The 58,860-nt window shown below is 36.5% G+C and overlaps 5 protein-coding genes across 5 annotated transcripts; 3 read left to right on the forward strand and 2 right to left on the reverse strand.

Moving 5' to 3' along the window:
* The first annotated feature begins 12,679 nt into the window (after nucleotides 1-12,679).
* LOC143464865 (uncharacterized) lies at nucleotides 12,680-18,214 on the forward strand. Its single transcript, XM_076962893.1, has 3 exons — nucleotides 12,680-12,957; nucleotides 13,034-13,787; nucleotides 14,940-18,214. Exons 1-3 carry the CDS (start codon nucleotides 12,760-12,762, stop codon nucleotides 16,163-16,165), a joined length of 2,178 nt encoding a protein of 725 aa, XP_076819008.1. The 5' UTR covers nucleotides 12,680-12,759; the 3' UTR covers nucleotides 16,166-18,214.
* Nucleotides 18,215-19,588: 1,374 nt separating this feature from the next.
* Nucleotides 19,589-36,177, reverse strand: LOC143465367 (methylmalonyl-CoA mutase, mitochondrial-like). Its single transcript, XM_076963603.1, has 16 exons — nucleotides 33,288-36,177; nucleotides 32,103-32,214; nucleotides 31,888-32,031; nucleotides 30,147-30,301; nucleotides 29,906-29,999; nucleotides 29,678-29,792; nucleotides 29,033-29,216; nucleotides 28,383-28,558; nucleotides 27,058-27,150; nucleotides 26,881-26,992; nucleotides 26,476-26,573; nucleotides 26,276-26,358; nucleotides 25,962-26,096; nucleotides 25,114-25,306; nucleotides 24,725-24,875; nucleotides 19,589-20,134 (listed from the first exon to the last, which is right to left on the reverse strand). Exons 1-16 carry the CDS (start codon nucleotides 33,541-33,543, stop codon nucleotides 19,989-19,991), a joined length of 2,247 nt encoding a protein of 748 aa, XP_076819718.1. The 5' UTR covers nucleotides 33,544-36,177; the 3' UTR covers nucleotides 19,589-19,988.
* Nucleotides 36,178-39,574: 3,397 nt separating this feature from the next.
* LOC143465368 (26S proteasome regulatory subunit 7) lies at nucleotides 39,575-41,761 on the forward strand. Its single transcript, XM_076963604.1, has 3 exons — nucleotides 39,575-40,260; nucleotides 40,487-40,803; nucleotides 41,138-41,761. Exons 1-3 carry the CDS (start codon nucleotides 39,630-39,632, stop codon nucleotides 41,489-41,491), a joined length of 1,302 nt encoding a protein of 433 aa, XP_076819719.1. The 5' UTR covers nucleotides 39,575-39,629; the 3' UTR covers nucleotides 41,492-41,761.
* Nucleotides 41,762-48,462: 6,701 nt separating this feature from the next.
* Nucleotides 48,463-52,166, forward strand: LOC143465371 (uncharacterized). The gene is made up of 2 exons (XM_076963606.1): nucleotides 48,463-50,413; nucleotides 51,448-52,166. The coding sequence occupies exons 1-2, from the start codon at nucleotides 50,357-50,359 to the stop codon at nucleotides 51,646-51,648; spliced, it is 258 nt and encodes an 85-aa protein (XP_076819721.1). The 5' UTR covers nucleotides 48,463-50,356; the 3' UTR covers nucleotides 51,649-52,166.
* A 343-nt stretch (nucleotides 52,167-52,509) lies between these two features.
* On the reverse strand, nucleotides 52,510-54,816 carry LOC143465369 (ATP synthase subunit O, mitochondrial-like). The gene is made up of 5 exons (XM_076963605.1): nucleotides 54,655-54,816; nucleotides 54,102-54,330; nucleotides 53,845-53,904; nucleotides 53,462-53,661; nucleotides 52,510-52,731 (listed from the first exon to the last, which is right to left on the reverse strand). Exons 1-5 carry the CDS (start codon nucleotides 54,676-54,678, stop codon nucleotides 52,603-52,605), a joined length of 642 nt encoding a protein of 213 aa, XP_076819720.1. The 5' UTR covers nucleotides 54,679-54,816; the 3' UTR covers nucleotides 52,510-52,602.
* Between the last annotated feature and the right edge of the window lie 4,044 nt (nucleotides 54,817-58,860).

Raw genomic sequence — 58,860 nt, forward strand, 5'->3', positions numbered from 1 at the left:
AGAAACATATAAAAAAATTTAATAAAAGCCATGTTTGATATTTATTTGCTGTAAAATTACTTTTTGTTTAAACATGTGTCTTAATTTTTTATTTACGTACAGTTTTGTATAGATAAAACAGCTTCGTAGTTTATAAAGTTAGACAAGAGTACGATTTTCTGTTGGCTATCGTTGCCGTACTAATCCAACAGGATTTTCTAAATGAGGTAAAGAGAAATTGCCTACGCTCAAGTTGAATGTGGTTCAGCGAGACACATATGGGTTAGTTAGTTCTTTTAAGTCACAAAACATAGACACTGTAAAATCTCATAAAGTGGTTCTCATCTGTAACAAAATCGAAATGATGTTGTAGTTTAGCAAAATGACAACCTCACATCAATTTGCATTACAAATTTTCTGCGAACAAATTTCATGCCAGTAGAAAAAAAGACAATAAAAGTGGTTAAAACAAAGGTCGGAAAACATACAAGTTAAAACCGAAATTTGGGCCAAAGAGATGCCTTTGTTTGGATTGCAAAATGGCCAAGGACGTTCCAAACTTTCTCTTAAAGGTGTGCTTGACAAGCAATTTGTTTTTTACTTTTTTGATGACTGTTTTCCCGTCTATACAAACACAAATTTGTTTGCTTAAATGAGAGAATGTATAGGCCTAATGGCCACTAGTATGATGTACTGTATTGCTCACTTTCTGGCTTTTGCAAAATCTGCTAACGTGAGGCAATTATTACAAGTGAGATAAGACGTGATCTATTTGGGCTGCGCCCAGAGGCAAGATGGGCTACTAAATCATACAACAGTATGTGGCTACTCAATCCACTTATACGCACGTCCGCTCCATTTTTGAAGAGACGGTTTTTATTACACATTAATAAATCTCCTCAGAACAACCCTTGTAAAATACCGAAACATTTTTTGTGGAATCAGTTGATATAAACTTTAAAACATAGGCATGATGCAATCGACTCGTTCTGTGAAATGTGATGAGTAGTAGGTAAACGTTGTTGTTATTTTGATACCTAATACGACTTCTGACGTCCCAATAAACGCAGTAAATAGACAGACTCTTGTTAAACTGACGACTGTACGTCATGTTGTTTCTCTGCGTCTACGATTAAAGAAGTCGTTAATCGTACACCTTGAAACAACATACAGCATACAGCAATATAATTTAAAACAAAACAGAATGTTTTGAACTTCTGACATTATGTTTCATTGATCGTTAGTGTAGACCACATCGACTACCAACATTTAATTACCAGTGCTTAAATCATGGTAACGTGCAATTATCACAGAGAAAACTTATAATTCTCAATTCGTTAAGCCTCACGGAAAGTAATCCATACATTTGTTGCTTGAAATTTTACGTTAACTATGTATAGGCTACTTGAGCTCGTAAAATAGTATAATACATATTTGTATGCACGGGTAAAGCAACACAAAACATTACGAGGAAGTTCATGTCGAACACCGGGATTTTTTCAGGTTAGTCACAAACGCGGTCCATCGTGACTAATGTTTTATTGCACAACTGTTGAAGTACAGCTAGTGCTAAGCTATTGAGAAACAGAAAATTTAATGACTTCATCAGGAAAAGTGTTCTTGCAGCACTGGACTTAAACTTGTATTTACATGATTTGACTGTAGTATGAAATTTGCATGCCGTAGAAGGTTTTGCATATCCAATAGATATGTGGACGTTATCAAAACAGTACCTTCGTCAAATGAGAGTGCTGGCGGAATTTTTAATTGCATCGGCTTACTCATAAAGGATTCACAAAACAATGATATTTTCATAGCACGCTCATGTCATAGTGCTTACACACTTCCCTGATGATAATTTGTTAAGGCTATAGAGAGCTATTATACTAACAATTGATAGGTGAAGATAAAATATATAGAATTAGTATATGAAAAGTATAATGGAGTTCAATATATAGTTATAGTATATACGGTAGTTGTTTAGCCTAGCGTATCTGACTTAACTGTTTAAGTACGCGAGTCGTAAGAGGTAACCTACGTAAATCAGTTTCTTAAGATGATTTTTTTGGTCTGCAGTTTAGACATCGTCTTAGTTGGTTAAGTAAAGAATTTTTGGCTATTTTTGAGTGGTATAAGTTCAAGTTTATAGATCTACGTAGAAACGAAATTTTTGGTACAAAGGTCTCTCTTAATTCAAACGCAAAAGTAATATAAACTTTGAAATATGAACTCCAAATACAGATTATTATTATTAGTAATTTCTTAAATTTTAATCCGATTTTATGGCTAACTTTTATCTTAAAACATTTAAATAAGCAATAAACAACACAATACAAGTTATTAACAAATTATAACATTTACGCTGCTTGTGTCAGTGGGATAACAGGTAGATTTATTCTTTTGTAAGTGCAGACTGTGTACAGCATACACACCGTATGCGCGCTCCCGTTGGAATCGTTCACTTGGACAAACAATGGTGCATTCGTAATCTCTGTAAGTTTCACCGGTTCTTTGACGTCTATCACGTTGTCGATTCTGTATGTCTTGTATTTACTAAGTTTGCCTAATGCGCTCCCTCCGGAATGTCTATTGCATACACAAAAATGTTAAGCCACGTTTAGCTTGGATGTAACTTCGTGGTCATGGAGCAAAAATCAGTCAAGTTTAACACGAAAAACCTATTGTAGCATAAGTTTAATAACATTGCAGTTGTGCTATAGATTATAACAAAAAAGTAATAATTTTTTGTTGTGATTTTCGTTATAGTTTACAGTTACAAAAATTGCGTTAAAAATAAAAAATATGTAACTTGCATTGTGTAGTTTAGTTATATATAAGTTACTTCTGAGATGTTTGCAATTATTCATGTTTTGTGGTTGGCCTTAATAATTTTATAGTTTTGTTTAGAACTTGGAATAAGAATATATTTTTAAATGCCTATAGTTATGATTTGCGAACAAAAGTGGTTATCTTACTAAATTCGGTGTAAGTAAATAGGTCAAGTAGCCCATTGTTAAAAGATAAGCGGTTATGGTAGAAGAATGAGTATGCAAAAAGTTGATTTTAGCTATTTAGGGTTTAATTGAAGTTAGATTTAGGTTAGAAGGTGTAGATTTAGATTAGATTTGAGTTACTATGTTATAAAGTTTAAGTTATGTAAACAAGAAATATATGAAAATAGCTTCATTTATTTTACGAACTATTTTTCCTGTGAAATAGTGACAGCTATAATATAGGTTAATATACGAGTATACGCCGATGAAATAAACGCCGCCAACAATCTAACTTATAAGAAATAAAACTCTGCTAAGGTTTTAGCCGATATTCTAAATTTATAAAATATAGTACATTTCTACGTCATGTATTATGCTGGAAAGTTAACTAAAATAAACCCTATGTAATAAATAGGCCATCTACCCAATTGAATACTTGCTGTATTTTTCTACTGTACTTATATGGTAATGTCTGGTTTCACGTAACAGAAACGTCATGGTCAAGTCATTGTAATACGGCAGCTGACGTCGATCAAACTCAATGTGTAATCGCTTAATGTACTGTCTTGCTATGTATAGTGATGATTGAATCGTTTGAACACTGCCGCCCTTCTGTGTTACCTGTGACATTTGTAGAGCGGTCGACTAATTAGTGCAGCTTGGTGTAAAGATAGCAAGCATTTTGTAGCCTAAGTTGTAACTGGGCTTTGCCCTGAACTTCGCTAATCGACTGCAAGCTCAAACGAACAGATTTTAAGTAAATAATCTTTCGAAGGAATTGGTGTGCTCCAGTTTATTTAAGGGTTGTTGACATTTAAAAACTTTCAGTGTTTCATAAGTTTTAATAGGTAGCTGATTGCTTTGAGAAACTGATCTAGAAATAGGTCAATACAAGAAGAGTTACCTTTGTTTATAGCTTGTAAAAGTGACGTGAAATTTTGTTTAAAACGTCTCAATCATCTATGCGCAACTTGCACATGGATTGTATAATTTCTTCAATAGTTTTACGCTGTTGAAATGTACAAATAGAACCACTTAAAATAGGCTTTTAGTATTAGTCTCGTAAAATGGTATGGTTGAAGTAAAGTTTTTCGTATTCATAAAACATGTTTTATATCAGTAAGTTTTTGCGCAAGTTAGCTATTATTTTAGTTGTCACCTAATAAAAAGTTTTGCAAATGTTTATATATGACACAAGCAGTAAATTCGGACTAAAACTGACTGTTGCATGATTTTCGAGAAATGCACTTAATTACATATTCTTTTATTTTGAGCTTTTGCAGTGTTATGGTCTTTTATAGGTAACTGCAGGTCATCCCTACACGTGACGTCACACACAGTTGTAAAATTGTTGTCATGGAAAAATCGGTCAATGTCAGGGCATGTAACTTTGCAGATATCTTAAGAAACGGGTTTGTTAATCAATAAAACAGCGATTTAAATTTTTTTATTTTTCATGCGGCATTCATTTAAGTTAAATCACTTACGAACGCCTTGAACCCGTTCGTTTTCAACGAATAAAAATTTGTTAACCTATGTATCAGTACGAGCGCTTATTTATACCAATAACGGAATACTGCAAAAACATTACCACAACGAGTTCAAATTAGCCTGAGTTTTCCTACCGATAGATATTATAGTTACCTCAATACATTTTTGGTGTTGAAGCAAATTGCAATACAGTACTGTATTTATGATTATGTTCTCGTGATGACTTTATTCCAAATCTAATTTAGTAATTTAATTATGCCCACCAGTATCAAGATCGAACATTCTTATAATGTCTTAACTTCTTTCCATTCAGGCCTCCAAATTTGCGTGCACATATGGTCTACTCCAAACCCAGCTTTCCTTAATTAAATTGATATGAATGTCTTAATGAGTGTACTGTTTGCCTGTATGGTATCAACTACTTTATCAACTGTCCAATTTCACTCATGCAGTCACGTGGCAATGATCAAACAATCGTATCCATGAACTTTTGAATAAACGTTCTGGAAAAAATCAAATACAGTACTCTGTTTATTCGGAGTCATGTATTTGCTAAGCATCACTTCGCTTGTTCAAGGACATCCAAGCCTTCGTAGTTCTTAACGCGTTTGTGTTTACAGCGCATTTTTCAACTCTATTTTGACTTCAGTGAATGATCGCAAGCTTCGTCAACAAACAGTATTATGACGTCAAACCAATAACCGTGACCAATGGCACAGAACAAATATCAATTGTCCGGTTTTCAGCAAGTGGGTGAAGTAAGGTAGCATGCGGTATCGCTGTGTGCAAAATTTAAGTTGGGATAAAGCAGCTTACTTGGCACAGCAACTTTGAAATTATGAACGTCAATATCTATCATGAACCTCAGCAGCATTAACGGTGATCAAATTTAACTGTAAAGTGACTGGCGTTTCAAATCGAGAGGAAGTGGATAACATAGGGTAGCTTATCTTCACTCTAAACTTAGTAAAGCTGATACATGCAGACTAAGTTGAGTTCCTGAGAAGATTTTATGCCAGAATGTATATATGGAAAAATTGGCGGTCGTAATATTTCTGTTTCTGCTCAATAACACACGAATGTGGTTGATTATGGATTATTTATTGAATGTGTAGGTCTAGTCTTATAGACGTGTATATTTTTCGAGGTGAAAACAAAGCACTGTATTAGATGCTACTCAAAGTCAGTTAGTCAGACTGTACTTCGTTTAGTATTTGTCATTTCTAAGACACTGAATAGAAACGGGATGTACCCAGTAATTTCTAGACCTTTTTGCTGCTAGTTTGTGAAAATGAGTGGTCTGGAAATACATTTGGAATCATAGGTGTGTAAAAAACCGTATTACCGTATCACGGAGACCACAATAACAATACGTTTTGTTTGGTAATATCAGAAGTAGACTATCAGACTGCGGAGGATATGTACTACCGGTAATGCCCATGCAAAATAAGGGGTTATGTTATAAAATGCTACTCAAAAGTTCTTCACGTTTTTGTGCAATGCCAAGTACATAGGACAGAGTTGTGGGGAAACCAAACCACGGCTTTGAATTGGCACTTTGATGCCTTTTTTCACCTTAAGCTTTTTGCTTCACAATGATACTGAACAACTTCGAAGTTCGTTCCAGACGTTAATACTCGCTGAGACTTGGCTCACATCTGTCAGACCTAATACATTTTGGGTCCTTAGTAGTCTGCTGTGCAAGCAACGAAAACCATATGCAGAAATAAAACATTAAAAGCAAGCGATGGAAAGGAAATAATTTCAATGTATTCATAAGAGTCCATATAACCACACGGTAAAGTATTTGTTATTACTGATTTTACATACTATTGACCAACAAATATTTCTTAAGGCTAGCAATCACTAAGCCAACTTTTTTCAGTATATCGTTCTAGCTATGTATGTTGTCGTTAATTAAGGTTATTGACTTGTTGTGAAATTTTGACTTGACGTGAATGTGTGTCTTGGCTTGCGGTTGCGTCAATTAGTGACCCTTATGAAGGTATTCGTGTTCCATTTCTTGCCTGCAGCAAGCGTGTTAGCTTGGTCGCGTCAGCAACGTCATTGGCCAATTGACGCCTGCCCTGCATCGTCACAACAAAATCATCAGCACGAAAACACTCCTAAGTGCTTGTTAAAATGAATCTTGTTTGAGAGAAGAGAATTTTCTACTATTGACTTGTTTGCGGTGGAATACTTTTGGAACTTTAAAAGGTCTGGCACAGTTTGATTACCAGTACAAACGTTCAGTAATTTTCTTCTGAAAACATTTACGACTTGGAATGTTTCAATGGTATGAAAGTTGTTTTCAACACCATTGCAACATGTTGTGGCTCGGAAGGATTATAATGTAACATGTTTTGAAGTTTTTTCTTCGGACGTCGTGAGCTTCGAGGGTAGGCCTTGCTAAGCGTTATCAAAGCAGCAACAATTTACACGGTGGCGTGTACCTATATGGACGCTGATGAATACATTGACATTATTTCCTTTCCATCGCTTGCTTTTATTGTTTCACTAGTGCGTACGGTTTTCGCTGCTTGCACACCAGGCTAGGCATGGGTAACGCGAAACCAATTTGCTGCATATACCACTAGGTCTACTAGCAGTCCAATACGGAGAAAAGAGTAATAATTTGTACTATTTTGTCATGCACAAGATGCCGTTTATTGTGCGTGAACGCTGGAAATGAAGGTTTTGTGAAATATAGAAGCAAAACCCGGTGGAGTGTACGTGATTTTGATTATAATATTTTTTGTAAAACCTTCTAGCCTAGCATTTTGCCGCCTCGTTCGAAATGCTCGCTAAACTTAATCCTTGTAAACTGCGCTTACGTAAGCAGCACAATTGTGAGAAGTAAGACTTTGCATGAGTGGTAATTCAGGTTAACTAATTCAATGCATGACGCGCTTATTTGCCAAACGTCGCTTCACAGTGAAAATGCTTTTATTTGTCGGCGCCGATTTGTCACCATTAACTTTTGTTAGAGTAGCTTTAATATCCCATAATACGTTTTTATTGATAAGCATGTAAACCATGCGGTTATTAGTTGGCGCCTATTATAGCAAGAGGTACATGTACGTTATCGCACAATATTTGCATTGCATTATGCACTTGGTTTAGGGAACGGCTAAGCAAATACAACTAATTACTGTGATTTCTTGCCAAAGCACGAGTAATAAACCAATCAAAAACTTTTGACGCTGGAAACGGATGCTTTCTCCCACAACCTGTCGTACGTTTTGTCATCGATGTTACACGTACATTTATATTAAAAAACGTTTTGCATATCGCCTTTGTAGATACGTAGATAGATGGGACTTAAAATAACTGACGTTCTGGGAATTTTTATATTAATCGTGAAGGGAACTCCAAATGTTTTATGTTAGTATTGGTTCCGAAGTGCGGTAATTTGAGAAATTCTTGTATTATGGAGGAAAGCCACCAAAAATGATGAGCACTATTGATAGCACATACGTTAAAAATTTTAATAGTTTATCTTGTAGAATGTAGATTGTTCAAATAGACGAAAAGCAGCATACCAGTGGCACAGTTTGCTTATAAGTTTAACAATGCCTTGGCTCCCCCGAAAGAAGTAAACATGGTTCTATGTGTGTTTCTTGAGTAAGTTTACATAACAAAAAGTATCATTATAAGTTTTTGAACCCATACAGGACCGTAAGCATTTGTGCTTTAATGTGGTCAAATTGTTTTTTCTAATCAGTATTAAATGTAAGCAAACAATCTTGACACGTAGATAATAATATCTTTTAACCTCGGAGGAACTAAGGTTGTCTGTGCCAAAATAGCCTATCTATGATGAGATTTAGAAATAAACATTCGTTTCAAAAAAAGCCTAAAACCACATGTTTTCTGAAAGCGATATATACAGTATATACAATAGACTCCTGACTCATACAAAGCATTTTAAGGAATATATTTTCCGGATATAAGTGGAATGTGGTAGAATTGTAATTTAACGTTAGAATGAGAAAAATTTGCAAAGCACCGGCTCTTATCCATTATTTGTGTGTTTCTATTTCACATCCGTTGCAGGTGCGCCCTTGTAACCAAGTTTCGTTTTTAGTTTTCGTTGTTTTGTTTGTTTGGAGATAGTTTAATGGTGATTCGGCGTCTTTTACAACCGGTTTATTTCCTGCTAGAAAAGTAACAAAAAATCCCGTCCCAATTAGTTTACTCCGTTGTTAACAGTCATCGAGTGTGATACGGTATTGAAACTAAATGGAGAATACACTCAAGTTCCTTGAAGTCATTTCTGTTGTAAAAAAGTATTAACATAGAATTTTGGCTATTATTTAGCGTCAGTTTTAAAGTTTCGTTCAAGTCATAACGTACCGTACGTTAAACAATTTTCACAACATTACCGTGCAATCATTAATTCTGATGCTTGCAGAGTACCTTGGTTATTTTGGAGTTTCGATTGTCATCGCGTTGCTGAATGGTTATGAGCGGTAGAGCGCTACCGGTCCATAGTTAATTAAACATTTTATAAATTACTATGTTTAGACCTTGTGGTACAAAGAACTTTTAACCAACGTGTTAATGCTATTTCCATATCTGCAGGCAGTCTACAAAATATTTTATACATGTTTGTGAGTGGTTGGTTGATAGTTTTGAGGTGACGATTCTACATTTATTGAAGAAATGAAATGTTTTTGCTGTGAAATCTTGCCTTTAAATACAGTTATAAAAGGGTATGGTATGTGTTATAAAGGATTTTCAATAACAACCAAACTGTAATATATTTTTCGCTCGTCAGCTGCTGTGTCCGTATTCGTTTTTTTACAACCATTAAACGCTACTCACAGAATAATTAAAAACAAGCAGGGTTGAAAAGGTCACAGTTGTCAAGATTTTATACAGTGCTTAGCTGGTTATTTGCGTTACAGTGTTTGCTTTTGACATTTTTTGTCACAGTCAGACATATGCTTATGAACGACGGAAGCTCCAACGGAGAGAGTGCGTGATAAACTTCCTTTTAATGCCCGAGTTAACTTTACATCACACCTGACGTTGGGATAGCGGTTAACAGTTGCTTACAAACGCCTTAGTATCGCCTTACAAACGCTTAATAATATCTCAAGAGTGAACGCGGTGATTTAATACCTGCACTCTAATGTTAGAATGTGACGAACGGTCTATTGATCAATCACAGGAACAACTGAAGCGAACGGTTTCTTGACCATATAAGCCTATTGTGATAAATGTGTTATATATCTGTCGGAAATGTGAAGACGAATAGCGATGCGCTTCGAGCGCCGGGATATCTTGTCTTGTATACCATTTCCCATTGCGAGCCAAAGGAACACGTGAAACAACAGCAATGGTGTTTTTAGCGCACTGACCTGTGCACTACGGTGAAATGATGTCATGCAAACCTGGAATCGACTCGTTACAAATTTTGGAACGAGGAAAGCGTTTTCCAGGAAGATTAACTTTTGTTGCGTAGAATGAACCAAAACTTTGTCAATATCATTCCGATTATGTCCTTGTAAAGGAAGTTAGTTACTACTCCACATTTGAAGTCGAAGTACCTAATACCTATGGATACTCTATCGTCGTCACGTTTAAAACTCTATTTAGACGTGCATGTAGCATGTAGCTGTCGGCACGAATTGACATTGATTCTTCGAGTGCGATTTAAGCTGGGTTGTATAAACTTGTTATGCTTTGGGCGATTTTTTGTTCAAAACACTATCGACTACAAGTGTTGTTTAATAATACGTAACAATTCTTGGAACACACTATCTAGAAAACGGTGGTTGCAGTATGCTGCGCAGTTATGTTTTTTCTTGTGTACAAGGGACAATATCAGAAACTGGACTACTGGCAAACCCTTTCTCTTACCGTTGTAGTTACCATGACTGTGACGTACTAAGTTGAATATGTTAAACCAGTCAGTGTGTCTGCTCTAGCAAATAAAACAGTCTCTTGACTAACCGCGTGATTCATGTTTTTTTTTTTTGCTTTAACCCGTGAACATATATGTCAACGTGAAATAATTATTGACTAACTGGCGTTGTATAAGTTGCAAAGTTACCGGTTTGAACAAGTTACCTTTAAAAAATAACTCGGTAAAACAGCAACGCGTTGCGTAATCTCTTTAAAAAGATAGGGATTTTTTCTTCATACGACAACAGAAGTGATTTAGCTAGCCTTAATTCTAAAATAGTCACATCCGGGCTAGCGAAACAATTGTTTTAATAACACCATATGACTGTATAGTTCCTTATCTTCTGGCGTGCATGTTAGATGTGTGAAAATTAATTTTATTTTTGTTGAACACTTAATGTGTACTATTACGCAATGAATGCAATTGGCTTTACGCAGTCTCATTAAAAACCAGTTTCAACGTGTGGCTACATCAATGGCAAGGTTGCTGGTGCTACGTCTGGTTGCTTGTCAAAGACGTCGTTGTGGAGAAAAAGCGAGCGAGTTCCGTTACCTACTTTTTTGCCACTTCTCATATTCGTTGCTCGTGACGTCACAAGATGGTTGCGCCATCGTTGTCAAAAAGTCTCGAGAAAAAGGCGTTACGCTTCGGCGATTTTCCGGGATTCGATGTAACCAGAGGCAGATCGCTTAAATGAAATAGTTTAGCAAGGCAGCGAATAGTAGAAGGTAAAGTGTGGTACAGACATGTTGGCAGAAACGCTTTTGCACTTCTATAATTTCTACAGTTGACAATGCGTGTTTAAGCTCAAGTCAACTGCATCGTTTGTAAATCTTTTGACCAAGCAAATCAACTTTTCTTATATTCTGACGCGAGGCAATACGGAAAGCTCGAAAAATGCTTTTGTAAATATAAATATTTCTGAATTTGTTCTATTACAGGACTGCAAAATTTGGGTGTGTGTTAACTTGCATGTTTACCTATAAACACTTGCGTTACATTTAGTCAATTGCAACTAGAATCGGTTAGAAGGTTTAAACTTTAAACAGTCGCAGCATTCATTAGTTTCTTTGAACTACGCCGCGAAATGATGATGAAAATTCTAGAAACATACCTGCTGGCGACATGCGTTGTCCATGTTTTCACCGAACTGCCGAATGTAACGCGTAATGATTTGGCAATTGCAGTGGATCGTCAACTCTATTAAAACAGCGTCAAAAGAACTGGAAAGAGTTGAGTTCTGCATTAAGCTAGAAGCAGTCACAAATTTTGGAGCACCAGAAGCTAATATGCATAGACTGTGACTATCGTTACTATTTCTAATTTACATCGGCCTTCCACCCGCAACAGCGCGTTAACTGGGTTGGGTTGGTGTGTTTATCAACACATCGCAACAATAGATCTCGTCAAAGTTATTTTAATTATTAGACCAGGCTTGCGGCGAGGTTGCCGCTGGCCTGTCTCATTTTGGTAGTCAAACTAAACTGGTGAAGGGCCGAAGCGTTGACATCAACAGCGAATGTAATAGCTAGTGAGGCGGATGTGTCATTTAAAATACAATGCATTGTCAGATATGGTGATATGTTGCTCCATCATCGTAAACCGTCTTGTCCCGAAGCTAATTTGTGCATTTCTGCCCGAAGAACAACACTTCTGTGCTATAAATTACTCAGTTTGCCTATTGTTGATGGTTTCTTTAAGCTAAGTAAGCCACCTTCGAAAGCAAAATGTCTGTTCTATATTTTACGACAATATCTGGGTTATTGCGTAATTTTGTGGTCACTGCTATCATCCCTTCTTTGTATGGCCGGCAACTATAAATATTTTTGGACGCCAAACTATAAACAGATATAAAATTAACTGAGTATGCATGAGAAAAAACTCAGGTATTTTTTGGTGCCTACATTAGATATGTTAGGGTGCCAAGTAAAAATATTCCAAGATATTAGACAGAAATAACCTGTTGACATTTGATGCTTAACTAATACTTTCGCTAAAAATGGCGATTCCTCAAAAATGAGATTGATAACATAGATCGTGAAATACTGTAGTATGGATGGAATTTTAATAAGTTTTTTTTGAATGAATGCTCTGGCTGTTATGTAGCCATTAACGCAATTTCTTGGCCCATAGAATATGACACTTTTTGTGGTAATTTTTAAATTTAGTTGGTTTGTTTCTACATTATTACCAGTGGGGATATATGCGATTAGTGGTTCTGCATAAAATGTTTCGTCGTTTTGCTTTTGACTTTCCGCATTTTCCGTATATGTGAAGGTACCGGCATATGTGATGTGATGTTTATCCATCCGTCTTTCCACAGAGTTTGTACTAGTTTATTATTAGTGCAATATCGAAAGAAATTATTTGTAGGAAAAAAACATGGAAACTAATGCATCCTCTGATCACCGGCGATACTGTAATAATCGCCTTGATCGTAGGAGGTCCTACCTCCGCCGATTTCAGCTGTTGCGTTATCGAGACGTCGCTCGTCTTTGTGACGTAATGGAAACTGTTGTTCCTATTCACGGAACTGGAAATTTTCCCACCTTGGAAATACGACCAAGTGAACTGGTCCAGGTATTTTTCTTTTTTCCATCGCTGTTTGGATTTTTTATTGGTAACGCTATTTTTAACTTGACCAAATTCGTTTCAGCTTGTCCGTGCTCGCCTAGAAGAAATCGGTGTAAAAGTGCGAGACATTCGTTTAAACGGGAGTGCCGCTACTCACGTTTTGTCCGACGATACTACGCACAAGTACAAAGATCTCGATCTAATATTCGCCATAGATTTTCCGAAACAAAAAAGCGGAACCACAAGCGTCAGCAACACCAGCCCATACAACTCAAACAGCGATGGCATCGACGGCGAAGATTTACTCAAAAACAAGTCTGTCGAACCTCGAAGTCACATAAACGAGCGTCCTACTTGTTTACCGAGCAATTCCCGCCGACGAACGCAAACTAAAGGATTCTTGGAAGATGCTAGTCTTGTGGAAGATAGTGGCTACACAAGTAGCGGTTCTTCTGAAGTTAGCGCTCCCGCTTCTCCGTCTTGCATCACCTCTCCTCTCATTCAGAAGAAATGCAATTCGGCAAGTTTGAGAACGCGCACCTGCTCCATTGAGTCCATGTCTTCCACATCCTCTCTCCACAATCTCCATCCGTTGATCCGGGATGAAACCTTCTCCATGCATTTCCAAAGTCATCCAGCCATCTACCACCAGAAAGATCGATGCTGGCAGGAGGTCAAAGATGCTGCGATGCAAACGCTTTTGGAATTCTTTCCAGAGCACGCTAGTAGGAGTAAGATGAACAGCGTGGTACTGGGAAGTGCGTACGTCGAGAAGATGGTTAAAGTGGCCAACGACTCGGACAAGTGGAGTCTAATATCGTTCAACAACAACGAAGGTACGTGCCAGTTCTATTAATAGTATAGTTCTCAATACTTCCAGCACGGTAAGTATCAAATAGCTTGCTGAATTAAATGCTATACTTGAGGATAAGTCAACTGCACCGTTGCTGGGAACGAAGGTTTATGCAATCACCTGTCCCGTGATTGTTCAAACTTTCTGTATTGTTATTTGTCGTTTTGGTCCTTGTTTAAACAGTAACCATGGAATTAACCCAGTGCACTGCAATTCATTATTCTGGCACATTATTTCATGTAACTGTGTTGTTAATATTGTCTGAAACAAACAAGAAAGCAATCGACGCGCAATTGAAACTTGCCAAGTTGACCTGAAGATGTCTGTAAAAACATTTGACTGAGCCCGATATGTCTACACAATCGTCTTCAACTTAAGCGCTTGTTGCTTTTTGCAATGAAGGAGGTGCTCATGATATTTTGTTGCAGTATTTATTATACGCTTTGTTTGTAATGGTGTTAATGACAATTAAGTTAAGGGCTTGCCTATCAGACACAATGGTATTCGATCATTTTTAACCCTCGTGTATAATCTATTTCGTTTGCACGTTTTTCAAATTGGCTCCTTATCCACCATTATATGGATGCAGTTTCACGATTTGCAGCGCTTGAATTTTGCAGCAATTTTTGATTTATCGTTTTCGCTCATTTTCGAAGGCGTCTGGTTCGTATGAACGACAAAACCATAAAGCCAAGAAAGAAATAAATACCACATGTTAGTTCACGCTTCGTCGCTCAAGAAAAAGTTACGGGCTACTGCACTGTTACTTCTTTTTCTTGCGCCAACTAGGTCAATGGACGGTGTTGCGTAAACTAAAATAATACTCGCGGTCAAAGCCTGCGCTTACAATCTCGGTAATACTTCGATTGCTTGTCGATGAAGTCTTACTAGTATTAAAAAGCACCCTGCGGCGGTTTACTTGACGTCTGCCATTTAGCCTTACACCGGCAATGAAATAAATCTGTCTTTACAAGAGTTTCTGCAATCAGTATGAAGGCCTAACAACGCGATTAATACGATTGTCTTAGTTCTGAAATGCATATACTGTTGTAATGTGAGTTCATTGCTGATGTGTATAATATGGGTTTAAAATTAAATACTCCAATGTATTTTTATTCTGTTTGTTTTTTCACAGGACGAAACCTCGAATTCAAGTTCGTCCAAAGCATGAAACGTCAATTTGAGTTTAGCGTCGATTCCTTCCAAATCGTCCTTGATACTTACCTCGAGTTCTGCAAGGCAGCAAGGCAGAACGAAGAGATGCCGGTGGTTCAAATGACTGAGAAATTTCACCCGACCGTGATAGCAGAGAGCGTGTATGGTGACTTTGCAGCAGCTTTACGCCATTTGAGAGAACGTCGCATTTGCACGCACCGGCCCGAAGAAATAAGAGGCGGCGGCTTACTGCGCTATTGCAATTTGCTTGTACGAGAATTTAAGCCAGGCGACGTTACGAAAGACACAGACTCATCGGATTTCGGCGACCGTTCTTCAAGAAAGTCAACATCAGATTTTTCTTCAAGCGATCCAGATGAGATTGAAAGGCTTGAACAGCACATGTGCTCGAGATTCTTCATCGATTTCAACGATATTGAGCGGCAGCAAAAAAAGCTCATCAGCTACCTAAACAATCACTTTGCTGGCGAGGAAGATCTCAAATTTCAGTATCTGTTGGTCTTGCGCAGGGTCGTGGACACGCGCACTGTGTGCCTGATGCAACACGAACGCACGATGATATTGGACGCGATAACGATGCTTGTGCGACAGACGCTGGCCAATAACGTTGCTAAGGATTCCCAGGAACAAATGCAAATGCAGCAGCGTATACAACAGGATTATTATTATACCACCCAGAAAAAAAGTTTTGCGAAAAACGATAATACTCATTCCACCGGGCTTCAGTACGTGCATAACGACCATACTCTCAACCCTCCTCGACCCATGAGCGATCGATCTTCACCGATTTCGTCATATTCTTCCCCAATGGCTCCAACACCGTCCTCGTCTCCTGCTGAGATGTACTCTGCCCCAAATAGCCCATCTCCCTACTCGAGACCCCTAACTCCGAATACAGGGGCCTATAGGCCCTCGTCTCCTGGTGTCTGCTTCATGGAAGGCAACCAACGCGGATACCAGCCCCCGACTGCCGCTTACCAGCCACCCTTACCCTACTGTAATTGTTGTTGTGGATGTTGCTGTTGTAGGAGACGTCAGCAAGGGGACCCATACTACCACTTGGCGTATTACCAACAAGCATGCCAAACCCCATATCCAAACTCACCGATAAACCCAATTTACTATTCTCCTGGTAGCATGACCTGTTACTATCAGCCTGCTCAATACGTGCAGCAGGATATATAGAAAAAACTGTTATCACTACTGAAAATTGGAACTTGTTTTTTTCCTCTAGAGTCTAGACTACTCTGTACTATTCCCAAGCCAAGTGTAAGGTGTTTAAGTACTGTTTCGTTTTGTTGATTTCTTTCTCTTTGTTGAAGGCAAAACTAAAAATGTTTTCCTGTTGTATCCGCTGCTTGCTAGATTAATTAAGCAATCAACAAAAAAAAAACAATTTAACCCGTAAAAATACGACAAAAACAAATCAATAATTCCAAAAAAAAGAAAATTGTTTTCACCCAAAAAATCGAGCGACATTGTATGACTTGGTTGAACATTCTTTGTGAGCGCGATAACATTATCAAAAAAAATAATAGAAACGATAGGTGCTTGTTTATCCTATCGATTTTTTGTATCCGGCATTGGACGTGAGCTGCGCAACAAGTGTTCTTAAGCCACCTGTTTATCAATGTTTCAAGGACTTTTTTGCAAATTTGCTTATACTTACGTTGTGGTTCTCAGCAGAAACTCTTTTTTAAATCCACTACATAAGAACCTAAAAAAATTGTAGCTTAAAAATTTCGTGAAATGTCAAAACAAGTAAACACATCCCTGGCTTATTTGATGGCGTTATTAAAGAAATAATTAAAACATGCTTAAATATTTTAATTATATATAGCATGCTTTTTTGTAACTGGCATTGACATTAGCTGCGCACCAAGTGTTTTGACGCCGCCTATATTTATCAATTTGTCAATGTCTTTTTAGTTTTTCTTAAGAAGCTGCCTGCACTTGCTATGGGGTTTCGAAAAGATATTTATTAGCGCCTTTTTTTGTAAAAACGCTCCGCACGAAAACCTATAAACATTTTTAACTTAATAAGCTTGCTTTCAGTGTAAAAATGAGGGAAATTATAAACAATCAATATCGCATAATAACTTTAAATGCCATTCGTAAAATCGCTGTTCTGTGCCGAATTTTTTCTGTATCCGGGTTTACGCCGGTTTTTGTAAGTTTGAAGTGGCATTGGCTTTCAACAAAGCGCTTTTCACTAAACCATCAATTGGCCAATATCAAACCTTTATCCATTTTCGTACTATATTTGTTGCCGGACTACAATGCTAAGTTAGCAGTACACAAGAGAAAAAATTGTGGTGTTCGTACAGGTTGAATTTTTTGGCTGCTGTATGCTGTTCATGTGCCGCACAATTGCTTAGAAATCGCGAAAAAAAGTGCAATCTATCAGCGGGATTTTGAAAAAGCACCCCATATAAAGCGAAACAGCAGTAAAATATTTCCGTTTTTTGGGGTAAAGATGTAACGCCTTTCCGTGAATATGCAAGTTGTTCATTTGGCAAACCAATGCGTGTGTTGTATAATGGCTATTGTGTTTTATGTTCTTTCACAGCCATGATCTATTTTAGTCATGCAGGCAAAGAAGCGTTGGTGTCCTGCAAGCCTTTATGAAGTGCTGTGTCTTTCCAGTTATGTATATGTCTTATAAAAATTGCTCTTTCCCAAAGTCTATCTGTTTTTGCTTATTGTGCATAGGTGTCTGTGTAAGTTGAGCGAAAGATTTCTTGATTTGTTTTTTGGGCAATTTTTTTCGTCGCTGTATTTTCATCTACTACGTAGCCGGTTTTACTTTTTTTTTTGCAGAAAGTTCGTTGTATTAGTTCCCATATAAAACGGTGTAAAACGGAGCTTCAGTAGTTACCACGTTAACATTTACAAAACAATATGATAGTGAATAGTGACAGGGTGTTACTGTGTTGCCGCATTTCAGAAGAAGATCACTGCAAGGAAAGTTATCGACGACGTTGTTTATCTCTATTCACCATTGATTGTTACCTAATTTTTATTTCATGTTTTAAAAACTTTATTAGATATAACTATTTTATGTTTACGTTATAGTTTCTTCCGAACGGAAATATGGGAATCTTGTTACCGCTTCTTTGAAATCTGCCATGTCCTGGTTTAGTGTCTTTTTTATTTATTTGGGAGTGTGAGCCGTCAAAGAAAAATGTGATATTAATTCATTGTTTGGCTTAAAATACAAAAGTTCAACCTCAAGCCTTGTGTTTTCTCACGAAAAGGGTAAGAAGCAAACATATGTTTCATATTTGGGCTTAGAAATACGTGGTGACGTGAAACTATTGTACTGACGTACGAGGTTAACGTACAACATAAAAAATTGAAACACGGTATTGATATTACAAATATTTGACGATGTCAAATCTTCAGTCAAGCAAAAATCACGGTTTGCGCCTCGGTTCACTTTATCAATATTCATTACATTAAGTGTGGTCCTGTTTTTTGATTGATGCATCAAATAATTTGCGAGTATACAAAGGTTAACGGTGCCTGAACCCTGTTGACCTCAGTTTAATAAAAAAGTAATGAAGGTGAAAGGTAACACCCTAGAGCTAAACTTTTATATCTTCGACACGAGCTTTCGCAACCTTCATCAGGTGTACTGTGAGATGGAAACTTCTATTTCAACAGCTGAGCATTAAATATGAATCTATAGCTCGCCGCTGTTTAGTCTTCACAAAGGCTAGTGTCACGTCACACTTTCAAAAGCGTAATCTCCGTTTTGTGCTTGTTGCGTCCAACTTTAATTAAGGCGACCTCCAACCATTTTGAGGAATAAATTTCCCTAACAAGAAAGCGGGCCAAACCCGAGGTAATTTGGCCATCAATGGCAAAGTGCGGGACGGCGGCATAATTACGAAATGTAGTTGTGGCATCAGAAGGATTACGTAAGGTTGTTTACTTTTTACATCTACTTTTTCTTGCGCTTACAATGAGATCCAGATACTCGCTTTATATTCTTGATAAAAGCTACGAGCATAAAGAACAGCGTCCGTAGATTCTCAAAACAGAAACTCTCAAATGGACCGTTGGCTTCTGACGAAACTTAAAATCGTGTTGTTGATGCATGTCCATCAATTTCTAAAAACACTCCTCTTCAAACTAAACATGATTGGCCTCCAGCAAGAGCTGCCGAAACAAAATTTTGCAAAGAATAACTTTATTCAATCTTTTAAATATAAATAGCAAAGCTCAAGTCACGTGATCGAAAAGCATAAATTACACTTATATATAGCGGAATACGAAGGCCCAAACTTTGCCAGAGGCCTGAGTGTGTGGACAAAAACAAGATGGACCTAATATAGCTCAATGCTGGCACGACCATCTTTCCCAACAACCTATTCAATATTAGCGGCTGTAACCAACTTACTGTAAGTTCTTTGATCATTGATGTCCGCAGCAATTAAAAACTTTAATAGAACCTAGAAGTGTTTACGTGCCGCTAGATCTGTGTAAGAAGTGCCTGGTGCTAGCAACGTCAGGGGGTTTTCGTGCAAGTTTTATCCTAATTCAAACAACAATTAAACGTGTTTTCGTCACGTAACGTGATGCGATTTCAAAAATTGCAACCAATTGCTATGAAGGACGTTTCATTTAGCGGAAAAACGAACGATTAAATCGGCCGACACTTGGCATCCAATCATGCCCACAATACATATCTATACACCATGACAAAAGATATAAATCACATTAAACTTAAAATTCTAAACAATAAATTTTGTCAAAGAAATTCACATGACAAAGCATGATACAACGTGCTATAATAGAAGCGTCGTTTTCCAATAAACACACAAAGCAATTAGACGATTAGTTTTTAATTTATTTCGGAAATTGCGTCCTCAAAAGCACGTACCAATTCCAACCGCAATAAGAAGAAATAATAGCAATGAACAACCGGGGATGCACGATGCGGACGTATAAGAAAGTACGAGAGTCATAAAATGTAGGGAATGACGAATACGCTACAAGATGATCACAGCGACTGTCGACGTTTAGAAATGTTCTTTTCAATCAGGCTTATTACTTCCATTGCAGCTAGCGGCAACCTCGTGCCTGGTCCGAAAATGCAAGCTACACCAGCTTCGTAGAGGAATTCGTAATCCTGCGGTGGGATAACTCCTAAAAAACACAAAAGACACGGCTCATTAAGTTGATGGAGTAAGAAAAAACGATGATGATAAAAGTAAAAAGTTATTATCGCAAGGGCCATATCGCAAAGGTTGCCTTGACCTAGCAGCATAAACTGTGCTTTTATCTTCAACTGTGGTTTTGAATATACGAATGAGTAATTATAAATCAATATTTATCATCGTTTAACAGTAGCTGGAGCCCAAACACTCGTCATGGTTTCGATAAGAGCCAAAACTTGAGTTTGTTTATGTTATTAAAATACATTGCTATCACCAAATTGAAATTTTACTGAATTTTCGGTTGCGTTTTTGTATGTCCTAGATTATTTAAAAACCCTAAGCCAAAGCAAAATTCTACATTCAACAATAATATATCAACAAAATTGACAGCATTAAACATCGCGACCAAAATATCATAACGCAACTGATTTGACAACAGTAAACATATGCTAGGCGCGGGAATGCGTGAGACTGAACAAATAGAAATTCTCCCCTCAACTGCTAAATGTGAGTGCTGGACAGGAAATTACAGCTGATGGGAACAAAATTGCTCGAATGTCACATCATCCAGTCCGCTGTTAGACCCACAACCATTCTTAAATGAACGTGAACTTATATAAACAAGTTTTTGCAGTAAAGTAACTTTCTGAATATGGCAAATCGCAACACACAATTAACATGTGAAGTCAGTCATAACCACTCTCATTGAAAAGATAATCACAGCAAGTGCCACCCACTTAACATGTCAACAGCCGTCGAATCTATTCTTGGCAATGCTAGCTACAAGGTATTCCAGGCAAGCGTCATTATGTTTTTTCGTTTCTCAAAACAACAGCGACACCAAAAAACCGCTAATAACAGATATGTAATACCGGGCTAACCATGAAACCTGCGCGAGAATGCGATCGTGTGAATTGTCTTTGTTGATTTGTGAGAAATCGCGGTATTGTTAATGAAAAACCGTTTCAATATGAGCCATGACAACAGAAAGTCAACAACACAAACGCAATGCAAATATCAAGATGTTTATCACAGTGATTTTGGTCTCAAACTCAAGGATAAAATACCACACCGGTGGCCTGACTTCCAAAAAACAGCCTTTGGAGTACATGACAAACAAGATATAAAGTTTGTGAACGGCCGAAGCTCAGTAGGGCAATTCTATCGGCCATGAAATCACACTCGGTTTCATTATAATTTAGAAAAAGATAGACCTAAGATGTGAGTATGACGTAGAACTTGTTTGATTGTCACGGGATATGAAACTACTATATATTGGATAGCGTTAATTGGCTATGACGTGCGATATCGAAAATCGATAAATTTATTTTGATGTTCTTGGCCAACACTCAACATGCGCAAGTTCTTAACAACCCATGGTATTTTTGCGTGACTTATCGCGTTATTTAAGATAGAGATGAAATGCCATAACTGCATGACGATCTTAAAGAGAAGACATCATTTATCAGCAGAACTCTGGCGGATGTTTTCAAAGTTTGGAAATTAACTGCAGTTCTTACCGTAAAACGTGAAACTAATGGTTACAGGAAACGATCATTTAATAAGCTGTATGATATCACTATCACGGTAAGTTAATTACAGAAAAGTATTTCTTTACTTCGGTCAAATACAGTTTGATTTTCCACATAAAAATACGCACTCGGCTAATTAGCATGCACAAAGGGAGTTTCTAATGCTCTTTCTTCACATATTTTTCGTAGCTTATTTGACCGTGAACTGCGTTAGAATATAATAATAGGCAGTCATATCATTTAGCCCAGTGGTTTTCAACATCATGGTACGTGACTCCCTTACAGTGGCCTTCAAAATCCGTGGCCCCTGCTCATCAATAAAAAAATGCAGATTGTTGATTGCTGGTGTAGAGTAAAATATATAATCAAAACCAGGGTCAGCTTGCAGATTTTAAAACCAGAAATATATTTTACCCGAAATGTGCATCCTCAGTCTCGAGCATGTGTAGATTCTACATTTACAGATTCTATTTCTGGTTTTAAAATCAGCAAGCTCACCCTGGTTTTGATTATATATTTCACTCCACACTTGCTAGTGCAATTGACAGTCGATCCAGTGATCGTTTACCGTTTCATATAGCCGACGCTGACAAGTTTTTTAGATCCATGTTTTAGAGTTTAGACAAACGTTTGTTCTAGTTTTTCACAGCAAGTACATGCACAAAAACATAAGAAAATTGTGTCCCGCTTTGCCTCGTCTTCCCCTCCTACTACTACTACTACACTATAGCTCACTAGTGAGGCATCTGCTCGTGACCCCGGAGAGCGCCCCCATGAACCCCGGTTGAGAAACCCTTATTTAGCTTTACAGGGTTAACTAAACGTTGACTGAACTTCGAGTTGCTTTTTTTCGCCCAATAATGGTAAATGATGTAATATGTATGCTACACCGATGGTGTAACGTGATTGCAACTGTCAAAATTATTTTGTGCTAAAATAGAAGCGAAACAACTACACACCACAATATATACGCATACCAACCGGTCATTTTGCCGCATTCAGAGCACCCACAGCTAGAACTTACATATATAGAAATAACAAAACCACAGCAAGGAAAAATGACGATATACGCTATTTTTTCGCGACATGTTGAATAGGGGTGCGTGCAATATTTAAATACTAAAATGCGGTTGCTGACGTCGTTCAACAAACGTGTGTTGGGTAGCAATATCAACAGGCAAATAAAATTAGATTTCATCCGGATTTCTTTTGGCGTTTAAATAACTTTATTTTTCTTGTGAAGGCCTGTGTGTTTGGGCGCAAATATAACCATGCTTTCCGGTTATCATACACGCACGCACGCTCGCAAATTATTATTGTGGTCTCGGTTCAATATTTCGCTATACATGTGAAGGAAAATTTTTTGCAAAACTCTGAAAATCAGGCTTAAAATTAAGTCGCAACTTTGTTTACTTACACGCCAAAGATAGTATTTTAAACTATAGCGCTGATGAAACCGAAAGTTAGAATCACATTATTACACTTTTAATTGAAATGATTATTATGCAATCACGATGACGTCAGAGATTTCATCACAAGGAGCGCTGAATATCGTGTTATGGCAGCAGATACACGACCATGAATGTCGTTCTAACGTCAGCCACAAAACAAAACTTATTAAATTGGCAACTCATAGTTTGGTAAAACACAAATATGGCGTTTGAATTTTCACAGAATATCAACCACGTTTGGCAACCACAGACAGTCACGTAGTCCAAGTCGCATGCATTTTTCACTATGACGCTACAAGCAGTAATATGTTCAAAAGTAGCGTAAGACAGTTCATAGATCACTGGCCATTCCGTCACTGACATACGATACCAGAATATCAACGTCGACATGTTAGGTCCCGTTTGTTTAACCAGCACTACATTAATCAGAGGTTGGTAAAACTGTTGTGCTTGCGCGTTACAAACCACAGCAAAACAATAGTTGGAAAAAGATAATTATTTTGCCTTTTCATAACTAAAAGTTGATAAAATGTTGTCAAAATCTAGTCACCTGAGATATCAAACTTCTTAATCAAATGCAAACGTACTATATAGTGCACACTGTGTGAAGCTTGTGTATGACTAGACAGGTACATTGCGTTACTGACTGTCGCCTTCGTATTAAGGAAAGATGCATTATTAAGATTAAGATAAGTTATTAAGTTTTGAGAATTATCCCAAACGTAACAGAAAAGCGAACCGATACAACACTAAGCTAAGCATGCCTCCAAAAGAATTTTATGCTTGTATCGTATTTCCAAGTAAAGCTTATCGGAATAGCATTATGTTACGCAACCGTCGCTTATTGGAGCTTTGTCGGTTGTCATTCGCAGACAACTGAACATTTTTCACCCAAATTGAATGTCATGAAACCGACCAATTTAAAGAGGCATGCGAAAATACAACGTTGTGCATGGCACACGCAAGCAAGCGAGCAATAGCAGTCCTCAAGAAATCAGAAATCAAGAAATCAGTCCTCAAGAAATCATTACACTTGTTAACTAAGGGTTAGGCTCTTATTTATCACTCTTAAAGTTCAACGGCCTAGGTAAACAAATTTTCCCAACGCTTGTCAACATTAATCACATAAACATATTGTTGAATTCTTCTCTTATAGCAACTGCGAGTTTATGAACGCCATTTGTAACTAACCTTGAAGGAAACAATTAACTTTAATTCGAAAAACCGATTTCCCCTGAATTACTTCGCAAAACGTCACAAAGTATCACCGTAGGCCAAGCTATTATCATCACGCGGCTGTGACAGCTAGGCTATAGATCGCGCGGGTGAAATGTACCAATAATACAATGATATATTCCGTAAACGCTTCTGCGAGTTTAAGATGTCAAATAGGTTATACTTAGCATTGTTTCTAGGGGTTTTAGCTAATGTTGCGAACAGCGTAAAATCGAGGTCGGAACAAGTGTTGTTTTAATAATTAATAAGGCAGAAAACACAAAGGTTCTAACACAATTTTGCTCAATAACGCCAAATAGTGATCACTATACACGAAAGTTTCAGTTACATGGTGGCGCGGAGTAAAAAACAGTTACTCACCGCCAGCTACAACTAGAATGTCCTCCCGTCCAAGTTTCTTTAGTTCTTGTACCAGTTCTGGAATTAAAGTTTTATGTCCAGCTGCCAGTGAACTAACGCCAACGCAATGGACATCGGCATCAATAGCCAGCTGCGCTACCTCTGGTGGTGTCTAAACATCAGACGTGTAAACGACCAAATATCGTGGGTCCTTTAATTTCAAAGTTTAACGATTCCACTCTAATACTAGTGTTACACTAAAGGACAACTTTAAATTCCACTTCACTTAATTTTTAGTTTCCAGCTTAAAACCAGTAGGTCTATATTTGTTAAATGTACTGATCGTACATTTAAAGATGAACCAATTCAAGCAATTAGATCTACCAACCATTATATAGCTTATTGTTCACCTGGAAAAGAGGACCCACGTCCACATCAAAACCCAGATCGGCAAACCCAGTAGCAATGACCTTTGCTCCTCTGTCATGTCCATCCTGTCCCATCTTCGCGACAAGGATGCGAGGCCTTCTTCCATCTTCTTCGTAGAATGTTTCTGCTCTTCTGAGAGCTGTGCTCATTTCATCACTTTCACCAAACTCAGTTCTAAGGAAAAAGTGTTAACTTTCAAAAAACATTGGAAGCTCATTAACTTGAAGTAAGTATCCAAGAGTTATCCGAAGTTAACAAAATTGATGATAAACAATCATGAAAACGTGACTGGGGATAATAGATGCATCTCTTGTGATAGTGGTATTAAAATTAAACAGAGTATCAGTAATGTCCAACTGTTACAAACGTTTAAAATTAGTAAGTACCTTCGGCTACCCTAATTAACTGCTGGGTTGTGAAACAGTCGAATAGGGTTCTTAAATGTTATACTCTGGAGCAAATGCGAGAGTTTTACGGTGAAAAAGTATTAACTATAATAAAATAAAAAATTAATGATCCACATTTCTAGCCTTCAAAAATCCATTGAAGAACATGTGATAACTATGGCCCAGAGACCAAAAAACACAGGGAGTTGACCAAAATTTTGAGTTAAGCGAAAACAGGTTAACAAGGTTTGACTGCATTAAAGCAGAAAGAAAGCATCTTAAGCTAAGGGAAATTAAACAAGGTATAAAAGTTAAAAACGGATGAAACACATTACATAACAGGTATCGAGTTACATACCAAACAACTTTTTCATGAATGTTTGTTATGTTATATTTCAATATCTATTTAATAAATCTTTTTCCAAGAGTTTTTGATTTATTACTTGTAAGCTCCACTAACTAATCGATCCAGAGCTTTGTGCCTTCCAAAAACTTCTTCCATGGCGGATGATATTTCACCCACAGTGCAACGTGCTCTTGAACAATATACCGCATGCTCCAAAAGGTTTCCATTGCCTCTAAATGCAAAAATTAAGCTTCGTAACGCGACAAAACCTTTTCAAGGTTGTTTTTGGTAATTGTTGATTTAAGAGGAAGTGGTTATTTTTATTTCATTTGGTAGTAGTTATTTATTTAAGCCCACACATCATACCGAAAAATGCTTAATGCTCTAAAATAGACTAGCAACTAAAACAACCTTGCAGCTTCAACCAAATTTTCAAGACAAGCCTGAACCTTCTTTTCATCTCTTGTACTTTTTATCCTTTTCAATTTTTCTACCTACAGTTAACTTATAACAAGTTGAGCACAAATCATTAAATGTAGGCAAACAAGGATACAAGAAAAAAATAGATGCTTTGCAGGAAAAGTTGCTATTGTTTAACTGATGAAACTAACCTGATTATTTCTGACTTGTGTATTGTCTATTGACAGAACTTCAATTGGATCTTCCTTAGCAAGTCGATGTTGGTTCACGCCGACTATTATTTCACTTCCTAGACAGAAAATAAGCTGAGTGACCTATTTAGAGTAGATAGACTACACACTACTTACATACTACTAGCAAGATTAAATTTCCATCAGAAGTATGTGGTGTGTAAATTATTGAAGTTGCTAGCAATGCATTGTGCATTATTTCATCATCGCACATGTTTTAAATTACAGTATATTGCTTCAAACAAAGCTGGTAAAAGCTGCGAATTACAATACACAGCTGCTTAGTTCCTCGTGATCCAAAACATTTTGTTGGACACTTTGCTACAATTTTTGTTTTTGCTAATGATCATGCAATGTCAGCCATACCTGAATCTATCCGTGCTTGTCTTTTTGCAGCACATTCTTCTATTCTTAGCTTGGGGATGCCTTGAGCAACCGCTTCTGCCATTCCACCCATTTCTTCTATCTCTTCAATGACCTACAAACAAGCACTGTCAGAACAGGAGAATTTCAGCATAAAAAATTAACTAAGAGTAGACATGCCTTTAGTGCAGCATCATAGATATCATCGGTTAGGTTCTCCATCATGTAAGAGCCACCCCAAGGGTCAACTATGTGAGGGATTCCAGTTTCTTCCTAAAAACAAGCATACTAAATAAAAAATTGAAACAGTTAGTAAAGTAAGGCGACTTGATGGAGGATATCATGGCTAGAGCCCTTTTGCAATCATTCAGAAGGAAAGCAGAGAGTTGTACGTCATGCTATGCTCAAATGATTTCAAACTTATGGGCCAGGAAACATAGCAAAGCTTTAGTTCCACTATTTGAAAGAAGGCACTCTCTTCTTCACCTTCTTACTGATAAATAAGTAGAAGGTTCTACTGATATTATACAGTTTATACCAAATCAGGGCTTGGAAAACCAGGATCAATTTCTATGAATAGGGTAGACCAAAAGACATTGAGGCTGGTGACTGCGGACGGAAGACAGTACACCACATATATACTTCTTGCTAGGATGCCTGCATTAACTTGAGTGTAAGTATGAGAACAAAGACAACTGTTTGTTATGAATTAGTAGTGTCGGATTTTAGTGGGTGTCTGGGTGCCATGGCAACCAAATTTTGATTTGGGCATCCAATATTGAGGTGAATGGATGCCCATTGGGCACCCATTGTTTTTTAATGCCAGGTTTTCACTGTACAATGAGGTTGCCAATGTGACTGATGACTGGATAATGCCATTGTTTAGGGTGTGATCTGTTACAGACTATGCTATACGCACAGCAGGAAAAGATTGTATTAAGGGATGTATTTGCAGGAAATTACTAGCTGGCAGTTGTGACTAGACCATTGAGAAGAAAAAGAGCCGAGCTTTTATGAAATTTAGACATAAAAACAGCATGGTTGTTTGTGTCTGTTGGCAGATTAAGCTTAGTTTGCCAGAGTTGGGCATCCAACTTTTTCTAGGGGTACCCATTTTCACAGAGCCAGGATGCTCATGGACATCCACTAAAAACAGTTAAGGGTATTCACTGATTATATTAGGGAAAGTAAATGAAGATTTACGAGATCAACATATTTACACCTTAATGTTTCGGTAATTTCTAAGAAATATCATGTATCATGTATATCATGTAACTGCACGGGCAAAGTGCATTGTCAAAGTGTGTTGAAAATACAAACTACAAATTCATGAAATAAAGTCCAGCTCGGTAATTTAATTTTACTTATAACAGTTTTGAGTAATTTTTAAAAAACAGTTTCTGGAGCTATTTTCATATGCTATAATACATGCATCCAAAGATGATAGATATATTTAGTATAGATAACATACATGAAAAATACTGAAATAAACAAAAATTGGAAACCTGCAAAATAATCTGTGTGTTTCTGGCAATTCTGGCACTTGTAACAGTAGGTAGTCCAAGAGCCTCATCAAATGAATTTGTGTGCAAAGACTGGGTTCCACCAAAGACAGCTGCCATGGCTTCAATGGTTGTACGAATAATATTGTTGTATGGGTCTTGTTCAGTCAATGACCAGCCTTTTTATTTCCAAACAAAAATACAAATAAAAAACAAAGAATGTTATTATAATATAACATCTTATGTACATATTATACTGTATTTATATACATACATACTTTTAATAATTTGTTATTTTCTTTTTAATCATAATACACTAATAAAAAACATTTTAGGCAAAAAATTGTTAAGTATGGTAGTCATATTTATGCATCAATTAGTAGAGATAGAATAACTGAATGCTATATTTTTTTTAAATGCAATAACTATAAATATCAGAAATAACATTATTGAAAAAAAAATAATATATAAAATAAACCATTGAAAAACTAACACCTTGGAAAGCCAAGTATGTAAACAAAGGGAAACTACCAATATATGACAATATAACCCAAATCATTCTAATGATATATACATATAGTCTACGATACTGAATAATGAAAAATGTATGATTGCTATGCATATCATATATATATATATAACAATCTATTTACCTGAAGTCTGAGAGTGTGTTCTTAAAATACAGGATTTAGGATTCTTGGGCCCAAAAAACTTCTGAATAAGATGGGCCCACAATCTTCGTGCGGCTCGCATTTTTGCGATTTCCATGTAAAAATTCATTCCAATACCCCAAAAGAAGGAAAGTCTTGGAGCGAACTGATCAATATCCAAACCAGCCTGAAAGCAAAATAAAAGTTCTCTATTTGGATTGCAATGTCAAAACAAATTTGTAAAATAGCTTAGAAAACATATTTTAACCATGGTAATAGTAAGTTTATGGAGAGTTTTCAGACAAAACGTCAACAAACTACCAGAAAAAACTCAATATAAAATCTCCTATAAATAAGAAATAATATTATGTATTGTATATAGTATATACTATCAAATATGGTGTGATACTAGTAGCGATACCAGATATCACCAATTCATTTTACATTCCACATCCATAATTTCTAAATTTTCCTGCATTTATTTTTGACACAAAACGAGTAGAAACTAAGAAACCACATAGTAACGGATTTAACTTTCATTGCTATTGGCTTGAAAGCAAATGATTTTCAGCAGTAGATTTAATTTTCATATGCTTTGTGGAAAATTAAGAGTGAAGAAACAATTTCCTCCTCAACTGAAAAACTTACCTCAATTCCAGTTCTGCAATATTGTATACCATCAGCTATGGTGTATGCCAGCTCAAGAATAGTGTCTGCACCTGCTTCTTGCATGTGGTAACCACTGATGGAAATGCTGTTGAACCTGCAAAATAATAATCGTTTCTCCCTTATAAACTATACACAAAAAATATTTGTTTCGCACACATTATGAATAACATTATGAGAACGAAGACAAGTATTTAAAATCGAGCTTACTTTGGCATGTGTTGGGAAGTGTAAGCAAAGATGTCAGATATAATCCTCATCGATGGTTTCGGTGGGTAGATGTACGTGTTACGCACCATAAATTCTAGTTTCAAAAATTTCAAATATCAAGCAAATTTCAAAAAAGTTTATGTTTTCTCTTCAAAAAATAAGATAACAGTATTAGCACAAGCTGTGGCTTCTCACTGGATATTTTGATATGTGACTTCTCACTGGATACATTGTTTCTTACCTTTAAGAATATCATTCTGTATTGTTCCAGTTAATAACTTGGGGGAGACACCTTGTTCCTCTCCAGCAACTACAAACATGGCTAACACAGGTATCACTGCCCCATTCATGGTCATTGAAACTGACATTTTGTCAAGGGGAATTCCTTCAAATAAACTAAAAACATGGGCAGATTTTAACTGTTGTGCTTTTCGTTTTTTAAAGATAATAATCTTGCGTTTTAGGAAACCAACTAATGCATAGCAATGCATGTCTAAGCATAGTATACTAAAACACAGACCAGCTGGCAAATGTCAATTGTTTCAGTTGTGCATCAGTGCTGTGGCATAACTTTTACTAAATTTTTTCAGTAAAATAAAATTGCCAAATTTGATAGAATTGTTCTTCTATTTACTGTATAAGTGTATATACTAGGGTTGCCATACCGTCCGGAAAATTCCGGACATGTCCGGAATGTAGGGTTAAATTTTGCGTCCGGGAGGAATTTTAAAAAATCCTCAAATGTCCGGAATTTTATGATAGGCGCTAGGCTAGTAGCTGAAGGCCTTATATCTTGGTCGATATTGTAAAATTTAGAACATGTCTGAAACGATAAGAGCGTATATTCGCTGAAGAAAATTATAAAGCAGTGAAAGCAGTAGAAAAATAGCGCAACAAGAAGTCTGTTGCAGACCAAATTAAAATACCAAGGAAATTGTCGTTTGTTTAATGCTTAATGATTTCGAAGTGGGCCGCGGGTTTTGTTCGCACCGTCAAGGTGGGGCATTGCTAGTGTGACGTCATATTGACAGACAATGTGTTCATACCTCATTCTAAAAACCGCTAGTGGGCACTAAAGAGTGTCCGGATTTTAGGCCATGAAAATATGGTAACCCCAGTATATACTTCCTAACATAAAAATGGGTGTGTCCAGTCATCCACCATATTTAGTGCGAGCATAAGCTGTATAATAATATGTTTCACGCAAGTGAATGAGATAATTTTGCTTTTTAAAGTTTGGACTAGGCTATTATATTTGTATGAAATGTGTTTTTTTTTCACACGTAAATCTTTGGTGCTTTCAGAGTGCCTCGCCTTTAAACTTTCGTAGTTTTTATTTTAATTTTATTCACTTGGGTTGCTTTTGAATTTCAGTATTGCAGAAAACAGTGTTAAATTGGAATTCAACAAAATTAATGAAATGAAATTTACTCAGAAAATATCAACAAAAACTCCACCAAAAAAAAAATTTAACTAAAACGAAATGGTCAAATTTTTACATCAAAATTTTATATGCATCATCCACAGGATGAAATAGGAAACTAGTTAGGAAAAGTTTTGATGTACTGAGCTTGCTAATGCCTACAGTGTATGTGTTGGAGCGCTTAACATTGGATTGAATGGCATAATTAACATTCACTCCTTATCAAAACATACAGCAACATAGCACAACAACCAACAGTAGCTGTTACACCACAAGACCTTTATCACAAACAAAATGAGTTACATGGCTGATTGTGGTGCACACCAGTAGCAAATCAATGTTAATCTAAACTGGCAGACAAAAATATAAAAAACAAAGCTAGGAGTACAGCTGGTCTACAATGTTTAAACATACTGTGGTGCAATGAATATAAAATAAATAATTTAATTGATTCTACAGTAGATCTGTTTACAACATAATGCACCATCTTCGCTAAAAGTCTATGATGCAGCTCAGCATATATATTTATCAAGCAAATTCAAATAACTTTTATGTCTACCTTTTCATATCTTCCACAGAGTCAATGGCAACTCCAGCCATGCCAACATCACCCTTAACTCTTATATTATCAGAGTCATAACCTCTGTGTGTTGCAAGATCGAATGCTACACTGAGCCCTTGCTGTCCAGCTTTAATATTGTCCCTGAGCGAACATGATATCACGTTACAGGACAACATCACACTTGACAGAGAAGGTTACATAATATTGGTTACCTGTAAAATTTGTTGCTTTCCTCAACTGTACTAAAACCAGCATATTGCCTTATTGTCCAAGGTCGGTTTGCATACATCGTTGGATATGGACCTCTGGTGTATGGATATTTTCCTGAAAAAATTGTCCTATTTTAAACACTGTAAACAAACAGGTTCGCATCCACAAAAAATTCTGCAAGACATAGCTAAAGAAACAACTCCTTGCCTAGTATTTACAATATCAAGGTATACGTTCCACATTGTGGTATACATACATAGGCATACAACGTTCTTTATCAAGTAAGTATATACAATATATATGTATACAATACAAACAAATTACAAAAACACAATCACTGAATTAATATACTCTACCATCTTACTAAAGACATTCAAGCAGGAGTTCTTTACTATCAGATTACTTTCACCCACAAAAATCTTTACTCAATTCAGGTTTTACAGCATATCTTGTAACATTTTTCTAGCGCTGTGCATAAGTTATCATGATTTAACTCGCCAAATGTTGCCCTAGTAGTTTTTTCATAACCTGATAAATTATAGTTCATGCACCAAAAAGCTAATTTCTTTGTGTAAGCTTACATTAAACAACAGCATGGGGCGGTCTGCTATGATTCCGTAATGCTGAAAGAGGTCACCCAAAACAAAAAGATTAAGAACCACTGCATAAAATGATAATTTGTTATTTTCAACTTATCAAGGTTGCTTACTACCTACTAGTGTTTATTTAGAATGACTTTCTGTAATATCCTTTTGTGAGTGTGGTATAACATGAGATGGATTGCATAATAAATGTAAACTGTGAACAGCATAACTTTAATTCGTATATTCATTTTGTAGTTTATGGAATATTTTTAGGAAGAATGTAAATATAAAGTTGACCATAGAACGAAGACTTGGACACATTTCTATATGCAATTGCAAGCAACACATAGGAGTATTGAGGATTTGTGAATGTATATACGACGGAAGTCCCTATATGAACTTGATCTTAAGGAAGATAGCGTGCATATGATGCCAATTATATATACTATTAATGTACAACTACCTAAAGGGTTTGATAACACGCTGCAATAAAATTATATTATTATGAATGTTAATGTTCAAGTACATAGGCCTAATTAATTGCAATTATAAATAAAGATATAAGCCTGGTATATATGTTTCCCAAACATTTATTACACATACCCGGTAATTCATTAGGCATGTCTTTTGTGTCATCCTTGGTATAAATTGGTTTCACAGATAATCCTTCCGGAGTAACCCAGTAAAGTGTTTTTGGATCCACCTTTTTAAGCTGCTTTTTTGCAAGTTCAGCCCATTCTTCGTTTAGTGGAAGATTGATTCTGCTGCTGAAGTGCCTCTCTGTTGGAGATAATCCCAACACACATTTCCATTGTAAAGACTGCCTTTTAACTAGATCTCTTTTCAGCAAACGAAGCATTGCGAATGCATACTAAGAAACCAAAGATCTTTAACACAAAAATGCAAGCTTCTCACAATATACTTATGGAACAGTTTGGCAGTTTAGCAAGGTTTTATACGCAATCAGCTATAAATCTTGCATTGAAAAATGCTGGAACAAATCTAAAGTGATATAGACCCCTTTCGGAGTTACAAATGTCAGCTTTTTATGGGTGGTACGATTTTATTAATTGTCTATACTTAACCATGGAAATTGTCAAACCACTTCGATTCTTTTTGAAATTGCAAGCATACTGAGCATCGCATTATAAAGATTTCACTCAGGTGAGTAGCATATGAATTTTTTGCACAGGAAAGCAAAAATATTCAAAAAAGGTTGCCTAGTTTTTATTTTACAGCGCTTTGAATCCCACGCATTGGTTTTGTTCAACACGAGGTTATGTTATGTTGTCAGTGTAGCATTTGACATGAAATGCAAAAAAGTTTAAAATAACCTCAAATTAACAAACACATAAAACTATAAGGATGAACTGTGAATCGTTTTTACAATAACACATAAACCACGACATTGTAAAGATGATTCTGCTACTCAGAATACAATAAAAAAAAAACACGAAACTTGATATTCGCCTTCGATTGTCTGACTAAAGTAGAAAACTAGAAGTGAAGTCGATAATGCATACCTGAACCTGTGCTGGATTAATAGGCCTTCTGACGATAGAAAGTCGGAGTATAGTGCAGAAGTGCACACCAAATGACACCACAATTTGAAGAGCTGGGGTCTAGTATATAAATGCATCCTGTGGTTATGCACTTCTGCATTAGCCTAGACTCGGAAATCGATATGAAATTTAATATTTCTGTACACCAGACCGCATAATTACGTATGCCTGATGTGCACCAATTATACGTACCCTTTCCGAAAATTAACACTCTGTCAAAAATTTTATTTATAACGGCAGCAAATATTTCCATGGAAAAAATCGTGCATTAAAGCTCTTTTTCACAGTTTCAATTTGAGTAGCTGGGGTTAAGTATCATAGCATACAAAAGCATCCTGTGGTTGTGCACTTGTATACTAGACCCCTTAAATATTCAATCAATCAATCACTTTATTTTTCGCTAAAAGCGTGGTGGGGACGAAAAATCATGCCAGTTTTCACTAACACGCGCCAATGAACAGGAAAAAGTGACTAAGCCAAAAAGGCTTAAAACGTGCTCAAGAGAAATAATGTTGATATTTGATGGTAACAACTAGCATGGCCAGTAAGCCTATAATTAGTTAAATCTATAAAACATAAGTTGACAAAGCGAGAATTAAGCAGATAAGCAGCTGGTGGTGTGTTCAAGCAACAGATGAATGACATTCGCTTCAATGCTGTACAACAGAGGATGGGAAAAGAAACTCACTGTAAAAGAAACCCAAAAAATTTACAAGTTAATGAATAAACAGACTGACGTTCAATTTTCTTAATCCGGTTTGAAATTTCCACTACCATCATTTTATCAAAGTGCTTTATCAAAAGCTACTTGTCATGTGCATGCTGGATGCTTACTGCCTATGTCTGGAGTTTGGCAACAACAAATTTGGTGGCATGTGGTGGAGGAAAGCTTTAACTATTTTGAAGTTAAAAGAAAGATAAAGCAAGTGAACATTTTTTAAAAATTCACTGAAATTTCGTCAATATAATTCCAGTTCCAGTATTACTAAGCGTTGTCTACACTCAATAACAGAATGTGACTCAAAGCCAGTAAATATCCATTAGTGAAATACAACTAAACACATAATTAAGAGAAAAACAGGTGCTGGAGTGCATAATTACAATTGTCACATAGTGTCATGCAAGTGTGATGATGAAGCAAAATAAATTTGTAATTTTTTATAAAAAATTGTCTTATTTTTCAAAAGTTTTAAAGTTTTCGTTAGGCAGAGCATTCCAAATTTTGGTCCCATATATGGAATAGTTTGTTGGGTTAAGAATTTACTGTAGAAAGGAAGGCAAAAATTGTTATAACATAGTAACCTAAACCTTGAGCATAAATCTGCCCTCTAATCTAAATCTAACCTAAACTAAATTAAACCCTAAATAACTAAAATGAAATTCTTCTGACCTAACCGCCTATCTTTAACTATGGGCTACGTGACCTATTTTAGGTGAGATAGCCTAGTCCAGTGGTGGGCAAACTGCGGCTCGCCGGCATGTTTTTTGTGCTCTTGTAGTCGAATCGTAAAATTCCAAAAAAATTGTAAAGGCTACCAAGAGTGCCGTTTATGAACGTTGCTCTCTTTTTATTTTCTTTATTTAGGTCAGCATTTCGTTTATGACGTAACAATAGACATAGAATCCGAAGAGTTCGTGTTCAGTTGAAATAATTTTGAAGCTCTCTGGTATTTGCATTTTCTGCAAATGGCTCTTCTATTGAATACATTTGCCCACCCCTGGCCTAGTCACTCTCATTAATAATTTGGTAAATTAGAGCAGCGTCTTCTTTAAATATCCTTGCCACAAGAAACTAGTTCTTACGTACCACAAAGTTTAGGGAATTCATGAAGTGGGCCAGTCTAACTCTAACCTGAGACGAACGTGTGCTTACCTTGCCGGTTGGAATAGTACTGCTGTATTTACCAGATGCTTACTGATGTAGGCTAACTACTACCGGTAATCGTTTGCTAAAGCAAAACATAGTTACTCATGACGTCAGGGATCATAGGGAATTTCCCATTTCGTGGACCTCTCTGTACAAGTTATTCCAGAGTTTAACAGACATTAAAAATACTGTACATGAATAAGTACGGAGCTAAAACAAACACAAAAAAAGGTTAACGCTTTTTTCATGGCTGTAGAATAACTATATTTTGCAGCGTTTAAATTAATACAAACGTAAGTTTACCTTCTTTGCCATTGACCTGAAGAAAATTTTGGTAGTTAAACAAGTAAATGTGTATAAAAAAATGTTTTTAACTTCTAGAATATTACTAATCATTTTATGCAGCACTTCTACGTATAGAGGCGTGTTCAAGCTGTTCATAGCTTCAACATACGGGGGCGCTTTTTATCTTTCTGGTTTCAGGATATGTTTCTGGCTCTTTTATGACATCTTATAACTTTTTACATGACTTGCGAATTACACTGTGACAAACGCTTTGACTAAAGTACCGGTATCCTATGGTTGACACCAGGCATAATAATAATCATCAAATGTAATGCACTACTGGTGAATACAGAACTTTATTGGCTGCCGACGTTTAATTAACCCATTCGGGTTCGAGTAAGGTTGTATCGTTAATTTTTTGCAATTATCTGTGGTGTGTTGGTTGTAAAATGTTGTGCCAGCTTAGCCTAACTATTTTGCCAGCGTTTTAACCTTCACGGACCACAACACTATGGTTGTCTTCATCTTTGTGACCGGCCCATATAGAAAGAAAGCGTTGTGCACAGCACATGTCTGGTGTTTAAAATGAGTCAAAAAATCTTCTTAGTAAGCTAAGTAATCCCATGCATACAGCGATATTTGGTGCAAACTTGCGCATACTGGTGCACGCTTCTTGTTGCTTACTGGTGCACAGCAGTCTTTGAAAATTACGCTGTCTGGTGCACAAAAAACTTACTTTTCATACTGGGTAACCATCCTTTACTTTTTCCTCTTGCCTCTACTGGAAAGTTTGTATGATGCGCCAGTATGTTCTGCCCTATATTCTATTGTATTGTTAAATTTTTTCCTTGAAAATGGGGAGCAAAAAGTATGGTGTTAACCTTGTAGAATGGTCAAACAAAAATTACGCTCACAGACAATCAACGAACAGGCAAAAGCGGCAAAGCCCTGAGTGCTTAAATCGCGCAATGTGGGAATTACAGTGGTGTAACAACGATGGAGCGTTGACATTGGCACTAAACCTGGAATGCGATTATATTAAAATTTAAAAAAAAAGTAAACCAGAAAACAGAAAAGTTATAAATATTATGACTTTAATATTGAAAGTTATGAATACACTAGTAGTTGCCAGACTATAGGTCACACCCATGGTTGCAAAGGGTAAAAAATAGGTTGTGCTGAGGCAATGCAAACCTGTGTCTTAAAGGTCAAAACTAGGTTTTGTTGTATATTTTCAACGTTTTTTTCCTCTTTTCAAGTTCTTTTAAACTCTTTCATCATAGAATTAAATGTATATGTTGCAATAATAGACTGAATTATTGCATCATAGATATTTTATCTGAGAGTTTTAACAGCTGCATGGTAGAGGTAAAAGATAACATGGTTCACAAGTCAAGATTAGTTGATTACGGTAATATGTCAGAATTAAGTTATTAAACATCCTGTTTTACTCTGTTTTTTTTAAAGGGTTAATTAAGTTGAGATGTTAAAAGGTTGATAATTGTGCTTGAACATGCTCGTTGTGATAAAATTTGTTGTTTGAGGCTTGAGTCATAAGATTTTCACCAAACTCAAGATTTGGGTCCCGCTCAAAAAGTTTGGAAACCGCTGGAATATACCAAACAGTAAATTAAGGGAAATGTCGAGGGCATGATTAGAAGTCATTATTGTGCACATTGGATGGTAAAAATATAACCCCACCAAAAGAAACACCATCCCAGGGATCAAGGTCTCGTTTCTATGGCCAAGATGAGGGCACAATAACAGCACACCTTAACGTTCCCATGAACAGCTGCAATTATAATTTAAGATAATACTCTGACTATGACATATTCTTAACACTTGATTCAAACAATTGCAATTTCGTTATTGTTAAAATAACATAAGAAATTAAAAAGTTGATGTAAATGCCTAGAGAATGTCCAATGTTAGTCAAGGTATTAATCTTCCATTTGTGATGAAGTAGCCTATGGTAGATTGCCAACACCCCTTCTTCATCACATTCCCTGCAAGGGTTTTGCTGTTCGCTCCAGACTTAGCAATTAAACCAGGACCTGAGGCGGTATCCATTCCAAAGGAGCATTCTATTTTGTTTTGTCCTGTTACTGTATTTACGAAGTCTATTGTGAAATCAACAAGTAATTCAGATAAGAAATGCAGCTGGACAAGGAAATTTTGTTTTGTATTAATGCTTTGGAGGTTTTGTGTTAAAAGATACTTAAACTTATGGTGACATCTAATATTTTCAAAGAAGAAGGGAGCATTATTATTTGTGCATAATCAAATTGGTCTCCAAAGACATTTGTTAGTTAGTTAATGTCCTCATGTTAAAATCGACAGGAGACTCAATTTAGTTTAAAGGAATAGGCTTGCCCAAAATCATTCTGTTGAATCTATCACATACCCTTTGCATACGATTCATTAAAGGTGGTAGTGCAACTAGGAATCTAACTCAGTTAGCATTTTTATGAGTCGGGCATTCTAGCCACTTCTTCGACAAAAAAATTACTCGGACAAAAGATGTCACATTAGATGAGTTTTGTGGTACTTGCTGGGCTATCATTTGTCTGTACATATACATAAGGGGTTTGAAAGGCAATTTATAAAACCGGCAGGCATTCTTGATTGATAAGGAAGATTTTTGTAAGAATGTCGAATTCTATGCTGAAAAGCCACCAGTGATGTGTCATTGTATTGTACTGCTGCTCCAGCAGCTTGTGACAAAACTTTGGTTGCGAAACTCACCTTGTTTCTTCAGTGTATATCCGTGTGCATTCCGAAACAGTTGAACATTTGATATGTAAGTTTTAAATGGACATGATGGATGAAGAAGCAAGCAGCATTTTTGTTTATTTAATATAAATTATTGCTTAAGCAGTTGCTTTAGCTTATGATAAATTGGTTTTTATACGGTAAGATAGAAAATCACATTCATTTTGGAAGTCCTTATCTGCAAGTGCATGGCACTCGGGTAGCTTGATTCTGTATGATGTTTAGTGTATTAAAAAGGAAAAATCATTAACATTTTCTTAAAGAGGTTGCAGTGTTTTATGACATACATTATGGAAGCATATAAAACGATCAAACCTATAACAAAAAAGTTACTGACAGTGTGTCAAGTTTTGAATTGTAGTACAGTATATAGTTTTTTACTGTTTGACAGACCATATGCTATTGAAATTTTATTGTATGTTTAGTATTTCAGTAAGTAGTTCCATTAATTAACAAGAAATGCCTGATTATTTGGGAGCTGATCAACGTCGTGTCAAAGAGGATGAAAAGGAGGAAAAGCCAATCCAGGCACTGGATGAAGGAGACATAGCTCTTCTCAAAACCTATGGACAAGGAGCTTATGCAAAACAAATCAAGGCGGTGGAAGAGGACATTGTCAACATCACAAAAAGAGTTAATGAACTGAGTGGCATCAAAGAGTCTGATACCGGACTTGCTCCTCCTGCCTTATGGGATCTGGCTGCTGACAAACAAACTTTACAGAGTGAGCAACCTCTGCAAGTTGCTCGATGCACAAAGATTATCGATGCAGATTCAGATAATGCCAAGTACATCATTAACGTTAAGCAGTTTGCAAAGTTTGTTGTTGATCTCGGAGATCAAGTAGCTCCTACCGACATTGAAGAGGGCATGAGAGTCGGAGTTGATCGCAACAAATATCAGATTCATATTCCTCTACCTCCAAAGATCGATCCGACAGTAACGATGATGCAGGTTGAAGAAAAGCCAGATGTGACATATTCTGATGTGGGTGGATGCAAAGAGCAAATACAGAAACTTCGGGAAGTTGTGGAAACTCCGCTTTTACATCCAGAAAGATTTGTTACCCTTGGTATTGACCCACCAAAAGGTATTTTATATGTGCTTTTCTAGTTTACTATAATGTCTTGGAGAGAAGCTAAAAATCAATAATTAGATTTAAATTGAGATTTTTTCAAAAACTATTTAAATGTAATTTATTTGAAGTTTTTTGAATTCCTACTTTTAATTCTGTTTATGCAACTTTGCATATAAAATTTTGTTGTTCCTTTTATCAATGTTTTGCAAAACAGTTTCACTTTCAATCTGTTGCTTAGGTGTGCTTTTGTTTGGTCCACCTGGTACTGGGAAAACATTGTGTGCCCGTGCCGTTGCAAACCGCACAGATGCCTGTTTCATTCGTGTGATTGGTTCTGAACTTGTTCAAAAGTATGTTGGAGAAGGTGCTCGAATGGTTCGTGAACTTTTCGAAATGGCTCGTACAAAGAAGGCTTGTTTGATCTTTTTTGATGAAATTGATGCTATTGGAGGAGCAAGGTTCGATGATGGAGCAGGAGGGGACAATGAGGTTCAACGAACAATGTTAGAACTTATCAACCAACTTGATGGATTTGATCCAAGAGGAAATATTAAGGTAAAAGTCTGTTACAAATTTCAGAAAGGTAATGCATGCATGTAACATGCTATTTACATTACTATGATTGGTAAACATATAAACTACATACTGGTGGTACAACCAAGGTTTACTAATGAAGAAGAATGATATAACTTTTAACTTTATATGTGTTAGAAGTTTTTCCATTTTTTTTACCAGCCTGTAGGAAAAAAAACGTTGTACTTGAATTGTTGGAAGCCCTTGACATAAACTTCTTAAACCTTCACTTTGCAATTCAACTCACTATATAATTACATCTATGTTCATACAGTTTAAGCATTCAAATTTTAATTGACTAAAGTTGCAACTTTAGGTATTGATGGCAACAAATAGACCAGACACACTTGACCCTGCACTGATGAGACCGGGTCGAATGGATCGAAAAGTTGAGTTTGGACTCCCAGATCTTGAAGGTCGAACCAAGATATTTAAGATTCATGCACGTTCTATGAGTGTTGAACGGGATATTAGATATGAACTCCTAGGAAGACTATGTCCTAACAGTACTGGTGCTGAAATCCGTAGCGTGTGTACCGAAGCCGGCATGTATGCTATCCGTGCACGTAGAAAGGTGGCGACCGAAAAGGATTTCCTGGATGCAGTCAACAAAGTTATAAAGTCTTATGCCAAGTTTAGTTCTACACCAAGGTACATGACCTATAACTAACTGATGACGACTTTCATATTTGGACACAGATTGATGTTTTATGTAATCATTATTGTTTTACTCTGAACACATTCTGGTTTCCACATGGTTGTAGGTCATGGATTTATTGTTGTAACTAAAACACTTGCGATTGTAATCTGGATAAACTATAGTATTTCCATTTATTAAAACGACCATTGATTTTCACGAGTGTAGAGTAAGTTTTTTGAATAGCTCCTATACGTTTAGCTTTGCCATTTTTAGGCCGAAATTAAAGTTACGAAATTTCAATTGCGTCATAGTTCTGGTAATTGTCAGTTTCTTCAGTGCATACAGTTACGTGATTGACTGCACATGTTTGTTCATTCGCAGTTTAAAGGTTTTTTTCTAGTTGTCAGGAGTGCTTCGGGTCGTCGCAGTAGGGCGAGAAATATTTAACCAGTGTTTACATAAAACTTAGCGGTGCTTTGCTTTATCTGGAAGAGCACAGTGAAGGTGAACGATGCTTGGTATCGTGTTGAGTATAATGAGTGGTAAACGTTAAAAATGTTTGCAGAGATTTGAAATAGGCTACCTCAAAGGAAGACTTTTCCGCCATTATTAACAGAAGTTCTACAGGTGATTACAGCTTTTAATCTCTCGCGATTTCAAATTAAGGTAAAAGCAAACTTTGTCGTAACTGTGAGTTAGGAAGCACAGGTGTGGGAAGGTTACCGCGTGTGTTATGCGGAAAGACCTTCGCTCTCCACAGTATATCGCAAAACTGCGAAACCAGCGGCCCAGAAAAGGTTTCAAGTTAGTAACACAACTACAATTTGGGCTAAGCGATGAAATTATACTGATGCGTAAGCTAGATTAAACTTAAACAATTTCTTACCTACTTTAGCTATTTCCAATAGATGAAGCGTTTGTGGCAGAGTCAACTGATAAAAGACGAAAACATTTCGGCACGCGCCAGTCTAAAATTTTCGACTTTAAACTTTACGTAAATATTGCTTCGTTCATCACTTGAGCTGGAACACATCGGTGTGTCTGCACCAAAATAATCCCGCCACACAGAAGATAGCAGGATAAAACAGAAATAAAATAATAAAAAATAAAACAGGACTTAGAATAGTTTTGAGAGTTTGGTTTAGGGCTTAGGCCAGCTATGTCCAACCGAAATACTTTAGTGGGCCAAACACCAGGTCATTAGTTCAATTGACCGCACATTGCCATCATGAATGATTTACACTAGTAATAATAATTAATCAACGGCACACTTTCTTACACATAGATTTCATACACATTCATATACGTATAAACTTTACATATAAAATACAACAATACCAACAAAATACAAAAAAAGGCCGCACAAAACCTTCAAAAGGGCCGTATGCGGGCTGCGGGTTGGCCATGGCTGGTTTAGGCAACAATGCCAAATAAAACATAAGAACTTTTGAAAAGTTTTAGGCAGGATGTAGCGGCCTTCGAAAAATTCTCCTAGTGTCGTTCATTAGGCTCTCACAACAAGTGCGCCCACAGCGTATACGCATAGTACACACGTGGGACCTGGGTATCTTAAAGTGAGGGGCAAGTTCAAAAACAAGTTGGCCTTAAATCAAAGAGTACCTGTCAGTAAATATACTGGTGAAAGGATCTGTACTAACATACAGTGATGAAGTAATTATTGCCATAAATAAGTGGCAAAAAACGCAAATTCATCCATTAATTTTTGACGAGCATGGCGGTAGTTATTACGTCACGATAAAAGAAACAATAGGGTTGACTCAGGTGTTTGGATCAAATATGATTAGAATGTTTTCTGTGACAACCAAGTAAAGGGTAATAGATATAATTATAACGTACTAGTACAGGGGTTCCAAAATTTTTTCGACTGTGGCAAACCGACTAACTATGCCTACGATATTAGCTTTTTGCAAACTTTTCGACCGAAGCCGCTACGTTGAAAAACTATATACGGTAAAAGTCACTTCAAGTCAGATTTAATTTGATCAATGCATACCAGTAAAATCATTTATTCTTACTGCAATGTGAAGGGTGTTCCCGCTTTTGTGCGCAAATAGTTTTCATCCGGGGCTTAAAATCAAACAAGCACACCCTTATAGTTCCTGTTCGACAGCATTAAGTTCTGATCTTTGTTTGTTCTTGATCTGCGTCAGTGAAGAAAATTCCGATTCACACAAGTAAGCTGTGGCAAATGGTAATATAACGCAGCACACCTGCGACCATCTGGCGGCACACAGTATGAGAAACCTTGTACTAGTGTACAACAGGAACATTTTGCGTCAAATTGTATTGTTAATTTTTCGCTATTTGCGCAGGGCGAAAGTTAAGATGCTAATCTTTGTACAGTAGTTATAGCGCAATAAAACACATGCTCACGAAAGCAGGAAAGAGTGGTAGCGCCCAAGCATTCAAGATAGCAACAGTATAATTGTTCTGTAATATAGTAGGTTAGCATGGCCACCTACTAAAAGCCTAAACTAGCTTACCGTTGGTGTATTTGTACTGCTTAATGTATATGCAACCCTATAGTACTGTTCAATTTTGGCTGTTGGCTCTAGTCTAGTCGGGTACCGGTAACTTTCTTTTCAGACAAGAAAGCTTTAACAGTTTATGTAGGCTTAAACAAAACTAAAATATTCGGTTGAGCAGTTGAATTCTATCTGAGTATCTACGACTAGCCTCGCTGTTGTTAGGCCAAAATTAGAAACGTTACAAAATGGGTATTACCTAATTTACGTCGTACCCGCCTGTTGATTTGTAGGTCACTTTATTCCAGTCAATGACGTGATTGTATGCACACAGTTACCGGTATTTTGGTTGAACGTTTTTGCTAGAACCATTAGCCGTTCGCAACGTCGCAGGATAACAAGAAATTTAACTAGCTGGTGTTCTCTCATGTTTTGATTGAGTATGTGATCCAGTTTTTTGTGCAGGGAGCTAGCTTTTCCTACTGTAAGTTGAGGTATCGTATGGAAATCATGATGTCTATGTTTGCGTTCCAAGGCAATAGCACGATAGGAATACCACAATAGCAGTTTTAACTGAGCGCATGCAAAAATTTTCTCGTGACGTCAGCAATCGCAGCCTGCTGTTTTTGTTGATCGGTATAGCACCCTACTATTGGTGACATCATGTAGTTGCTGATAGTAATGTAGAGAGACAGGGTGATAATATAATCAAAAGAATGGGTGTTAATGCTGTACAGTACCCTGCTGTTTTCTAATAGCATCATGTTATTCTTTACTGATCAGGAATTGACAGGCTGCTGTTGGTGATGTGTAACCCTATGCTGCTGTTCATGACGTAGGCTGTGTGCACAGCAAACTGTGATTGCTCAAGTAAAACTCAATCTCAATCAATCAATCAATCTTTTTATTTTTCGTCAGAAGTGCGTTGGGGACGAAAACATCAAGTCAATTGTTATTAGCATGCGCTAATGAACGGGAAAAAATGACAAAGCTGAAAAGGCTTAAAACGTGCCCAAAAATAATTAAGGTAATAATTGCTGGTAACAAACAGCATGGTCACTAAATCCGTAATCCACAAAACCTAAGTTAAAAAAGTGAAGTTAAGTAGACGAGCAGGTGGTGTATTCAAGCAACAAATGTTTGAAAATTTAAGTTTATCGGTGGATGGGAAAAGAAAAGCCGCCGTGAAAGCTTTTTGGTGGCCATAATACTATCAGTAATGTAAGGCGTTGTTGATGAGCCCGAGTTTGAACAGCAAAAATGCTTAAACACATATTTTTCTTCACGTTCCTGCTGTTTATGTTTTGGTTTATGTTCGTGCGGGTATTTGCTTGGGTTGTACGTGTACAGAATCGTGTTCTATGAATTCGGTTCGAAACTGAATTTTTGGAAAAAGGAATCTATTGTAATGCAAAAAGTCGTATAGCAGAAGTGAATGAAAGGGTGCCTATTAGCCGCGGCTCAAGGTATATAACTAAGGAAATACTATGGTTGAACTAACTACAGTATACTTATCAACGAAGGTATACTTAATAATAATAATAATAATACAAACGTAGCGTATACTTAGTTATAACTTGCCACAGAACAGTACGTAAATGACATACTTATAAATTTTTTGTTAGTTACGTACGATAACAATCATATCCGCTGTTGCTGTACTGTAGTCTTCCTGCAGTAAAAGAATTTTAAAGTAGCTTTAGGTATTTAGTTTTCGGTCATATCTAAAATAAATTGAGAAATGAAATAAATTGTCACCCGATTCGAAATGCCGAAATTTCAATGCACCTGCAGTACCGTATTTAGCTGCGAAGGCAGCTGATCACAGAATACGATTTTTATGTTTTATCTGCTTTTGTTCATTATACAGTACTGCATTTTTGTGTTTGCAACGTCTTATCGGCTATAACTTTTGCAATGTTAGATGCTATAAAAGTCCAGATGCATAGTTATAAAACAAAGACTATAGACTATGGTCAAGAATATGATGAATTCAAGCACGGCAAGTTGCTTGTTGTTCTGGTTATCAAGCAGTGAGAGATAGTTTATTGCGTTATTATTATTGCTATAAGCTTAAGAGTTTTTTGCCCCTTTATGAAGTCAATCAAATCAAGGCTGTACAGATAGATGCTGTGAGGAAGGATGTTATAAAACTTTTTATGATGTGAGTACGGATACAAGCCTTACGCAATGCAAGGTCAGTTATCAAAAATTTGGCTGATCCTTGCAAAAAAATACATTATATAGTTGGGTTGTTTGGCATTACAAAATCATTTTATACGTTGGCATCCCAAAACTAAACGTCAAATATAACCAACTACCGTTTGTACAAACATGAAAATACCTTTTTTTAGGCGTAAAAGCGCTAAGTTCTGGCTTTGTGCATTTCAGGTTTTTAGGCAAAGGTAAAATTTAGATGAAACTTACAAATATTTTGGCATTCTTCTAGCATAATTACGGTAGTGGGCCCATCGCTGTGGTCAGTGACAGTAGGTTACACGGCAAGGCCTTATAGTTATATAGTCATCCTAGGTTAAGACCAATTACAAAATTTACTTTACACCCTACACGACTGTTGCACATCACCAATTTACTGAAATCGGTAGATTCCCATCCAGTATAAAGAGGAATGCAAATGCGTTTTCGTTCTATGACAGACTTTCTTTTCTATCCCATCGCATAGCTCAATTTAATGACTAGTTTACAGTATATCGTTAGTAAAATATCGATGACGGATTTTCTATCGCATCGTTTATTTTTCGTCATCGATGGGAGGTCACAAGTTATTTTGCTCATGCGTATAGCCTAAACAGCTTGCTTTTATATGTACCAATTAACTTATATTTATTTGGAGTATCTTTTCAGAAATTTTTCAAACATTAGTTTCATTGTCGATGCATTACGGTACGGTACTTTTCAGAAAAGAGAGCGGTACGTATAGCCCAGCGGTTCCCAAACTGGAGTCCGTAAAGCAGTTTCAGAGGGTACGCAATGAGAATTAGTCTTTAAAGCTTTAAAGCAGTTTCAGAGGGTGGATGTAGTACGCGACATGAGAGTTGTGCTGTCCAAAACCAAACCAAACATCGATGAGTTAATTGCAACAAAACAAGTGCACCCATCCCATTAAATGCTTACCGTATTTGTTAGTTTTTGCTTTTTCTTTCATTGGTGTGGTTTTTGCATTTTTTCCTTTCCTATAGCATTCTTTGATTTTTATAGGGCAGCGAAATATCAAAATAATTGCAAAGGGTCCGCAAGGCAAAATTTTTAGAAAAGTTTGGGAACCGCTGCTATAGCCTCTCTCTTTCTTTATTTTCTGAAGTACTGTAGCCTACCACTTTAATGATTTGTCATCTAAAAGGTTGACATCTCATTTAAAATATTTCAAAGCTTACAGTGACAGTATTGTGTATTAATTCAAAAGTGCAAATTCAAATTCATAAACCAGCTCAAAAGGACAAAAATCGGACGTATCAGCAGGCGTTGACGTCACCTAGGCGATGCTCTAAAAATGTTCACGTTAATAGGCCTGTACGTTTTCAGGGTTATGAACAGAGGTATGCGAAAACACTAAAAATAACTTCAGAGACCTTGCGATACCGATCCGATTTTTGTGTAATTTTCGAAATAAGATCCTGCTTTGCTAGCAAGTTTAACAATCTTTACAATTGCTGTAAGAACAAAGCCTAGTTTTATCTTATTTGCTTACGATTAATGTTATGGCTACTAGTTGATTTTTTAAGGTTACAACATTTGTGGTTGACATTAAAGGTGGATCGATATGATATTTTTCCTTGGTCAGTTATAGAGGTATGCTGTGAAATGCTGTTTTCTTGAAGATACGAGATTGTTAGACAGTTTGGAAATATGTTTTGATTGCAATGTGAAATTTGTTGCTAAAATGCTTTGCGATGATTGCCAAAGAAATTTCCTTTAAGATATTTTAGCAATGTGTGGTTGGTAGTCGTTTAGTTTTTAGGTTCATTCACGGACCTTCATTGATAAAATACCTAACAACAGTTGTCGTAATATACAGTAGAAATTGCCTAAGTCGTCACTTAAGGGGAACACAAAAAGTGGCGACTTACGCGAACAGGCAACTTAGGCAAACAACTCAAAATCGAATTTTTTATTGCATTTTCTGAGGTACTACATTTAGATTAAAACCTCCGTAAATTTTTTTTGGTTAAAACTTAATGTTTGTCGAGATATTAACATTTTGTACGTAGAATAGCCTCCTAACCTAAATCGATATAGAGTGGCCGTGCTAATTGTTACCAGAAATTATTACCTTAATTAGGCTACTTTTGAGCACGTTTTAAGTCTTTTTGGCTTTGTCACTTTTTCCCGTTCATTGGGGCGTGCTGGTAGCAACTGGCTTGATTTTTCGTCCCCACCGCGCTTTTGACAAAAAATAAAACCATTGATTGAAATCTACTTAACAGGCACAACCACGTATCTAACAGCCTTAGGCTGCTACAGAAAACCAATCTCCACTCGATAGCAAAAGCAAAATTATATAATCTCTGGCTAGGCCGCTTCACCTGACTGTAGCAAGGCTAAATGAAGGAAAACTAAAACTGATAAAAACAATCTAAAATCACAAGATTTCCCGATCCTTCATAAATAAACATTGTGACGTAGGCTACACTAAGATTGTAACAAGGATCGCAGTCAGCTTGCAGCCACAGCTGTAGTGTAGTCGTACCAGATTAAGTTTGCCAGTTTGTAAATCACGCTGACAAAGTGTTTCAAGCTCTGACTCGGCTAGTTATGCGAATTACTTTGATCATAGAAGCAAGAACGGTGACGAGTTAAACGAAGACGACAAAGGTGAACTTGATACCACAGAAAACAATAGGCTTTCAGCCGGGACCAATGTGATATGCAGCGACTTAAACTCAAACTGGCGAATTAGGCGAGTTCTTCTGTATATATTCATATATATATACCGTACTAACAAATATAGATATCGGATGTTGTGGCAATGAAGATGATTGCGCAGTTATACTCAGTCAACGTTTCATGTTAACTCTGTTTACTTTGATTGATTGGACATTTTAGTTTTTTTTGTGAGCGATGAATTTTTTTTTTAGTTTTCAGTACATTTTTGATATTACGCACCTTTTAATTTTTCAAGTTTTTTTAATATACAACTGCCAATGCAGGGTTACAAGGGAAGATTTTGTTTTGGTTTAAAACATGAGTCTGCGACCAACGTAACGAAACTAGAAACTGTTCTACGTGGATACGTTTTTATATCATCATAAAAAGGACAGAATAAAATCATCTTAATAAGTTCAAAGCGGCCTGAAATAGTTCTATCATAGCAATAAATTCTCGTATCTTTTCCAGGTTTAACTTCATATAGTCTTGGCCTTATTCCATCTGATGATGGTTTCATTGCAATATTTTTAATTTTATTCCGAAGTCGATCTTACTTTTTTTGATGAAATCAGAATGGACGCCCGTTATATAGTAATAGGATTAAAATGCGCTTTGCAACATTTTTAAACAAGTTCTGCTCCCAATCGTTTCGCTTCCTCTGTTTTAGCATATGGTCGTAAAGGAAACGAGTTTTTACAGTATGTCATTAAAATAATGCATTAGCCTATGTCATCTTCACAATTCAGAATAAGTAATTGCCTGAATAATTTCATCAAAGCAGTGAGTTCTCATGTCTTTTTTATACGTGACTATAATACGCTGTTGGTCTTATTCCATCATTGTGAAGGTCTTATTCCATTACTTTTTACTTTTGTGTCCGTGTTGATCTTTTTCCTTCGATGAAGTTGATATGGACGCCCGTCCTAAATGCTTTTCTAAAGAAAAGTGCTTCACGACGTAATAATAGTTCTTGCTTTTGGCTCGGTTCAATTATATGCACTGCACAATTGAAGAAGCAGAATATATGTAATTTTTGTTAACAGGAAGCCAATTGCGTTTGTGGTTTAATCTTATTTATCTTTGTTGTCGTCGGGGTAGTTTCCGTTGATAATAATAATAAGCCTAAAGCAGCAAACTAAAGCAAAACTCACCGAAGATAGAATCCACTAAACATTATTTTAATCAATTGTTTTCTCAACTTGACCTTGAACCATGAGCAAGGAACAGAGATGACAAATCATGCAAGCCACTTTTTATGGTTTTGGAAATAATTAGTTGTAGGAAATCAAAATCATTCTTCTTAAACAATTATTAACTTATTTCTTAATCGTATTTTAATCTTTTAAAAATTTAAACTATGGTGGTCCTGATTCTTGTGGCTACTATAGGCCTATTTGTTGTATTGTTTTTGTATTTAGGGCGCAGTTGCGGATAAAAGCACTATAGCAGGCCAACTGAACTAAACTGATTTTTTGAGAGGCGTATATCCTATACATATATAGAAAGAGAGAGACACTTGAACATGAGCACCTCACCTTATGACATACAGATCGATTCAGCATCTTCGCGAAACTTTTCGGTAAGTGTCGCGTCACTCTTTATTTGTATAATAGGCTTATCTCTTTTTGTCGAGTCGGTAGCCTAATTGATATGAATATGGAGGACCCCGTGATATATGTTTGGCATAAAAAATTTTAGGCTGCCACTATTTCACCAGAAAAAATTGTGCGTTCAAAGCTATTTTTCACAGTTTCTTGTTAATCTAACTTAAATTTTATAACATAGTAACCTAAACCTTACGTAATGGAACACTGTAATCTAAACCAAAAACTAAACAACTCAAAAAAACTTAAATAGCTGAGATCTTTTGCATACCCATTCTCCTAACCTAACCGCCTATCTTTAACGCAGACTGCGTAACCTACACACGGTGAAATAGTCAAATTTTTATTCTTACGTTGATATATAGTTAAATCGAACTTTTCCGTTTACAATACCTGTACCTATAACTTATATGCTTGCTTATATCTATATTACTAGAAAACCATACAATTTTTTTAATATCCCATTTACAACAATCTTATTCTCAGTATACGTTCAGAAAATTTTTGCTGAAAGGGTTAAAATTGTATGTAAACGAGGTGGTCTGTAAAAACAACTGTCTAGGGACTGTGCGCTTATATTTAAAAAAAGATTGGATTGCGATAGCGCAAAAACATTTTAATTTTGTTGAAACTTTTTTTGACGATCGCTTCGTCCTGGCATTGAACGAAACGACAACTTACTTATTATAAAAAATATAGTTCTATCTGTTGCGAATGAAGTAGCCGTAATAAGATTAAAATTTAAGGGTGTGACGCGATTTGGAGTAATTTGCAAATTGTTAAGATGTTATCCAGGAACATTTTAGCGTTCTAATCAAATCACAGCTCGTTTTCTAGTTAGCTGGAAACCTTTTGGAACGTACTAAAAACTAGTGTCGGTGTAACGCGAAAAGTACACGTTCTACCCAAATCACAACCCATCTTACGATTTCTAAAAGCTTAAATAGAACGTGTTGAGATTTAATTTTGTTGAACGCGCACTTGGAATCTGTCTGTTTTTTTGTTTCAGGTGGCCCAGGCTGATTCAACTTCGTGTTTTCAGAAATGGACAACTGGAACCAAAGGAATTATCGTTAAAGTTCTTGTTTTATTGATATTAGCTATTATATTCTTTGTCATTGGCTATGCGGTTGGTTACAGCATACACAGGTGCAAAGAAGAATGCGTTACCTGTCCTACCATACCGTACACTACCACTGTGAGCCCTTGAATGCATCGGAAGCAAGTTTTATGATGTGGCGAAAGCCAGCATTGGGTACATTCAATTATGTACATAATTAACCAATCCATGTACTGTACCTGATATTATGTGATAAAAAATATCAGTGAATCTCAGAAACCTTTGGGTAAATATTCTTATTGAATCAATTTTTTGATTGACTTCGCGCGCAATTGTAATGGTTCCTCTAGCTGTGTAGGCGTCATGATGCACAGAATTTCCACACTATGATTCTTTACACTTAATGTACGCATCTCAGTATTGCAACGCATCATAACAAGTTATAAATTTAACATTCAGACATCATTATAAAATTTGGTTGTAATTTTTTACATCCTTGGGGCAACACTGATAACACCATAACAGAACCTTATTTTTACTTCATAAACGCCGACTCTACTTTGTTACTGACCATAAACGATTTTTAGGTCTTACGAATATTACTTGTCGGTGATTGGTGACGGATTAACTGTAAATTTGAAGCAATAAATTTTTTAGACAAAACCCGACATTGTTTACCGCTCCTGATTGGTCACCTTGCCAGTTACTTAGAGCAAATTTTGGAATGATGAACTTTTTAGTCAAGCAAGGGCATCATTTTTGTTCTGTGAAGTATTGATTACAAATACCATTTCCCAGCTATTCCTGCAACATCTAAAGGAGACAAACTGGTAAACGGTAGTGCCACTTCCGGACGTTCTTATCTTTCGATAATAAAAGAAGATTAGTACTATTTACGGCCAGCATGTGCGTACAACCTACAAAGGCAAATCTGTGTTCGTCGCTTGGTACCCTTCCTTCGCTTGGAGGTAACAATGATCACCTGGCTACACGAAACGCTTACAAGTCAGATCAGTTTAAAGGTACTGTTTATTAAGCAGAACGCAATGCGCAAACATCGCTTAAAATGAAATACAATAATATTTTAACTAAGAACTTTGACGTTTAGACTGGTTGCCGGAGTAAATCTTGATAGATCTTTATCTTGCTAGCAGTTGACATGTCAATGTATTTCATGTCAGTATACTTGTCTCCAATATCTACTATCATGCCACCAAGAATAGTTGGATCAACCTGTGAAATACACAGCATGAAAAACCACTGTGAAAATTAAGAAAACTTTATAAAAGCCAGCTTGTCTGATGCAATTCATTATACCAGCCACCATACTCTATTTCTGCTTTCTCACACTATCTCTGCTATTTCCAAGATTTTGAATATGGGAAAAAATATATATATATGCTTGGTTAACACCAATATCTTGTTCAGTAAAGTTTGGATTTTGACTGAGTAGAAAAATAAAGTTTTCTAATAAAAATACAAAAACTGGCGACAACTTTGACTGTTGTGTTAAAGTTATCTCGGCAAGCGTACAGTAGAGTTGTTAAGTTTTGTTACTAAAGTGAGGCATGCTAAAATCTCAAACACTATTGAAAAAAATAGGGCTAGATCCATTCCAAAAGATTTTGTACACACAGTACAACAAATTTCAACATAGTCATCAAGAATAACAGGGTTGAGAATTTAGTTAATTTCCAACAACTAATTGGTTGGTATAAGCTATTAATTAGCAGGAAATTGCTTGGAAAACTGTGTGGTAACTTCAAGCATGAAGTAATGGACACCCTTTTCCACGAATTCAGAAAACATTGTTCATTTGAAAGAAATGTGTTACAACATTTTTATGAGATACAACCTTAATAGTTTTCACAAAATGATTCAAGAGAAGTGAAAGTTTATAGTAGTGTACAAAACATATCACATTACAGTGCGATAAAATTTCCTGCCTTTCTGGACAACATACCTTTTCTACCAGCTCAATTTTTTCATTCTTATTAACAAATTTAGCCAAAGCAGCTTCTACATCCTTGCGCTGTTTTGTATCGAGTGGCTGAGCAGTAGTGACAGTTGCTGGGACTTCCCCCTTTTCTGCTTTCATCAAACGAGCAAAGATATGAGAGACTTCACTAACCAAATTCAGCCGATGATTTTCAGCAAGTGTGCCTGCGAAATAGTGACCAGTTGAACAAGACATCAAAAATGGCTAAAAGGTCATATCACTACATTGAGTACAGGTCAACAATGGGTAAGAATAGTATTTCCAAATTACAACAAATGCAAGACTGTTGAACACAATCTAAAACAAGACTGATTCAAAGAAAAGGTACATATTTCACAAAAACCAACCGAATAAATTGATAGTTGTGTCAGCCATTCCCGTTTTGCCTCCTACTTCTTTCAAAAGACCTGTTACACACACAAAATCTCAATCAAGCAAAGTGGAAGACCAGTGTTTTGCTATCATGGTTGATCAGTATACCAAAACTACCAGTGTACCACTATGTATAATAATACACTAATAGCATATCATTGTCTTAAAATGGTTAACAAAAATCATGAACTAAAAGTATGGTCTTCAGTTTATATGAAAATACAACGCTTACTGAGCTTGTCACTGCTGCCCACAAATGGGTCGTTTATGTAATCAGAGACTTTTGGATTTTTCAAAACTTCACCAAAATTAATCAAGTCTTTTGCAACTATATCTTTTGTTTTGTTCTTAACTGAGGCAGAGTATAGTGCTTGAGTGTATGTTCCAGCTATTCCGAACGTTGGGACAGGGGTCTTTATCATACTTTGGTATGGCCTACCAGTGGACAAGCTCCGCCTTAACTAAAAATAGGAGACAAGAATGAGGAACATATAAAATTTAACTATTAAACGTAAAAAAATTAGTATAAATTATACTTTTATATTATATTACTGTACAGTATGCCGCAATGAATAGAATAATTCCACTATACCACACATACTACATCTGGCAAAAATTAGTGTGTCTACAGTTAAATACATGTACAGTATTTAATAAACTAAAAATTGCCATAATTGCATGATTAAAATTATTGTGATTTAATTATTCCAGCATTAGGAATGAGATAGAGACCCGGGTAATATTCATCAACATAACAAGTCAATTGATTAAAAAATTATACTTACCACTAAGGAAATTGAAGAAGCCATCGCTGCAGTATTTTCCTTTACACAGGCCTACCAATTCCTATGAAAGGATTACAATGGTATTCAGTTAATACGTACACCAACAGTTAATAGAATCAACCGCTTATTACAGCCAAAATTCCTGAGAGAGAATTGTCGTGTTCATTCCCATTATTTAAACTGCAGTTATTACAACAAGCCACCGCTTAATACATCCACTTTCAATTTCTCATGCAAGCAAATTGGTCTTTATTGTGTTCAAATAATGGGCCTAATGGCCTTAACGAACAAAATCCAATTAAACAAGTACATAGCCATCTCAACAGGCCATTTCTACCTAAACAAACCTCGTCCGGCAGATTTTTCTGTGTTGAATGACTATGCCAAACTATTCCATCAAAGCGAATGCATGACTGACTACCTTGTTAAAAAAGGAACTATGCAAATCATGTAATAAACTTTACAATGGATGCTTACAGCAAGAAATGCTAGTGGAAATACCAAACTTTTGGACAGAGTTTTGCTTTTTAGCTCCAAGCCAACTTTGAGATATGTAGAAATTCAATGTTTTTATTATATATGTTACTGGCAGTCTGACAGACCTTCCACAGTCCACGAATCAACAAGAAACGTGACTTTGTTGATGTAAATTGTACTATATGTTGTGGCACTATATGAAACTTTTGAAAGATTTTAGACAGATTTGAAAGATTCTGCAAGTAACTATGAATGTATTTTATTACTATTGCCTTGACTTGGTATTATCATGACCTTACTCGGAGGCATTGCAACCATGTCGAAATACAACGCAGCTAAATAAATTTTAATTTTATGTCTGCTTCCTGCGTTAATAGACTCATAAATTATGTTAATAAACAAACTAGCTAGGCTAGTACAGTAGTTTTCCAACTGTTGGCCAGTGGACAACAAAAAAAATTAAAAACAACACTGGGTAGAATACCTGGCTACTGCAACAAAAATGTAACTAATTCATGCATAGATCAAGTTAATTTTGCTCTTCTAAAACCCAAGTTATTACTTAAATCTGTCACAATTTGGCAATTTGTTAATGTACAAAATCAACTGCATATGAAAGTGTATCGTCACAAAAAGAACTGTTCATATTTGTTGGAATGAAATGGTTAAAAGGATGAAAAATTTGCAAAATAGGCAGCTGACGTTAACTTACTGGCTGCCACTATTTCACCAGTAAGAATTGTACATTCGAAGCCAGTTTTCACAGTTTCTTGTTAAGCTAACTTAAATATTATAACATAGCAACCTAAACATAGTGTAGATCTACTTTCTAATCTTAATTTAACTCCAATAAAACCTTAAATAGCTAAAATCAACTTTTTGCAGATCTATTCTCTTTACCTAACAACCTATCTTTAACAGGCTGCGTGACCTACATACGGTTAAATAGTAAAGATTTTGATATGATACCAATTAAATATCACTATAGGCTTACAATTCCAATTAAGCCCAATATTATTTTATTTTGGCCTATTATGCATTTGTTGTTTTAAATGTTCTTCACTGAGACCCCTAAGCTATAGCGAGGTCATGATCACGTAATGTGACAATCATAACCATACAGCAATAAATTTGGAGATATCATTAAACCGGTGGTCGGACGATTCAACCCACGGACGATTCAACCCCGGACGATTCAACCCCGGACGATTCAACCCAGGACCATTCAACCCAGGACCATTCAACCCAGGACGATTCAACCCACGGACGATTCAACCCACGAACGTTTCAACCCGCGGATGATTCAACCCGCGGACGTTTCAACCCGCGGACGTTTCAACCCGCGGACGTTTCAACCCACAGACGATTCAAACCGCGGACGATTCAAACCGCGGACGATTCAACCCGCGGACGTTTCAACCCACGGACGATTCAACCCGCGGACATTTCAACCCAGTACCATTTAACCTAGGATGATTGAAAGAACGGACGATTTAACCCGCGGACGATTCTTATGGCTTAGGTTATCACCAAGTCACTTTGTAGCCAATTTTAAGCTTAATATTGGACAGTCCAGACTCTAGAGTTAGGCCATCCTGAACAGGCATGTACATTATGATTAACGGTTATGGTACCATTGCAGTCGTACCATATTTTGTTCAGGTACCATAAAAATTTAAAAGTGCACAATGATAGATCTTGTTCATCATGCAAGTACCACACTTCCCACTATGGTTCACCAGGTCTTCTGAACAGGAGCACAAAGGCATTACAGCAATAGAGCGTTACTGGATATCAAATACTGGCTTCATTATGTTGGGTCTAGTGCTCAATTCAATCGTCCGCGGGTTGAATCGTTCGCACTTTGAATCGTCCGCGGGTTGAATCGTCCGTGGGTTGAAACGTCCTGGGTTGAATCGTCCGCGGGTTGAAACGTCCGGGGGTTGAAACGTCCTGGGTTGAATCGTCCGTGGGTTGAATCGACCTAGAACCCATTAAACCAACTAATTTCTTTAACTGTTAACTGAAGTTGACAGACTTGCATTCTGATTTATAAAATTGTTTTGATGAATTATTTATGATTTGACAATAAAAATTTTTATGACATTTAAAAATTAAGTGGCTTTGAATAAAATATATTTCCTTGTTTTAACTTTTATTGACCTAAACTTTTTTAAGCATATTTTTAAAAGTGGGTATTTAGACTAACATGTTTAACTTGTTTCAGAAAGGCCGAATATCGACGTAACGACTGCTGTTTGTGATGTGAAGATCAGTAGCAGGTTAGATTTTCAATAAAGTGAGTGGCTGACATGGATTTTTTTCCAAGAAAAATGTACATTGATTTATAGAAAAGAATATTATATTGCACTATTTATGTTTCGCACATTTACATACATATATACAAAAATTGGTTATGAAGGTGAGGATAGCATAATTTATGTTCATTTCTTGATAATCCTGAGCACCCTTGATTTGATTATAAACAAGCAGTGAGCTGCCTAGCATTTAGCAGCAACTCACAACACTCATGTTGCTATTCAATCAATGACATTCTGCAATTCATTACGTCATGAACAGCAGCATTTTATTTACTGAACAGTAAACAGCAAAGTGTTATTTGAAAACAACAGGCTGCTGTACAACAATAATAGTGGTACTTACGATAATGCCCCTGCCTCTTCAAACTACTAATCAACAACAGTACCTAATACCACCAATTGTAAGGCGATATTCAAAAAAAGCATACTGCAATTGGTGTCGTCATGAAAAAAATTTAGCATGGGCTCAGTTAAAATTGCTTTTGAAAATTTGGCCTATTGTTGTGGCCGAATGTATGAAGCCAGCCGTGGTTAGCCTATTTGTCAGAAGTCAATGATTCAAAAATTTTTAAAGGTGAGCTTGAAACTCTTTCCCTGCTGTAATGATGTTCTTACCTTTTGCTTTATGCTAAGCATTGTGGCGTTTCGCTTTACTAGGTACCACAAACGCAAAGTCGTATTTTACAGTTAAGTCGCCATTTATTCAGGTGTGCAAACTGTTTGCTTGAAATTTATCTCGTGTGTGCAGTTACCACGAATCACAGAATGGCTGGTTGTGTACTTTTGCACTAGATCAGTGGTGGTATTTAAAACTCGAAGGAATCATAATCAAGCCGACAAACCTGATCGAGGTTACCTGTAGCGACAAGGCAGCAGCTCTGACCTTGGCTCAAAAACTCCAGTCTTGCGAAGAGGTTATCACAGCATAACATAGCACACGCACAACAGCAATAACAAGAAAATGGTTTCCAGCAAAGGAAATAAGAAAGCCGTCAAGAAGTGAAGAAAGGTGCCAAGAAAAAGTGAAGAATTAGATCTCTGGGAAGCATAGGTGAAGAATGGCCAAAACTTTCACCTACGCAGACAGAGTTAAAAGACAGTGGAATAATGATGTAGCTGAAGAATACAGCAACCATTGCGAGGTGACCATCCATTTGACCAATGATGGCAAGAGGGAAGACATATACAAGATGCTAAAAGAAACCAAGATACCGCTTGACTACATCGAAGGAATAATACAGAAACCGGGAAACATGGTAAATATTACTTTAGACCGAAAAAACAATGCTATCAGACTTGCAGAATTACTTCGAAAGAGGCCGGAAGTAAAGTATGCCATAGCTCACGGAGACGAAAGAATAGACCTCACGATCAGATGGGTACCGATCCACTAACCACAGAGACACCT

This window comes from Clavelina lepadiformis, chromosome 7, assembly GCF_947623445.1.
Source record: "Clavelina lepadiformis chromosome 7, kaClaLepa1.1, whole genome shotgun sequence".
NCBI classification, from domain to species: Eukaryota; Metazoa; Chordata; class Ascidiacea; order Aplousobranchia; family Clavelinidae; genus Clavelina; species Clavelina lepadiformis.

Coding starts and splice junctions, on each gene's coding strand:
- LOC143465368 (XM_076963604.1), top strand. CDS start 39,630: ATGCCTGATTATTTGGGAGCTGATCAACGTCGTGTCAAAGAGGATGAA. Junction 40,261..40,486: donor TGGTATTGACCCACCAAAAG/GTATTTTATATG, acceptor TCTGTTGCTTAG/GTGTGCTTTTGTTTGGTCCA. Junction 40,804..41,137: donor ATCCAAGAGGAAATATTAAG/GTAAAAGTCTGT, acceptor TTGCAACTTTAG/GTATTGATGGCAACAAATAG.
- LOC143465369 (XM_076963605.1), bottom strand. CDS start 54,678: ATGGCTTCTTCAATTTCCTTAGTG. Junction 54,331..54,654: donor CTTCTTCAATTTCCTTAGTG/GTAAGTATAATT, acceptor TCCTATTTTTAG/TTAAGGCGGAGCTTGTCCAC. Junction 53,662..53,844: donor CACAACTATCAATTTATTCG/GTTGGTTTTTGT, acceptor ACTATTTCGCAG/GCACACTTGCTGAAAATCAT.
- LOC143465371 (XM_076963606.1), top strand. CDS start 50,357: ATGAGCACCTCACCTTATGACATACAGATCGATTCAGCATCTTCGCGA. Junction 50,414..51,447: donor CATCTTCGCGAAACTTTTCG/GTAAGTGTCGCG, acceptor TTTTTGTTTCAG/GTGGCCCAGGCTGATTCAAC.
- LOC143465367 (XM_076963603.1), bottom strand. CDS start 33,543: ATGCTTCGTTTGCTGAAAAGAGATCTAGTTAAAAGGCAGTCTTTACAA. Junction 32,215..33,287: donor CATGCCTAATGAATTACCGG/GTATGTGTAATA, acceptor CAATTTTTTCAG/GAAAATATCCATACACCAGA. Junction 26,993..27,057: donor TCTATGATGCTGCACTAAAG/GCATGTCTACTC, acceptor GCTTGTTTGTAG/GTCATTGAAGAGATAGAAGA.
- LOC143464865 (XM_076962893.1), top strand. CDS start 12,760: ATGGAAACTAATGCATCCTCTGATCACCGGCGATACTGTAATAATCGC. Junction 12,958..13,033: donor GACCAAGTGAACTGGTCCAG/GTATTTTTCTTT, acceptor AATTCGTTTCAG/CTTGTCCGTGCTCGCCTAGA. Junction 13,788..14,939: donor ATCGTTCAACAACAACGAAG/GTACGTGCCAGT, acceptor GTTTTTTCACAG/GACGAAACCTCGAATTCAAG.